The sequence below is a fragment of the Labrus bergylta genome, chromosome 1 (genome assembly GCF_963930695.1).
Source record: "Labrus bergylta chromosome 1, fLabBer1.1, whole genome shotgun sequence".
Classification (NCBI taxonomy): domain Eukaryota; kingdom Metazoa; phylum Chordata; class Actinopteri; order Labriformes; family Labridae; genus Labrus; species Labrus bergylta.
This window is the reverse complement of record NC_089195.1, coordinates 13694184-13760183: the sequence shown is the minus strand read 5'-3', so window position 1 is coordinate 13760183 and position 66000 is coordinate 13694184. Positions and strand designations below refer to the sequence as shown.

The window sequence follows — 66000 nt, the reverse complement described above, 5'->3', positions numbered from 1 at the left end:
CCGTCGACCTCTGACGTGTGGCCCGCATGGCTAGTCTGTTGACTGACATATAGACATCTGGCCCGGCGTATCAGAGGTCTGTTTGACCTGAAACGTGACCATCCTGATTGCATGACATTTGAAGCATCGAATGACGCCAGTGTTTTAGAAGAAGCTTAGACCAGTCGCCTATTGCACATCATAATATTCACCACCACCAGTTATATGAATTTCTTACCAGTAGTTAGGGTTTAAGGGACCAGTCACCTATTAAAATGACCATAATACTCACCACCACCAGTTATATGAGTTTCTTACCAGTAGGAAGGGTTTGAGTAATCCACTTTTACTCGAGTATCAATAAATAAAGAACCTTAATTCAAAGCTCTTTAGAAAGTTACTTCTAATCATTGTACAACAGGCATAATTTGACTGTATCAGGAGTTTAAGACTTTCACGTTCACTCAGGGTAGTTCTATGTATTTCCTTAATTTAACCAGAAAACGTCAGCCAGTCATTCTAACAATAGTTATTTTCCAGCATGTATGGCTCATTATATAATTCCTCTGCTGGCGTCTCGCTCTACAAATATGCCTTGCAATCTGTTTTCAACAGATGGTAGTCATACTAATGTTGAACAACTAATTGAACTGTTCCTGATATGAGGTTTGGCCATAATCACATTATGAAAGTCTGAAATTATTTAAAAATGAATGAATGCAAACAAGATCGTCACTTAAAATAGACTATATTAAGTGATTAAATACCTCGAAACGTCAATATAGATAAAGAATTTAACAGACTGGAAGCTCATTTTAAACCATGTAACAGCCAGAATATCACTGTAATTCAAAAGTTTTAGTTTTAATGACAGAAAGTTGTTACTCTCTGACAGCCATCTTGCAGGCATATAAGACAGGAGAACACTAAAATTCAGCAATGAGTTGGTGCAGGGCAAGTCTTTATTTCTGCTAAAGTATAAGCAAATTTAGCACCCGGTAACCTGGCATGGTATTAGAGCTGGGTATTGTCCACAACCTCACGATTTGATTTTGATTATTTGGGTCAAGATTCGATATTGATCAATATGCTTTGATATCAATTCAACATTACAGAGAAATACCGAGATAACTACTCACAGTACCTTCTTATATTTGTTAAATAATTATGTTTATATTTGTTTAAAACAAACTGACTCAAAAAATTGAATTTATATTTGCATTACTCTAGAATAAAACATGAAAGTACAGTATGATCTAAAGTGCAAAAATGTGCCTGACTTGAATTCACAGTGCCCCCAAGTGGAGAGGGGTGTCATTACAACGGGAAAAAAAAATGCAATGCATTGATGAATCAAGTTTCTTAACCAGCTCTACATGGTATGGTGATGTTAATATTGTAGGTTAAAGTGCCATGTGGAATTCCCACTAGGTTGTCGATGCTAACCAGATATCTAGGATTTCTGCGAACTGCTTAATGCCCCTCAACCTGTACCAGCAACTCTACGTCCAACAGCATCACAGTTTTAATAAGAGTGGCAAGTGAAAACTGTAGGTGACGGTTTTATCAAGTCAAATCACTATGCTGTAGATAGGATCAGAAACCAATGATCAATCAAAGTACAGTTTCATTTAGGAGCTAAGATTTAAATGCCAGCAGTTGTTGCAACAGTTACATAAAGTTTCAATGCTAAGCCGATCATCATATTTTCTCAGGGATGTAGACATCCCTAGGTTTTGGGGGCAACTGCACTTCCAGATAGTCAGGGCAGACTACAATCCAAGCATTTAATACAAAGCAGATATTCGAAGCATGACCAGATAATTCTTCCGTAAAATGTAATTCTGCCATCAGTGAATTCCTTCACGGCTACCGTATGGCCTGCTTATTGTACCCTGGCATTCATTCCAGGTAAATAACACCCAGTGATGAACTCAGCTTCGATGAGTCGGTATAAGACCAATTCATTTATATGCTTTTTAAACATCATCCAGCTTGGTCATACATACGGGCAAGTGTCAAGGATGAGACTTACAGTTTAATGCAGCTTGTACTACATCATTGCTACATCACCAATGTGGTTACATGTTTACATTAATGTTCACGATCATTGTGTATGGCTGTAAGCTTTTGTCCAGATATCAGTACGAGTTTAGGAAACCAAAGATCCCTTAAACCCTAACTCATGAGACAGTAAGAAGAGTGGACTTTTGTTGTTATAAATCTCTCTAGGCCTAGGCTACCTTTAAGAAATAGCGCATGATATTGATCGGTCTGAGTCATGTTATTATTATTATTTAGCAGACCTGGTATGCTGATTTCTACCGCTTTATTGCCACTTGTTGACTATTCCCCCCGTTGATTTAAATAATTCTTGTAAATCGGGTAAAAGAAGAGAGAAAATGCATTGATATTGGACGCCACGATCCCCGATGCGTGCATGTGACGCTGAGAAAATTACTGAAAGATTCAGATTGAATGATCAGCCCATCTAGCTGATTTGTATTGAACATGATATCCTACTAGACCATGTGACTGAACGACGGGACACGCAGTGTGAAAAGTAAGATGAAAATAACGGAGTCTTTCTCAAACTGTTAAGGATAACCTATGACTGAAGAATTATGCGCCGCGGCTGCAGCTCATTAACCGGTTGACTCCCCGGAGTATGCAGGCTAATCACCTGTGTGGTGTGTCATGGCAGGGACAAGTGATTTGCTCCACCGAGCCAGGCAGTGATTGAAACCAATTATGCAAACAGTTAAAATTATTTAACCACGGTGATGAGATTAGCAACACTGATAAAGGGCTATAAATATATGTTTTGATCCTAATTCCCCTAGTTCATTAGAAATAATAGCCTACTTAGTCAGTGACAAACATAGTGATAGCCTTTCTATCGTAACAAGTAAAGGTATCGGGGAATTTCCACCTTTTATTTACCTGAAACCGCAGGTAACAGCAATGATGTTTGCTCACCTGTGCTGCCAAGCAGCGGAGACCAGAAGCTGTGTGGCTTCACTGTAAATTGAACCTGACACAGACTGCAACCTGTCTGCAATCGTGAGGGACGCTGATGATGAGACGGGGATATTAATTGGAGCGCGGACTAGGGTTGCCACCTTCCAAGCAAAAAAATAAAGGACACCCCGCAGCGGGGTGCAACTCAATAGGGACCTGACCACCACTAGCCCAACGGTGGGGTGGGGCACCAGTTGTGGTGAATCATGATTTAAAACGTTGTTTTAATGAAGTAATAAGAGTCATACTTAAAGTTTTAAGTGCTTTATTAACACTTTTTTTCCTGAAATAATTTACAAAATCGCAAAACTTCAGTGTAAAGGCAGATACAGTAATGTATGCACAATGAAATGCACCTAACAGGACTTCAGAAGATGATTACTACTAGCTAGGCCTAACTAATTTACAACTTAACTTAAACTTCAAATAAAAGTTATTAACTTAACATTAATTCATTAACAGAGTATTATTGAAGTGCTTTTGACACTGCTGTAACATAGAGGGGAGGATGACAGATTTTTAATTAAATAAACAGTACGCATTTACTAGTATTTTTATTCATTTATTCTGTCCTCCTGTCTTTCGTTTTTGTTGTTTTCTCATGAAATCATGAATGATACTATTAATATGGTTTTGAACTATTTTCTTATTGTATTAATTAAGTGTCTACTGTCGATATATTGATGTTGTATTGATGATATCATGCCCAGGCCATACTGTGAATACAGATTTGGCTAAAATAAATGTCATCTTTTTGTTTTACGTACCGACAAATATTCACACTATCCAAACTATACTGGAATAACCTATCTATAAACATCGGAGAAAATATATTAAGTAGGCCTACAATAGTTTCCTTTACATTATATTAATTTTTACTGACACTGTCAAGCCAGGTATTACTTTCTACTAACATCTGTATTTCTGCATCCATTTACGTTTCAATGGTGCACGGTGCAGGTATTAGAAGCAGCCGCAGAACCAAACAAACCAACGGACACTCTGAGGGGGCGGGAACTAGCCGGCTGAATCGGGCTGAATGATGCTGAGTTCAAGGCATCTTATCAATTTCGGTTGCCCTAAAATGACAGAATGACTGTGGAAGAGAGAGAACTGTTTTAGCATTTTGCCGCAGCAGGATGATTGGTTGAGAGAGGTTGTGCCCGAATCTGGTTGGTTAATTACTTAAAGAATAAACGCCCATTATCAGCTGATCACCAAAGCAGGTAGACAGAGGAAGTAGTTTAGGTTGAAGTGAAAGGATCAATGAATTTGTGAAAGAATATAACCAGTCTTCTTGTCTGAACTTACGCTGAGCTCCATATAATTTTATACGCAATGTTTAAAAAAAAGATTAAAACAATAAAACAGAGGACATTAGAGCAACAAATACAATGTTTGGAAGAAAAATGTAAAAATACTAACGAACAAAGTTAAAAATTGAGTTAAAAAAGAAATATAAAGAGTTAGATAGGATCCGAACAGAGGAAGTGGAGAAATTAATGACATATGCAAAACAGAAATATTATGACGGTGGTCCAAATTCCTTAAAACTTCTAGCATGCAGTAAGACAGCATATGTAACTAAATTTAAAAGTGGGTTAGAACTTGTAACAGAAAAAGACAAAATAGCTGAAGAATTTGCTAAATATTACGAAAGACTCTATAAAGAGGAACCACAAGATACAGAGCTGGAACAAATGAAAACATTTCTAGATAAACTCAATTTAAAACAGGTTAGAGATGAAAAAAATGATGAGTTAATTAAGGACATTACAGCGGAAGAGATATCACAACAAATGAAAAAACTAAAAACAGGTAAAACACCAGGAGATGATGGATACACTAATGAATTCTATAGAACATTTAAAATGCAGCTGACACCATTACTTCTACGGGCCTATAATATTGCACTACAGTCTGGTACATGGGCAACTACTTGGAATTCATCTTTAATAACAGTTATTCATAAAGATGCTACAGAATGCTCCTCATACAGACCAATATCATTATTGAATACTGACCATAAAATATTAACATAAATTATAGCCAATAGATTAAAGGATATTGTACCGGATATTATAGACAACGATCAATGTGGTTTTATCCCTGGTAGGTTGCTGTCAGATAATATCAGACGGACTTTGAATGTTATAGACTATGCAAAGAAAAGTGACATCAATCTCTTACTCTTGACATTGGATGCTGAGAAAGCATTTGACCAAGTTCTCTGGCCATTTATGTTCGAGACTGTACATAGTTTTGGGTTCCGTGAAAGATTTATTAAGTGGCTTCAAGGAATGTCTAAAAATCCAATGTCAAGCGTAAAAGTTAATGGCAAACTGTCCAGGAGATTTTCAGTCCATAAAGAGACAAGACAGGGAGAGCCTCTCTCACCAATTATATTTGCAATTTGCATGGAAGCACTTGCAAAAAGTATACAGGAAAATGATAACATTAAAGGAGTTCGTATAAAGGAAAAACAGCATAAATTGGCATTATATGCAGACAATGTCATTGTTTATCTAACCCCCCCAAACCAATCTTTACCACACTTAATGGAAACAATATTAGAATACAGTAAGCACTCAGGCTACAAGTTAAATGAAATAAATTAAATTCTACCACAATTTCTGTTCTTATTTCAGGCTTTACCAATGCCTATCCCGCTAAGCAGTTTTAAAAAATGGAATAGAATGCTTTCAAATTATATCTGGAACTACAAAAGGAAAAGGAAAAAACTTAGTATATTAACTCAACCTAAAGAGAAGAGTGGACTTAGTTTTCCAGATCTAATGACCTACTTTCATGCTACTCAAGTAGACATTGTAATGAATGAATGATGAAGTCAAAACTAAATGGAGACTAATAGAAAAACAATCAACACTAATATCAATTGGAACAATACCACACTTAGGGTTTAAATGAAATGCAAAAATATAATAGAAATAATAGTTGTGTGGAAAACACATTGATAAATTGGAGATATATTCGTAAAAAGTATAAATGTGATAAAGACTGCATTTATTTGAGACAGATGGCGAATGATCCTGATTTTCTTCTTTCTCCAAATAAAATCGAAAGAGTGCTGGAAGAATGGGCATGCAATGGATTAAAACTCTACCAACAAATGATAACAAATAGTAGTATTGATACATTTGAAACATTAGTAGCTAAATTTAAAATATCCCACAATCAGTTCTTCAAGTATCTACAAGTTAGGCGTTACCTCAAGAAACAGCAGAGACAAGAACAGAGCCAGATAATGTGTAGGTTAATAGAATTTATAAGCAAAAATAATCGTGGAAATAGAAAAATCTCAAAATTGTATAAAATCTTACAAGAAACAAAGACAATTGAAGACAATACCAAAAACAGATGAGAAACAGAAATGTCAATAACAATTTCAGAAGAAGACTGGGAACAAGCATGTAAAAGAATCTTTAAGACAACACAATCAAAATATTGGAAATCATTTGCCTGGAAAATTAACATGAGGGTTTTCACAACACCAAAAATCACATTAAAATACAATTTATTATAAGTACTGAATGCTGGAGGAAGTGTGGGGATCAGGAAGCAAATCATTTACATATCTTTTATTCCTGTCCTGTGTTGGGAAGGTTTTGGGGAATTGTTCAGGAGAAAATTATAAATATTTTTAACTTACAGAAATGACTTCACCCAGTTAATATCATACTTGGTATTGCTCCACCAGGAATAGAGAAGGAAGTGGACAAATATTTGTACACAATAATACGCATAGCCGCATTAAAGCAAATTACACTAAGCTGGCTGGATGATAAACCCCCGTCTATTAATGCATAGAAGTTAACAGTGGAAGATTTTAAAGAAATGGAAAGAATTACGTATAGGCTAAGAAACAGAGAAGATGAATTCATGTGTTACTGGAGTTGAATAAATTAAATTACATTAAATTAAGAGAGTAGTGAAGGAACAACACCCCCCCCCCCCCCCCCATTCTATTTACGGTTTTATTTTTATTTTATTTTTTTATTTTTTCTTATTATTAGTATTATTTTTTCTTTCTAAATCTTAATTTAATTATCTTTTTTTCTCTTCGTACCTTTGGATTTTAATTTATTTTGATTTGATTTGATTTCATGTTGTATGTATTCTTGTATGTTTAAAAAATTATATATAAAAATGTGCCAGGATGAACAAAATTTGTGATGAAATATGACAACTTGTAATGTAGTAAAATAGCCTGCAATAAAGTAATAAAAAAACAAAAAAAAAAAAAAAAAAAAACGCTTCATAATGTTTCAAACATTTTCATTGGGTGACGAGTCAGGACTGCAGGAAGGCCAGTTTATCACCTGGACTCATGGAGACATGCAGAATGTTGTTTGGCATCATTTTGATGAAATGAGCAAGACCTCTCCTGAAACAGAAGCTGTATATTTGGCTGTATACGGTATGTCGCTCTAAAACCTGTTTATAATATGATTCAGCATTAATGGAGACTTCACAAACATGCAGGTTACCCATGCCATCTGCACTAATGCACCTCCACACCATCACAGACTCTGGCTTTTGAACTGTGCGCTGATCACAAGCCAGATGGTCTCTCTCCTCCTTAGACTAGGGGTCACGGCGTCCGTTATTTTGAAACAGAATTTCAATTTCGAGCCGTCAGACTTCAGGACAGTTTCCCACTTCGCCTCAGTCCCATTTTAAAATGAGCCAGGACCCAGAGAAGGGGATGGAAATTCTGGATCTGGTTCATGTACGGTTTTCTTTGTGCCTGGTAGAGTTTCAGCTAGCATTTGTGAATTCAATCGTCCCAACTTTTTTTTAAATAAATTTAGACGTCAAAAAAATAATGAATCACCATCAAACTAAGTCCCAAAAAGACTGAAGTACAAAGGTATAATGATCATTTCACTTTGCTGAAGCAGGACAGTTTCTTTGACCTTTGGAGGTACATGAGCGGCTGAATAAACCCTGTTAGTAAAGCAATACTTGTCAAATTGACAAATATAGATAAAAACGTCATCACCTCGAGGAAACATTGAAGTGGAATTGCAGCAATGTACAAAAAAAAATTAAGGGTCATGAAAATCATGATAATTAAAATGATTTTAAAGGCCTTTCTCTTCATTGCATTGCTTTTCTTCTTCCCTGTGTCTCTCTCTCCTGGCCCGGGGCGTTTCAAAGCCCAGAGAACTGAGAGGCCGCAAAAGAGCATGACACCCAAGAGCAACAGAGTCTGGATGAAATAAAGAAAAAGATACATTGGAATCGGCCAGGTGCAAAACATGTATATGCAAGAAAGCAAGATTAACAGCCAGACTACACAACAACAGGCCACCCTGTATCTCAGGGGTTTGAATCGCAGGAACACGACCGGGTGGATAACACCAACATAGTACTCGACACAGATGCAGCTCTGGAAGAGAGGGCGGGCAGTGTAGAGGAGGCCGAGAGAGAAGTAGAAGACCGAATTAAAAAATGATGAATTGAACTTTTCAAGAATCCAAATCCATATGCCAGACGAAGCAAAAAAAAGCTCAGACATAGCCATGTTAAGAGAAAAGAAGTCTGAGGCCATCGTCTCCCTGGGAGCTCCCAATATCAGCCAAATGACGTAACCGTTCAGAGGAAGACCCAGGATCATGTTGACGGACATTGATGCTAGTGAGAAAGTTGAATCAGGAAAGCTGGATGTAACGTTCTCTGCACTGCTGGTGTTCATTTTGTCGCTGAAAAGAAGAAGAAAAGGCGGTTTCAGAAGCCCGTACAACAAATGTATTTGATTACTTTACAACCCAACCCTATACATCTGAAGTGATTTGATTCAAACCTGGTGTCGAGCAGCTTTCTGGTGATGCAGCTTTGAAGAGATGAGTTGATCTGACACACACGTAACCTTGCATGATTCTAAAGACTTAGTTCATTGTTACATAGTCAAATAGACTGAAATAATAACTATCTGTCAACTCTCTGACATATGGAAATGAAGGTCTCACTGGCTTTGGAAACGTGTTTTTCCGAGGTGTGCCCTGCTCGCCGCTCACAGTGACACGTCCAGGTTTAGATACTGTACCGAAGATTATTCTGAGAGAAACTTCTTCTCAGATATTTGCTTTTATTGTACTTTTTTAGCATAATACATGTCTTCTATATTATGTGCCCTCAAATGTAGGAATATAGATTATGATGGCAGAGTCAGCAGCTTTTCCCTTCAAATTAAAATAAAGATTTATAAAAAAGTAAAGCTGCTCCATAATCCCTCCTAGGCCTCCATACATGTGTGGTGACCGTCTGCAGAGACCATGTCCTCTGACTGGATTTTACTGTTCAGGATTCTTTCCTCCAGTCAATGAGAGCGCATATGTGAGTTAAGGAGTGGATACAATTCAGCCATCGGACGGGATTCAAACCAGCAAATGTGATGGACGTGGACGTAGCGGCAAAGCAAAGAAAATATAATCACAGTGAGGAGAAACACCAAGCGGATAAAGCTCGCTTTAAAACTAGGGTGAACCTTGTGTTGTCTTTTACCCGTGGACGTGGAGTTGGTCTGCTTTCTGTTGGACAGGCAACTGACAAACACCGGCGATTAGCTTGTGGTAGCTATCGTGCATTAGCTTGCAGTGTAGCTACAAGCAGTAAACATACGTTAGCTTCTGGGGGCGAGGGGCCCAGTTTGAATGTTGTTTACAATGACCAATGCTTAAAGACCCGACCTTTAAAGGGACCTGTTTTGTTTGACTCACACATGCACTAAAGGAAGCAGATGTTTGCAGTTAAAACTCTTTTTTTTCCAAAATCTTTTTATTAGTTTGCACAGATGATAAGAAAACATACAGTTGGCAAAATAGTTGACATTGTACTGTGGTAGTTGAAACTTTTTATTGAGTTTTTAACAAGACTTGCATCTAGTGCAACAAAGCAGTAACCTGTTGATCACTATAGCCCCCTTCTCAGGGGGCAGCTCCGCCTTCATGGAAGAGTTCAAATCAGATGGCATGTAAAAGATGTAAACAGCAACATCCTACTAATAATATAATGAAGATATACTTACAAAATATACATACAAAGCCATTTAAAAGTTTATAGGTCAACCAGTTCAAATAGGAAAGTCCTTGAAACTTAAGGTCTTAAAAATACCATAAACAAATCCTCCCCAGCAGGGGTGAGACAACCTCACTTCCATCAGTCAATTAATATAAAATCTATTTTTATTTAAGTCTTTTAATTTAATAAATATTTATTTTGTTATTATTAATGCATCTGTTATTGTAATCTAATTGCCAGTTGGTACATCTTTTACTATTAAAAAATACTACTAAGTGTGTGGATTTAAGGACTGTAGGTGGATTTTCATACCACAGCACCCCTGAGGAGGGTTTCCAGGGCAGCTATAGGGGCTCTGCCGAACACAGACTGAGCAAACTGTGAGCCTAAATCTTCAGGAAGAGGATCTGGGGTGAATTATTTAAGAGGATCCGCTTGATTAGGCAAGACCAGTCATTAGATTTGTATCTGATCTAGACTTTTTTTTTCATTTTGTTTTTTCACTTTTAATGTCATGAAAAACCTCGAAGGAAACAGAAATAAAGCAGACAGACGACTAGGTTTTTAAAGCTCCAGACAGCAGTGGGGGCCCAGCAAAGGGGGTGCTACTGGGTGGATTCAATGACATTACAAACAGGGCACAGTACCCTGCGTGTGCCTGTGTGTGGCAATAAAAAAGAGAGACTCAGACCACATCAAATTTTTTTTTTTTAAATATTCAACTTAACAACAAACATGCATGTTCCATTTGACCCAAAGTGGGTGCCTTGAGACAACAGTAAGCCCCAACATTCATTCCACTACAGTCCATGTCTATAGATAAGATGACTGTGAAAATTAGATCTTCCTCATGCAGGGGAGTTTGCCTGACCTGTGGAGGTAATGGAGAGGGTGTAAAAACCCAGTTGTCAAAGCTATACTGAAGCAAATGTCTATGAGCCTGTAAAACTCTAGGCACCCAAGGAACAATTGCATTGGAATTGTAATGACGTAAAAAATAAAATTCATAGCCATGGTAACCGTAATAAGTGAGATGATTTTAAAGGCCTTTCTCTTCATTGCGTTGCTCTTCTTCTTCCCTGTGTCTCTCTCTCCTGGCCCGGGGCGTTTCAAAGCCCAGAGAACTGAGAGGCAGCAAAAGAGCATGACACCCAAGAGCAACAGAGTCTGGATGAAATAAAGAAAAAGATACATTGGAATCGGCCAGGTCCAAAACATGTATATGCAAGAAAGCAAGATTATGAGCCAGACTACACAACAACAGGCCACCCTGTATCTCAGGGGTTTGAATCGAAGGAACACGACCGGGTGGATAACACCAACATAGTACTCGACACAGATGCAGCTCTGGAAGAGAGGGCGGGCAGTGTAGAGGAGGCCGAGAGAGAACATGAATATGCGGAATGAAAATGACCATAGATATTTCCCAACCAAATACAATATGCCAGACAAAGCGAAAAAGAGCTCAGACGTAGCCATGTTAAGAAAAAAGAAGTCTGAGGCCATGGTCTCTCTTGAAGCTCCCAATATCAGCCAAATGACGTAACCGTTCAGAGGAAGACCCAGGATCAGGTTGACGGACTCTGTAGCAGTGCTTATAATGAACGGATCAGCTTGGGGTCTTGATGAAACATTCTTTGCAATGCTGGTGTTCATTTTGTCACTGTGAAGAAAAGAAAAAGACAGCTTCAGAAGTCCTTACATCAAATATGAGGGTTGCAATACAGCAGATAGACACCTCAACGACTCCGCTTCCGGCATTCACATCAATTCAAAGCTAGCCTTGTCCTCCTCTTTTCCTCTCGTATTCTGCACCCTCCCACCCAGCAGGGACAACTCTTATAAATGGGCTAGCAGGGCTAAGGCCTTCCTTCAGTAGTGCTAATAATTGACAGATGTGAGGGTACGCCACCTTCATTCATTGATCATTTTGGCCTTAATTCATTCAGCCTGCACAGGCCATCGACTTTTGACCAATGACGCAACACTAGTATTATCAACTGTAGTGATGATAAGAAACTAACTTAGCATCTCTTAAGGCTAGGAATACAGTATAGAACTGTATAAAAGTAACCTCACACTGTACAAGCGTTTCAGACCCAAAACCAAAGCTCACAATTTATGTGCTTGTACTGTTCGGTCCAATTGTCAAGCAAACCTAAGTGCTCACACTATACAAGTTCTCCTCACACACACTCAGCATCACTAACTAACACAAGCTGGCTTGCTGTTTGGGCAAGAACAATAGGACAGAAAAGGACCCCAAAATTGCAGAAACAACTTATCACTCTGCTCTCACAGTCCAGTGTGTGCAGACAGTCAACCAATCAAAATGCAAATATGCAAGAATTTCCGTGATCAGCGCTTGTGCCCCCATGTACACTGCACGATCAACATGCGATCAGGCAGAAAATTGACCCGACTTCAAAATCAGTCTTGTGACACTGAATTGAATCAACCTGAAATTACTGTGATCTCAAAGCTAACTCTGTTGCCTGTTGATGACAATTTTCATTATGGGTTAGCAGGAATCTAACATTTCCCCACACTGCTCCCAGTCTTTCTTTCTTTCTCTCTGTAGGGCCCTAAGGGGTAGTCTTGCACCTGTGAACTGCTGCAGATCCTTTAGGAAGCTTCCCCAAACTGATAACGGCTAACTGAAGACTTTCTATTATTATAAAAAGTAATGACTGCACAGTTCTGATTTGTATACCACAGACCTATTTCATTCATTTGATTGCAAGTTAACAGTGAAACAGTGCACAACACAACACAACATAATCAACAATATATGGCATTTAAAATCTTAAATGTAAAGGTACACAGTCTTTACTCTTACCTGGTTCAGACCTGGTGATGAGCAGCGATCTGGAGCTCTGGTTCAGGCAGCAGAGTGGTGAAGATTTGAAATGATGCGCAATCAGCCTGACAGTGTCCTGTTGCCTGGTGAACTGTTGGAATAATCAAATACACTACAAAAATAATCCGTCAACAGGCTGACATATGGAAATTTAGAAAAAAAAAAATGCTACCATTGTTTGATGATGGTCTGTCTACCAGCAGGTTACAGCCTGAACACGTTTGCAGGCTGTGCCTCACTAAAGAAAAAAAATGAATTCAATTATAAAATCTAAATGTTTGATTCTAAAAGTGTTTAGCCAGCCCTGACGCCCCACCATAGTATGTACCCCCTTTAAAGAAAGAAAACCTTCCTGACAAATCTGACTGTCCCACTGATCTGAATATGAGATGCAGAATATGTCTGAGGATTGCTGCCAGAGCAAAACTTCTGTTAGCTGATTTCTTTCAAGTGTATTTAAAGTTACAATATGTAAATTCCACCACCAGGGGGCTCTCAATCAATACTACGAGGAATGATGGGAGTTTTCTCTGCTACGCGTTGAAGTAGTAAAGACGAACGGGTGAAACCGACCTGAGGAAGAGAATATATTTACCGACGATGTTTCCGAGTATAATTTACATGATGTTTTAATCACAGCAGCACATACAGCAACAGTACGGCAGCTTTCAGTGGCAGCTCACGCTTCCTTATGCAGTGACAACGATAAACATTCTGTCTGTCATGGCGGTTCATCATAGCGGCTGCCTAGACAAGACACGTCCCCACTATAAAATTACAGATTTCTCTGGCTTTGATAACTGTTGGAAATATTTGAGGTAACAAAAAATTATATATAACAGAGGTTTAGTTCATTTTTAATTAATTTATATATATATATTTTTCAAGATTTATTTTTGGTCTTTTGTGCCTTTTATGGAGAGCCAGGACAGTGGATAGAGCTGGAAATCAGGGAGAGAGAGAGTGGGCAATGACATGCGGGAAAGGAGCCACAGGACCATAGCCTCCATACATGGTGTGTGCGCTCTAACCACTGTGCCACCAGCACCCCATTAATTAACATATTTTGAAGGTGCACTATGGAGTTTTGATAGAGAAATGTAAAAGTTGGAGAAGTGTACAGATTATGTGGTATATGTTTATAACTCTAAACACAAACTGTCTTCAGAGAAACATTTGGTCCCTGTAACTGTCTAAGAGAAAATGCTACACAAGAAGTTATGGAGGTGGGCTCGCAAAAGGGAAACCGAAACTCTCCTGGTCACTTATTGCCTTCAAACAGTGTCCAGGAACCCATTTTTTCTTCAAAGTAAAGTTTGTGTATTCATTTCAGAAAATGAAGCAGAGAATTGTTTCAGTTTTCCAACTTTCAAATTTCACAACCAAATCTACGTAGTGCACCTTTAATGTAAACATTGTCATAGACTTCTGCACCTTGTGGTTTATCTATTAGGGTTTTGGGCTCAGTTTGAACAGCACATACGTACCCAAATATCTGTACTGTAGTAATTGCATGACTGCCGCCAAAGGCTGTAAGTTTGCATATGTGACCGTGGTCGTGCGTTTTTGTTACCTGGCAGACATGTAAAGCAGTGTTGCTTTGCATTGTTTCTCTTGCAAATTACATGATTCCATGTCAGTAAAAACAAAGATAAAAACAACAAAAGCAGAAAAATATATGAACGTTAAAAAAATGCTGCTTCTTTTCTTTTTTTTAGAAAATGTCATGTTTTATCCAGTGTTTGCCTTGACACTTTCACACTCATAAATGTAAACATTGGATGAGCGTTGTAACTGTGCGATGTAACTGTGCACATGAGCAATAAGAGAGTCAGTTCCATGTTTATGGTAAGTGTATTTTAAAAAACAGGCTTCTTTCATCGTGCTGAAACTGAAGCTTCACAGGAGACCTGTTTGAAGGCTTACATGATCCAGGTGGGAGTAATATCATTTCTACTTCTTTATAGAGTGAAATTACAGATTGTCTGTATGAGATTTTGTCCTGAATTTATAGAACATTTAATTTAGACTTCTGATTTAAGACAGTTATAGAAAACAGCCAGAGGATGATGTTTGTTGAAACATTTGTTGATGAACATGTGTGTGCCATTGTTTACAATGACTCAACCTTCATGTTAGGATTTTCCCGTCTGAGCATTTCCTTTAAAATCAAAAGTATGTTCACCTGCACCGTGTTGATTGTTGTGTTTTATTTTTAGGATGAAAATGGACATTTGCGGCATGAACCATACAGCCAACCACACGACACTGATTTCCACTGAGAAATTCAACAAAGGAGATCTTTGGGGATTCCCTGCAAGGACTTGATTTGGTGCAAACCTTCTCTTTGGTCTCCCCACCAACGCGTACATCCTGTGGCTTATTCTGCGAGGCGGCAAAGACAAAATAGCGTCTGGTTTTGTCCCCTTAAACCAGATTCTCGTTGAGATTCTTCTTGGTCTCACAGGCATTCTGTATTTCCTGCAGCGCTACCTGTCAGTCTTTCTCTTCACAATATTATATCCCCTGTTGAGCTCGATGTTTCTCATCATACGTCCCCTTGTGCAAAGCTTTATCTGCTAGGAGCGATAATTAGTGGTTATGCATCCTGTTATATACTTGAGATGCAAACCTCTGAAGTACAAGTTGGCATGTTCAGTGTTTCCTGGCTGGCAGTGGACACAGTGGCAATTGCCCAGACAGTTTTCAATTTACGAGATAAATTATTCCAAACGCTTTGAGTTTTGTATTTGTTGTTTTGGCTGTTGATGGCTTTCTGCTGCGTCTCAGTGCTCAGAGCTCTGAGACATCCTGGACCAGGGGCAGCGCAGGGAGGCCAACACAGGGGAAGCAAAATCAAGACAAGGGCTTTTAATCTCATTTTGTTTAACCTGGTGTATACCTCTGGGTCTCAGCTCCCAATTGCAGTGAGTGCATTATTAATCAGATTCCCTGTTTTTCACTCTTGGGGACTCGCCAATGGGAGGAGGGGAGTGACATTAATATACGGTGACTGGAGTCAGTGCATTGACTGTCTGCCGACGACCGCTATGATCACCGTGCACATAGTTTTTCTAGTAAATGTGTTATCCTGTATATGCTTTGTATTTGTACACTTACTTTTTGGTATACTATGTCTGTTATGAATTATGTAATTTTGTTTGATGCGCGCTATAGTGCATGATAGTGCAAGTGCTATGATTCTGAATTATCAATATTGTGATGGTTTGCCATGTGATGATGCTGGTCTACTGATAATCCACAGAACTGTAGAGGAACATCAGGCTCCATGATCAAAGTTTAATATCACATCATCACTTCAGTCCGTCACAGCGCTCTTTCTGCTGCCCGCTAAGACGAACGCAGGTCTCCCTTTCTCTGCTGAGTCTGCATCACTGATTTTTAAACATCGTTCAATGTGTTTTAAAATAATTATTAATCTGAATGAGGCTTCATGTTTATTGGCAGGAAAGTCATATGATACATTTGCAAAGACAAAATAATTCAAGCGTTAAAGGTGACATATCCTCCTCCTCTTCAACCAGTTTAAATAAGTCTCAGAGCTCCCCAAAACATGTTTGTGAAGTTTCTTGTTCTAAATCCACTCTGATCCTGTGATTTGATCATGCCTATAAAGTAGGGCTGGGCAAGTTAACGCGTTATTTTCACTAATTAATTAATTATCGCCGATAATTATTTTATCTCGCATTAACGCAGTTTTTATTATTTATTTTCTTATTGTAAAAGTCTGTTGCTCACTGGCTTTTATTTTGTAAAATTCCATCGTGAGCGAGCCTAGTATGTTGCTTACTGCTGCGCATGGCTGCTGCGGCGCTCACAGGAAAGAGGAAACAGTCAGAAAATAATTGACGGATAATCAAGCATGGAGAAGGGTCGAGAACTTTTACATGGCCATTTTCATTTTAAAGTTCTTCCAGACGGCGCAGTCAACAGAGCCAAAGTTATTTGTAACCACTGCGAAGTTGAATTTTCTTATCACCGGAGTACTTCCAGTCTGAAATACCACCTAAATGCAATACACTCAGTTGATACCAGCAAATCATTCAACGAAACAAACAGTGGAGCGAGGCTTCGGCAGACTACGTTAGATGCAGCCTGTGGGAGAAGTATAGATAAACAAAGACAAGAGAAGCTAACAAATCATCTGAAAATGTAAATAATCTTGTATGTCTTAACAACTGGCTTCGTGCAGAGGAGCAAAAAAGTCAAGTTCTAGGAATTGACAAACTGCACTGACAAACTGCACTGTTTTCTGGTTCTTTTTTTGAGTAAGATTCTCCAAAGGAAATCTAGTATAAATATAGACTAGTCCCCTGCACAGTAAATCCCTGCAGTGAACTTTTATTGTGCTTCACCTCACTCTAACAGGGGCATTTGGTACTGAACATAGATTGGTTATGCTGCTCCCTGATAAAAGAAAAATGTTTTTGCTGTTACCTCAGAAATTGCCTGTTTTAATGTTATGATTGTGGCTCAGGATTTTCTGGGCAGTTTTTTTTATATATAACAAACATTGCAGTGGCAATAAGCTTTAGTTTTATATTTATTTGCTTTGATTACATTGTTTAAGTTGAGAAGTACATTTACAATAAAAGTGCGCTATACACTACTTTTGAATTCATTATTGGATTTTGCCTATAACAATGCGATTAATCATGATTAATCACAGGAACTCATGCGATCAACGCGGTTAAAACTTTTAATCGTTACCCAGCCATACTATAAAGCCCTCTATTTCAGCGCTGCTGAGAACAGGCTGTTTCTGTGTCTGTACCTTTAAATGTAGATGAGCAGTGTCTGACCACGCCCCTCTCTGGAAGGGCTTGGGTGTCTCAGGCTTTCTCGGTCCATATCCTATTGTTTACGGTGAGAAGGCAGACTCAGAGGGCAGAATAAACACCTAGCTGTGGGAGTGTCACCCACCTGGGGGAGGGGTTACTGCCCTTTGTGATGTCATGAAAATCTCCAAATGGCCTGTTTGAGCACACATTTTCTGAAAAGTGGAGCAGGTAAAGGATGGAGAGGATGGACTTTTCTCATTGTTGGGGGGTTTATAGACAGACTAGAGACACATTATAGTGAGAGAAACATGATGAAGTGTATTTAGCATAATATGTGACCTTTAGGGTCTCTACATTAATCACTTGCATTAAGTTGTTAACGTTGTCAGTCCTAGTTATAATCTATATTTTCTATCATAAAGTTCTACCTACACATTTTTTTGTTTTGTATTATGAAAGATGCTTTATGTCATGCAATAAATACCTGAAAAGTTCTGTTGTAAGATGTACAGTACATTTTGACATCACACAAACTAATCACCAGAGCAGTTCATAAAGTGTGTTCAGTTTTCTGTCTGCAAGTTGTTGAAAGCCACTTCATGTTAATGCTTATAAATACATCACAGCTGAACAGAGAACATCTTTCATTATTATTACCAGAGTTTATATTTTTCCTGTCGCTGTTTGTTACATCAATGTATGATATTCAGACATTAACTTACATTAAACAAAATATTGGAGTAATTATCTAAAATAAATGTCTTTCTTATGTACAGTGAAATTTTCCTTTTATGATCATCATAATATTACATCTTGTACACTGCAGTAGTTTGATAGCTTTCTTAGGCCCCATGTCCACCTAGCGTTTCTTCCGGCAGTGTTGGAGTACTTGAAATCCGTCTTTGTCACAAGACAGATCTCAAGACTTTTTGAAGGTCTCGGTCTCGGTCTCATCTGGGAATTAAACGCATTTTTACTCGGTCTTATCTCGGTCTCAGACTGGGCAAACTCCGGATTTTAAGTCAAGACCACCACTGAAAGGCTATTTTCCACCTCAACACTGTGATTAGAAGGAAAACGCCTCTTTTACTTCAATTTATTTATAGCTTAATTTTTATCCCTCGGTTACGGCCGCAAATTTCCCGGTGTTACAGTCTGTGAGTGACACGCCCGCTACATAACATGGTGATGATGTTTCAGTGATATTTATGGTTTTGGTCTTGGTCTAGTCTCGGTCTTGCCTTGCCTTGCCTTGCCTTGCCTGGGTCTTGGTCTTGGTCTTGACTCAGTCTCGATCCCTAAATGTCTTGGTCTTGTGCACTCTGTTTTCGTGTATATCTTGTTCTCACTTAGTGTGGTCTTACTACAACTACAGCACTCTTTTCTGGGCAGGAAAGCGCTGACTGTGCATTCGAGAGCACTTGCATGAAGCGTTGAGGAAAAAAAAGCGCTGCACGTCCTGTCTCTATGACAACAGTCTGTTGACAATGGCTGCAGTATGACCGACACTGCTCTGTTACCTTTAACTGTATGTTTGTTACTCCAGCAGACATGAAGCAAAGAGGATGTGAGTTCAAGACACGATACGAGGGAATATCAAACATTTTGAAAACAGCGCTTGTGTCGTCAACAGTGCCTTTCTGAAAAATTGAACAATTTCAACTTCAGGCACTTGGAGAAAAAATGCTAGGTGGACCCAGGGCCTTACTTGCCTTCCCACAGTTTGCCTGTTTGTTTAATCTTAGTTATTTGTGGAATTCTGCTTCAGCTGGCAGAGCGTGACGGAGGAGCCAACGCCGAAACCTGCATACAAAGGCTCACTGAAACGACCTTTGAATCTGTGGATAAGCTCCATAGTCTCTGAAACTGAATAAAAGGCCACAGTGTTGCCTGCATAATCCAGGTACACACCAAGCCGCGAGGCCCTGGGAGCATTAGGGAGGTCTCGGTCTACTTTGTTGTGCCAGGCAGAGTAGCCCGAGTCTGAGCACAAGAGGCTCCAGGACTTGTCGTTGTAGCCCAGCAGGCTGTGCGAGTTCTTCCCCTTCCGACTGATGCTCTTGTAGGCAACCCCGATGGAAAACTCCCCGTTCCACTCAGCCTCCCAGTAAAACCGGAAACCAGCCAGAGGCTCCTTGCACAGCGCCTGAGAGAAGCCGTCAAAGCGTTCTGGGTGATCTGGGTAAAACTGGACCGCCTTTTTCCGTGTGACCCTCTGGTTCCCGTCGGACAGGACCAGCTCTTTGTAAACTGTGTTCGGATCGAAGGACAGCTTGCAGGAGTCTGAGAAAACACAGCCATACACAAAACATATGGTTTAATTATGCATGTTAGTTCAACAACAGCAGAAACAATTAACATAAGGATGAACGTGCGATAAATTCAGAAACTGTGAACAGTGTTTCCCACTCATAGATGATACCTGGGCGGGCCACCCAAGTACATTTCTGGCCGCCCAAGTATGTTTCCGACCTGTTTTTATTTATTTTTCATTTATTGATAGAATTGCTGCGTGCACGAGAGAGCGAGAGAGAGAGCAGGGGAGATTCAGATTGCAGACATGCGCGAAGACCTCACGGCTCCGTGCAACATAACAAAACTCCCGTTTAAAAAAAAACTTCCCTCTCGACTCCTGCGGGGAGATAAGACACAGCAAGACGAAGAATGCAGAATAGCATCAGCTTCAGAGAGAGAGAGAAAGAGAGAGAGAGGCCCAGGTATCGCGTTATGTTAAAATGAACACAGCTGTGTTACTTTTTATATAGAGTATATTATATTTATAAGTATAGAGTGAAATTGGAGTGCCTGTAACATTTGCATTGTTTATGTGTTGGCAGCAGGTTTTGTTTTTTGGACTTGTGCAAGTGTTTACATTTCTGAATTTGCCGATGTTCCTGATGTAAATCGCTTCAGCCGTCGTGGATAGTTTGCCCCTGTCTGCAACCATAATCTAATGTGATGCATTTTATAGATCAAGAATGAAACCCCCACAATAACTAAATTATATGTCTGAGAATGCAATATGCGGTATATCGTCCATATTTCTGTTGTGAAAAAGCAAATACATGAACCACAGAGAAACACTCTTCACTCACATCTTAAGAAGTCCGTCCTGGTTTTTGGCTCCTGAAAATCGAGTCTGGAAGGAACTGAAATCACATAGAAGTAAAAGTCTAAAGTGAATTACATAATTTCTAACATAAAATTAGTAGACACAGATGTCACCTCCATCTTTCTTGTCTCTTTAATTTAATGTATAAAGTGTTACATGTTTAAGGTCACAGAAACTTACCTTTGAGTCGTTTGTCACCATTTCTTGGCAGAAGGATGTACACGGGGGTTTCACTCACTGTTGAAATGATACAGCGTCAGGATGACCATGCCGAATTTAAAGATATATTGTCACTTTAGGGTGCACTCACACTAGGCAATCTGTGCCTAAGAATGCTTCACCCTGAAAGTCCACTTTGTTAGACTAGTGTGAGATTGTTGATGCGGACGGCCTGCTGCTATTTTTTTGTCTGTCTGTCTTGTAAACTAAGCACGCTTCATGATTACTTAAACCATGCATGTGTTGTATTATGATGTTATGTACAAGAGGTAACCGTGCTCAGACCCGGTTAGTCCTGGAGCAGTCTGAGTGCAGGCCAGCAGTGGAATGGGGAGGGGGGGACAATCGTGCTTCAGCATGGTACGGGATAACTGTGCCTAGTGTGAGTGCGCCCTAAATCTACCGCACCATACACAAACCTGTCTTGGAGATTTTGCCCAGCTCCTTCTTACAGATGTTGTCCACATGTTCTTTCATCTCCATGGCTGTCTTGCTCATCTCTCCAAAAGAGAACTGAGGGTTGATGAGCACTTTGGGCACCATGGCTTCAGGAGGGACACACAGGGTGGGGAAATTCTGTTCAGAAGGAAAAGGAGAGTCTTGATCAAGGAGGTTTAACTGATGAGGCTCCCTGTCATGGAAGGGTGGCCGTAAGCAGGGTGACGTCAAAGCATTTAACTGTATATATGGAGAAGAACTTGAATTTACATGCAGAAACGCCTGGCTCATACACAGGACAGAACAGATAAGGTGACAGCAGCTGAAATATCTTAAAATATCTCACCTGCAGAAAGTGAATGTTGTCCTCTGTCTCGAGGATCTGCCGTAGCTCTGCGTCTCTGCGCTGCAGCTCCTGGATCTCCTGTTCCAGACGGCCCAAGTAGCCCTCCGCCTGCGACATCGCTGCCTGCATGTTCGCCGTGATCATCTGATTGATTTCTGCCTTCCAGCGCTCCACCGCCTGCAGCATTTCGTGGAACGTCTTGTCGCTTTCAGCCTGTGCTCGCTGGGCACCACTCTGCAAGGTCCAATCAGAGGTCAGTTTTAAAAGAGGTGATCGCAAACTGTAAACATAGTGCCATTTATTTTTAAATGTTTTCGTCATTTCACATTCAAAAAAACCCTCTTAAAATGTAAAATGTTAGATTGGACAATGTGTGATCTTACTTTGAGAACATCCACATTATGTTTGAGCTCCTGCAGCTCCTTCATCCTCTCCTGAATGATGTACTGGACCTCCGACTGGGTGACCACCAAGACTTTCTTTTAGATGAACAAGACAATAATGGCACTTTAAAGGGGACATATGATGAAAAATCCACTTCTGCAGTGTTTCTGAACATATATTTGGGTAACCTGAGTGTCTACCAACCAACAAAATGTGAAATAAACCCATCCAGTCCTTTGTTTGTGGTCTGCATAAGTCTTACAACACAGAGAAAAATGCTCCGTTTCAAATTTGCTCTCCTTGTGATGTCACAGTGGGATTCTGGTAAAAAAAAATCCCCTCCCCTCCCCTGGTATCTCCACCCATGGATTCCACCCCCAGCCTAGAGCAAAACTTTTGCGCAGGTCCGGCATTTTTATTCTCGCTACAGAGAAGTGATGTCTACAGGGAAAACTCAGGGGGGGCTCATTGCATTTAAAGAGACACACACACCAAAACGGAGCGTTCTGAGAGAGCTGGTTTATACAGGGTCACAAACCTCCTCTGGCGCTTGATTCATGCTATATTTTGACCAAAGCACAGATGTTTCATTTAGACCACAGGGGACTGTTTGAAAATGTGAAAAAGGGGCATGATATGTCCTCTTTAAAACATTTCAGATGAAACTTTGGTTGAGAATTTAAAACTATTAGATTCTCATAAACACCATTTTTAAACTTTGATACGAGTCAGGTAAAAATCCAATAATTCAATACCTCTTTTCATATCACCACATACAAGTCCTATGGATCATTTCTTGTTTTTATTACAAAAGCTCCTGCACACTGTCTTACAGAGTCCCTGAAGTCCTAAAATGAAAAAATATATCTTTTGGGAACAAGGTACCATCTTATATACAACTTAGATGATAACTTGCATGCACAAAATCATTACAGTACTTTTACTTTGTGGGACTTCAAATGGCTCCATACCGCATGCAAATATAGGCCTATCTGCAAACCTTTTGATATTTGTGCAATCTAGAAAGTGCTCTCTCTCTCTCTCTCTCTCTCTCTGGCTCAGCTTTTTGGTAAAAACATGACTTAAGGTCTGATGTTGTTTTAAAGTTTCTGTACTTTTCGATATCATCAATCCTTGAAATAACGGAGGTTGTACCGTTTGAGAACACATGGTATCAAAAAGCGTCGAACCTTAGTCAGAAATAAAACTTTCATGCAGTCATTTAATGCACATCAGACTAATTAGTCCTCCAGGTATCAGACTCATTGACACTTTAGACTCACTTGTTTTTCGACTCGCTCCTCCTCTGCTGAGGTGATGTTGTGGCCGCGGTGCTCTCTGACCGTACACAGCACGCAGACACACATCTGGTCCGAGCGACAGAACAGCTCCAGGCCTTTCTCATGCTGGGGGCAGATCTTCCTGTCCAGGTGGCCCGTCTCGTCCACCAGCTTGTGCCTCTTGAAGGTGGACGACTCGTAGTGTGGCTTGACGTGTGTCTCGCAGTAGTAGGCCAGGCACATGAGACACGACTTTACGGCCCTGTTGCGACGGCCGACACAGAAATCGCAGAAGGACTCCCGCTGCATGTGGGGGAAAGGAGTGAGCTCAGGAAGCTGTCGCAGGGGCTCGTGGTTCACGTCGGGCACATTGCGTCTCAGCACGGGCCGGGGCGTGAAAGTGGCACGGCACTGTGGGCAGCTGTACACGCCCATGTGGTCAAACTGGTCCCAGTAGATCTTGATGCACTCCAGGCAGTAGGTGTCACCGCAGGGGATGGTGACTGGGTCTCTCAGCGTGTCTGCACACAGTGGACAGAACGAATCTGGAGGGAAAGGGAAGCTAGATTCAGCCATGATGCTGCTCGACGAGAAAAAAATTAAACCAACTTAGAATCAGGAGAGTCGATATGTGTCGGATTAAAATCCCCAGACTGCCAAGTTAGCGCTGAGGTCCAACCAAAGGATCTAACTCCTTCTCAAACCAGAGACAATGCTGACCGGTGTTTATATTTATAGGGGAGGTTTTGTTTTGACCCTAAACAGATGGGTGATGTCTTCCTACAGAGCCCTCTTTCTCATCATGTCTTTCAACCATGCAGGAATCTGCTTAACAAGCAGGAATATCAGGTTGCTCACACAGTAAGGTCAAGTTGTCAGCAAAATAAAAACATTAAAAGAGGCTCACCTAAAATTAGGGTGTTGATACTTTTTGATACACCAGCTTTTTAAAACGGCTTTTTTTAATGAGCGATAGCATTAAAAAGTACCCAACCTTAAAATAAAAACTGCAGATCTTCAGTCATATTTTAAACTAAAATGCAGAGTGAGTGAAAGAGAGAGAGACAGCAGGGGTCTTTTTGCCGTCACATAAAGAGGCAAATGCTACCTTTATCACTCTAACAGACCAATAGAGAGCAGAGGAGATGAGTTTTTTGTATATTTAGACAGCGTTTGTTAGTTTAAAGGGTCACTCAGTCCTTCACACCATTTAGCTTTCCTTTGGGTTGTGTCAGTCTGGGGGTTTCATGATGGTGCATGATGATGCCAAAACAAAGAGTTGTGTTTATCCTGTGAACAAAACACAGAGTCAGTATGTGGGCACCCACAGGACCACGTTGAAAACCTGCAGGACGGGAAAAAGTATAAACACTGCTGCACCAGAAAACAATCACATGGATGTGATTCTCATTGGACAATCAAAGTTGCATAACATCTTGTTTTCTCATACACTGTATAGACACAAAATATCTGACATGTGAGATCAACATTTTTATATAAAAATCAAAACACTTCCATCCTGAAGTGTTGAATGAGTGTGAGTTGGCTAAAGCAGGAGGGTGGCACCCTGCACCGTACAGAGCCGCACGGTAGCACATCTGGACGTGTGACACCGGCTCTGTTTTCCTGCTCTCCAGTTTGATAAGCTGTGACACGGAATAATGTTTCTCGTAATGTGTCCGTTTGTTCAGCGTGCTCTCGTCAATGGTCTTTGTCCTCTTGAAGGGCCATTCTCGTCTTTGTCCAGACAAGAGGGCTCTTGTGACAATGACGGTAAGTGAGAGAGAAAGAGAGCACAGTAGTGACTGAAAGCTTTCAGCTGAGTTCAGCGGCGTAGACGGGACAAAGGAGTGAGAATGATAAACCTGGGTTACATGAGGAGATATGTTAGCTAATTAAGAAGAGGAACGTGATGAAGTGGGGGAAAAAAACAGAAGTGGGATAACGGGATATGAAACAGGGACTCACCCATGATGTGTTTTTTCACACGTGAACAAAACTCTTAAAAATGTCCAGAAATGACCACAAGATTTTTTTTTCATTTATGGTTCATTTGGATCCCCATTAGCCACCACCTAAATAGCAATAATAATAATAATAAAAATTGTATTTATATAGCACTTTTCAATCCAGAGGCACAAAGTGCTTCCCATAGACAACAACAATAACAAGAGATTAAAAGAAAGATACTAAAAACAATTAAAAAAACATGACAAAAGCTTAATTATATGATTGCACAACAGAGCTGTAATAAGTAAAACAGATCAAATTAGTTATCAGCTAAAAAGGCAAGTGTGTAAAAATGTGTCTTCAGTCTGGATTTAAAAACAGAGACAGTGTCAGCAGATCGCACATCAACAGGAAGACTGTTCCAAAGCTGAGGAGCCAGTACAGAAGATGCTTGATCACCCTTTGACCTAAGTCTGGACTGTGGAACTGCTAGGAGGCCTAACCCTGCAGATCTCAGAAGCCGTTTTGGTTGGTATGGAGCAATTAAGCAAGTACTCTTCCTGGTGTCCACTCATAAAACATGAATTTAAAATCCACACAAATTAAATTATTAAAAGTCCAAGACGGAAGAGAAAAAGACAACAAAAAAAAAATAGAATAACAATAGAAGGCAAAGTACAAATCAAGAGATGAAGATGAACCTTCTGCAAGTCAAAAAGTTAATCTCTCAAATGTTCACCTTATATCTGCAATCAATAAAACACGGTGTTGGACAAATTATTGTTCCTACTAAAACATGCATAGTACCTAATAACGACTAAAGGCTTTGGCCCCCCCGAGGAGGTCGTCGGCTTTCAGTCCTAGTTGGACCGTCGTTGAGTGGTCGTCGCCCTAGTTTTTGCAGTGTGTTGGCCCCCGTCTGCCTTTTTTTGGCCGATTCGACATGTCAAATTCGACGATTCGACCAATTCAACATGTCTGAGGTGAGAGGAATCTCTCTGATTGGCTGTTGGGAGGTTTCATTTCTCTCCAGCTCTCGACACAGGTTCAGTAAAGCCCCTTGAGCATGCCGTTGTAGTATCCATGCTTTCACCCATTAGTGCGGTTTCTCCTTATTCGTCTCCTCTGCCTCTTCTTTTAATTTTCCACTAAAAGACCAACAACGGCAGCGCCATTTTCAACTTTTTATCAGACATTATTCTCAATTAGTAGGCTACCTATAATACGAGTGGTGACCGACAGCGGTGTGAAAATGGTCTTCTCGTATCATAACAATGGACCACCACCGCCTGCTGGCATGGAGAGTTATTTCCTCTGTAACAGCAGAGTCTTCCTCTGTAGTCTTTGCGGTGTGTTCAAGTTATGACGAGGGGTTAGATAAAAGCATCTGCTAACCGCTAAATGCGGGTGTTTTGCGCAGCACTGAGTGAGTTTGTTTTAACTAAACACACACGGTGGTGTGTAATGAGAGTAACGTAGGCTAACAGAGGGATTTGTGACAGAAAACAACGTAAATTGAGTCCCGCTTGCTGACTTTATGAGCAGAGTCAGCTGGTCCTGCACGCTCAGACCACAGTGCTCTGCTGCAGGCTGAAACAGCTTGACTCAGTGTCTCTTTAGCAGCACGGATTAGCATCTTCATCACAACTAAAGGTGTGTTTAAACTGAAGCCTCGCTGTCTTAAGTCCAGGATAACTAAAAGAAGGGGGCTGTTACGGTGACTCGTGATAAAGTGAGCGGCTGTAAACACAGTTGACTACCGACAGTATCACCGCTAAGTGCAACTCCGCTAAAGCTGCGTTCATTCGATGATAAACACTTTCTATTTCCGACAAGTTCTTCACAATAAAAGTCCCCTGCCTATCTGCAGTTGAAGTGCTTTTAATGTGAAACACTCGTATCAGGAAAAGGGGTGTTTACAGCAGTAACAACTTAACACAACTCGTCTGAAATAAAAAGGAAAGAAACAAAACAAACCCTGAACAAAGCTCACAGCTAAAGACTACAACGTCCTGAGGAGAGAACACACAGTGACTTAAAAACATCTTTCTCTCGTATAATAAACTAAACACACAAAAAAGTAAACTTATTACCTATACTGTAGGCTACCTATATAATGTAATTTTAACTTACAATGTAAAGATATTGATAAAGACATTGTTGTCTAAATCACTTTTTTAAATTACACAAAAGGAGTTCATATTTATAGGACTGATTGTCTCTGTTTATGAAAAAGTAGCGATGTGCAGTAATATAGAAAATTGAGGATTAATCGTGATGTATCGTGATATTGAATCGAATCGTTGACTGGATAATCGTAATCGAATCGAATCGTGAGACCAGTGAGGATGCACAGCTCTATTACATATAGACTGTACATAGAAAATTATATGTTAATAATCAAACATTGGTATTACAATTGATAAGTTCATGAGAGTCTCTGTGACATTAGTTATTTCTTTAATCTGTTTTTAAAAACAGTTTTACTGGTTCGACTGGTAATATCTGATAGAAGATCACATGCCGCGATACATAACAGAACGTTGTCTTACGTTAGTGTTTGAGGGGATGCCTACTATTGTAATCATGACCATTACAGCTAAAAAACAAAGAAATATTCAGCATTTTAGACATTGAAATATTTCTAAAAAAGCAAAGCAGAGAAATTATCTTCCTTTCTTTCACCAATGGCCATCTTAAAGGAAATTTTAATGATATACGCTCTTCTCTCACAGTTCAGCACCCGTCTTTCAGCTCTGTTCTGGACTAACTGTAATTTATCCAAGTCTTTATTTGATGCAGTTGACCACACTGCTGGACAAGAGTCTGAGTGAGTTAGAACTAATGTTTGTATAACATTAGAGATGCAACATGGGAGGTGTTGCACAGTCTATTCTTCATACAGTCTGTGGTGTTTCTGTGCTTGCCAAAATATCAGAAAGGAAATATCAGATCCTTGCTAGTGTTGTTCTTACTCTCTGATGTTCATCTCTTTGGATTAAAGTGTCTACTAAATGATTTGTAGAATAGTAGAGTAATATTAAATTATTGATATCAGGCAGTTTTAAAGGAAAAACAACTTGGGCTCAACCAGCGGCCTTGGAGGGACTGCTCGGCTCGGGTTGGTGAATATGGACCAATGAGCAAAAGGTATTTTTAACATTTTTGTTTAATTTTTCATCAGAACTCCTATTTCTTTTATAAAGGAAGCAAGATCTGCACACAGGCTGGTCAGTCGCTGATGAAACTGAATGCACACAAGAGAGGCAGAGAGGACATGATGTCATTGACTGTGCTGGTTGGTACGCTCTCCCTCCCTCCTGTCTCCCTCCCTCCTCCCTCTCCTCTCTCTCCTCTCTCTCCTCCCTCCTGCTGTATCTCATCATCTCTGTCCTCACTGTGAGCGAGCCTGGGAGTGGCAGGAAGGAGAGGCAGACAAGAAGGAAGCAGAAGAAGAAAGAGGAGGAAAACGACAAAGAGGTTGAGTGAGTGACGGGCGAATCAGGATTGTCTTCTGAATATTAACGCAGCATCGTTTCAGCAGGTATACTTGATTATTTCAGCATCACTGTTTAAAGCCACAGTATCAACAATGAATAGTCAATGAATGTTTTTATGTTAGATCCAGCAATGACATGTAATTTATGTTTATACTATTTCAGATGTCACAGTATATTTTTAATATCAGATTTCCTACCCAGAAAAGTCATCTGGCTCTATAGTGTGAATGTACACGCTGTTATATTGTATTTGTTAAATCCATTAATGATTAGCTGCTGCTTTGAGTACGCCTGGAAAGCTTTGTTTTATTTTTTATAGATTTTCTCCCTAAAATGAAAAATGTTTTAGTCTGATTTGAGTTTTTTTGTTCATTCTTTTGCAATAAATGCTGTTATTTAATTGTTTATAACCCAATGTGACTGAATGTACATCCTTCTGAGCAAGCCGCAATTTGACTAGTGTTCAAGTGTGTGTGTTTGTGTGTATACGTACGTATGTGTGTGTGTGTGTGTGTGTGTGTGTGTGTGTGTGTGTGTGTTTTGGAGGGGGGGGGGGGGGGGGGGAGCAAAGGAACCTGTTGTCCATTCGCTGCAGCCATTTGGAAATTGAGTTGATTGAATTAGATTGGCCTGAGAGCAGCTTGGATAAGGTCTACATGATGATGAATCTGAGAGTATAAGTGTCTGAGTGAGTGTGTGTGAGAGAGAGAGAGAGAGAGAGAGAGAGAGAGAGAGAGAGAGAGAGAGAGAGAGAGAGAAATGTTCACTTAGGCTGATGATGATGGCAGCCGTTTCTTGGCAGGCGGACCATCAATCAGCTTATAGCGTCGTTATAACTCTGAATGAGTTTCTTTTTAATTTCTTAAAATGTCTTCATGAGGATGGAGAGAAGAGGAAGAAGTTTGTGTGATCACTCTTTATTTGAACGTTTAGAAAATGTTACCAAACTCTCCTGTTAGTCTGACAGTAGATCGCACTGTGTTAAGTCGTGCAGTTTGTGTCTCCGTCAGCATGGCTGAGGGCGCAGCGTCTGTAGCAGAGGTGGAGACCGCCTTCCAGAAGTTCGCGGTCCATGGAGACACAAAAGCCACAGGGAAGGAGATGAACTGCAAGAACTTCGCTAAGCTTTGTAAGGACTGCCGCGTCATCGACGGCAAGAACGTCACCACCACGGATGTGGACATTGTTTTCAGCAAAGTCAAGTAAGATGTCATTCAGGATAAGCCTCCCATAATGTAACTATCAGCGGCGTAGTGCAGAGAATATGACGGTCTACAGCGTATACCGACTTCTAAAATCCCATCATTCAGTACTGTGCTGTGAAAAATGTTTCCCTAGGATGGCAGAGTAGTGCGGGTCAAACTTTGCCATTGCGGGCTGCTGGTGGCGCAGTGGTTAGTGCGTGCCCCATGTATGGAGGCTATAGTCCTCCAGGTGGGCGGCCCAGGTTTGAATCCAACTTATGGCTCCTTTCCTGCATGTCATTCCCCTCTCTCTGTCTCTCCCTGATTTCTGACTCTTTCCACTGTCCTATCTCTCCATTAGAGGCACAAAAAGCCCAAAAATAAATCTTTAAAAAAAAACCTTTGCCATTGCTGTCCTAGGAAAAAAAAAGTTGTAGGAGACTTCCCTGCCTGCTCTATCTGCTCCACCAACTGAGCTGAACCTGTTGGGTAACAGGAAGTTAAAACGTAATTTCTGCAGAGATATTTTGCTCAGTTTGGACGTTTAATCACCTCGTGAAGATGAAGCGTACATCCCTATGGTGCAACCAAGCAACGACACAAGTTAAAGGTACTAACTTGTGTACACACATATATGGTTATTTTGGACTCTACACCCGGACTTAAGACAGAACCTGTACACAGCAGGTGCAAGGAGGGGATGGGGTATGAAAGCCAGGTAATGCCTCAAAGACAGCAAAACAAAACCAGCTCTGTCTTAACAGATGCATTCATTAAAATAATTCATAAGGACTTTTTTAAGTGGCTAAATTATTTTTTTCTTCAAACCCCCTTCTAAGTAGTTCATAGCCTCACGTCCAGTTGTGATTCTAGAGTCTGTTGGGACCCTAGGAAAAAATAAATTGGGGTTCCTCCAACCAATGTTCAGCAGGGCTTGCTGGATTCTCTAAACAGAAGCATGCTGACGTCTCATCACCGTGTTGAACAGTCCCTTAAACAACCCCCCCCATGCTCATACATTAGGCTACTAGATACTGCGTGATGATGATGTATCCACTTGACGGTGTGAAAGCTTTTACAACACTGCTGTTAAAGTCGCTTCAGTGGTTTCTTCCTGCGCGTTTCCTCAGGGCCAAGTCGGCTCGTGTGATCACGTTTGAACAGTTCAACCAGGCTCTGACGGAGTTGGCTCCCAAACGCTTCAAAGGCAAAAGCAAAGAGGAGGCTCTGCAGCAGCTCTACGGCCTCATCGCTGGCAAGGAGCCTGCCAACGTTGGAGTCACAGTAAGTATATGTATATCATATTTATATATTAGTACCAGAGCTGGGCACATGTCCATTAATCCCACAGTTATTGGGCTTAATTTTTTTTAAATAAAAATTATAAAGTTAATTTGGTTTTACTGTCATTTTCGTTACTTGAGTCCACTTTGGCCAATTCAAGTCAGCTGACCTCATGTTCCTGACTCTTCGAGGAGATGAGACTTCAGACAATGTTGTTGTTCCTTTTATCAACTGACACATCTTTGCAGTATCATGTGTAATGTCGAACATGGAGGGCAGAGACAGAAAGTCCAGTTTCTACTCTGGCTCTTATTGGCTATAGAAGCCTGAATGGAAGGTCCTGATTGGTCAAATGAGTGTCAATCGAAAGGTCATGAATGCATGAATTAGTACAGAGAATACAGTTGAACAATCCAAGCTATCTGTGGATCTTAACAGATGTAATGTGTTCAATGTGTTAAATCACTCACTGGATTTGCATCATGAGGACCCTCACCTATGTAGCAGGACAGTTTTTGTTCGAATATTACGACAGGAAGAATCCTGTAGACCTTCAGTCGTTTGTGTAGGTTCTCAGGTGATGGTGATTCAGAGATTGATCCAAAGGGAGCTGGACCTGGTTGAAGATCTTAAAGATGTTCCCACTCTCCTCCAAAAGGCTTCTTGAGTGAATTTAATTTTAAGTTAAATATTAAAGGAATTGACTGGTTCACTGATACTGAGGTTAACGTCTTTGTTAACGGATTAACGGTTAACAAAGATAAATTTTCGATCAACTCTGAGTCATACAGCTTAAAGTCATCCTCTGTACTGTTTAATTAACTGTGTTTACATCAGAGGAATCTGGAGTTTCAAAATATTTTTTACATCTTTAATGTTACTGTTTTAATCTGATTTCTTTGCCGTTGCTCCGATCCATTTGCTCCACATTTAGAATCAAAGAAAAAGTCAGGGTTGTCACTTATTGTCATTTGTACCATTAAATGGCACCATGTGGCTTTAAAGAGATATTATTTTGCACTGGTCATCAGTGTTTTGCACTTTGATATTTTACATTAATGCCAAAAAAAGAGAGTTAAGAAGTAAGCAGAAAGGCTGAAAAATGTGTGACTTTAATGTGACGAAAAATGACACCAATGCCGATGTGCAGAAAACTGCAGTTCCTTTGGTGTCCTCAAGGGATTGGCTGCAAAAGTTCAATTTACAAACCTGTTTAAATACCAACTGACAGTTGTTGTAGCTGTTTGCCAGGAGGCTAAAGTCCCACCTCAGCTCCAGCTCTCTGCCGGCTGCCAGGATCAAAAGTTTGTGACAACATTTTTAATATGGGGACCACCATTGTTGGGCTTCAAAAATCCACTTCAGAATCTGATGGGTGACGTCACTGTGACTACGTCCATTTTTGATACAATGTATGGTTAAAAACCTGCAGGATCAAAGAGGTTAAATATCTGCCTGTTTTCTGTCTAAAAACGTGATCTTTTGTTGTTTTCAGAAAGTGGCAAAGGCAGCAGCAGTGGACAGACTGACGGATACGACTAAATACACGGGAGCCCACAAGGAGCGTTTCGATGACTCCGGCAAAGGAAAAGGAAAAGCAGGACGTGAGGACATCCCAGACTCCAGCGGCTATGTGGCGTCTTACAAGGGCAGCGGCACTTATGACTCCAAAGTAAACGAAGCATAACTCAGAAAGAGCGGGAAACTGGTCAAATGAATCAATCCACTCAGGGTCCGAAATTAACCTTTTTGGTGGCAGGTAGATGAAAAAAAATCACATTTAATTGAGTTAATAAGGTGTTATTTTCCGTTGGATTGCAACACAGATTTAAGACGCGGAAATTGATGAATATTTTATTTGCTCGCCTTTATTTTTTTTAAAGTAGAAGTGCCCACGCCGCCCGTGTGGACTACGTTCATCAATATTACAAACGCAAAACAAAAATCCACATGTGAAAAAATAAATTTGCTTTTATCTATAAAAACAAGTAGCCTACATTTCTCGATTTAGGCAGCACACCCTTTTAGCGGATGTGTGTGTGTGTGTCGCTGGCTGCTCCAGAGGACTGTTGCAGTCCTAAGTGAAACGGGAAGCGTGAATTTAGCGTGCACTGTATCTTCAGTGTTCAGATACAACGCAGCGCTGTGAGGAGAAGTTCACAGACTACAGCAGGCTGTGGTGGCATAATGTTACTATAATTAAGTCACTGATTGTTGATGAATGCAGGCACGGCTGGAGTGACTGGCGAATATTTGAACAGACCGTTTGACCAAATTAACTTTGTTGTGATGCACTAAAAGAGAACAAAGTAACATGGTGGCTGGCGTTCCTGTGTGGGTCCTATCAGCATCCCCTAATGACGCTCCGACAGCAGAGGAGCAGGAGAAAAGAGCGGCAGCTAAACACACTAAAAACTGGTTATATAATACATGACTATTTGGCTACAAACATTCCGCCGCCATGTGGCCAAATGAGTACGTAGATCAACCTGCATTTGGCACCTGGAGGGTGTTAATTTCGGACCCTGCTTCCACTGCACCATGATTGAAGTTTAAAGACTTCATAAGTGGCCAGCTGGATAGCTGATAAAAGAGAGAGAGAGGGAGAGAGAGAGAGAGAGAGAGAGAGAGAGAGAGAGAGAGAGAGAGAGAGAGAGACACCATTTCCTGAAGATAATCCAAAGATAGTAAGAAACATGTATTTGCAATAAGTAAAGATATATTAAAGGGTTGTAGCATGACCTGTAATGGTTTTCTGAACATGAGCAGAGATTTGAGTTGGAGGTAAAGATAAAAATTTATTTCTAAACAAGCATGCATTTAGGACACTAACTCTGCTTCTAGTAGAACTTAACACTGTGCCTTACTAATGTAGCCTAGAGGAGGGAGGCTTTGTGGTGCTTTTCCTCTGCTGTTATATTTCTGCTGCTTTGTGAGCTTGCTAATATATATATACATGTCAATGCCTTTTGCATCAAAATGAATTGGCGGCCATTATTCGTCTTGCCTTGGAATTTTCCACACCTTAAAATGTAACTTATACTTACAAGTAGAGCATGAAGAACAATGTGATAAGAATTGAAGAGGATGATACGGTACTGATGAGACAGAGGACATATTTCCACCTTTTCAAACAGTCCCCTGTGGTCTAAATGAAACATCTGTGCGGTCCTTTGGTCAAAATATAACATGAATCAAGCACCACAGGAGGTTTGTGAGCATTTTTCTCTGTGTTGTAAGACTTATGCAGACCACAAACAAAGGACTGGATGGGTTTATTTCATATTTTGTGGGTCGGTAGACTCTCAGGTTCCCCAAATATACGTTCAAAAACACTGAAAAAGTGGATTTTTCATAATATGTCCCCTTTAAATTACCTGTAAGCATGGGATGTGTGGAGATGTCTCCACACATCCCCTGTCTCCCTGTCTCTTTAAAGGCCCTCCTCCCCACTTGCCCACTTTCTTCCAATTGGCCAGCTCTGTTTTCATTCACAGGGAAAGTTGAGTGAGCTTCCAGGTTCAGGTTAAGTCTCGTAATGTTCTCGTAAAGTCTCGTTCAGAGCAGCAGGAACCCATGTCCAGGGATTAAGTTTTGACAAACAAAAGCAGGTCTCAAGATCAAATGAGTGATTTTTAGCCTAAGATAAAACTTCTAAATTGATATGACACATGATATTATTTACTTGACATGTCTATAAACAGAAGTGAGCTCTAACAGGTTCAGTCTGTGTTCTGTATATTTGAGCGATATACCGTATTTTAAACGTTGTTTTGATGCATATTGATTGTACGGACTTGTCTGATGCAGCCATAACTCTTTGTTTACTGTGTGAGGAAATAAAAAGGACATCAAATACTCAGTGTTTACTCGTAGTCAACAGTCAGGTTGGAGAAAATAGTCCCCTCTGATTTCCAGCATTGATACAGTTTCAGCACACAAAGAGTCACAATAGAACAATAACCACCGAGCCCACACTCATCCCAACACCTGGACCCTCCTTGTAATGCAACACTGACGGCATGTATGCAGGATCCATTTGAACAAAGCTGTTCATGTGGTGTGTATATTTAAAGCTAGATTTCCTCTTTGGTGTCTCGCACTAAAGGCCTGAGCTGATAACCATCACCTGTGCGTTGTTTGTGAACTGCCTTTGAATTCCCTAAAAAACAAACAAAGAAATGACCACAGGGTTCACAATGAAATCTCAGCCCATGAAGACGTTTTCCTGTAAATCAGTGGTTCCCAAAGTGGGGGCCAGGACCCCTCGGTGTGGGTTGATAGAAACTGATAAAAATGTGAAACCACTTAAAACTGTTGATGCTTCCCATCATTGTTCAAATATATGAGAAGAAGGTATTACATTTAAAGTAAAACCAAAGTGAAATTAGAATGTAGGAAGGAGTATCAGGGCCACACTAAGGGGGAAAAAATCTGAGATTAAGAGAATAAAATCCTACATTTAGGAAATTAATAACACGTCATAATCCTCAACCACCTCCAAGGACAGTGGGGGTCAGACCCTTATTTTGGTGGTTTGGAGCTGAAAGTTTGAGAACCCTTTCTATAAATGAATATCATGTAGTGTTTTTATTTTAGCCCTCCAGTGTGTTCCTTTTATTTCAGAAGTAACTCCTGTTGGTTACTTGAGGGGTAAATGTGATTCTTTACTCCTTAAAACAAGCGTTAACTTAATTTCATTGACAACAAAGAGTTAATGTAGTGTTATTTGATACAGTTGATATTGTGAATTTGCTGGTTGCACATCCTCAATATCTGGAGCATTGTTATCTCTTATGATGCTTTCACACTTCTTGCATGTGTAACCACTAAATTAATCATATTTCACTCAGACTTTACACAGAGTATTTCCTGCCAGCCACCTTGTACGTTTTCTACACGAAGTTAAGGTGAGCTGATTTGAAAACAGGAGAATTCACCGTGCGCAAGCGGGACGGGGTGATGATGTTTCTATCCTGCAAGCGGCACACGACCATAGACAGAGTGTGCATGGGACTGGGATCTTTGTGCACGTGATTAAACTGCTGATTTCTGTATTCTTTCCTGTTATTTTGTTGATATTGAGATTGTGCCAAACTACGAAGCATTGATATAAAGGCAAATTCTCAAAGCGTTGTATAGTGGAGTCGGTATCATCACGTCTTGCCTCCTGAGTCCCCCCCCCCCCTCCACCTCCGACCGGGATAGTCTGTGAGGTGCATGTGTGAACAACCAACTCAAGATGATTTCAGGGCCAGTGTGCCTGAAGTTCTTTTATTCTTTTGAAATAGCTTTGTCTGTATTTTGACCCTAAACCATGAATATCCATCTATCCATTTTTTCTATGGAGTCAGCTCGTGCAGTTGAAGCAGGATAAGCAAGTTGACCAAGACATCCAGCTCCTTCTGGAGGATTCTGTGGCGTTCCCAGGTCAGCATGTGCACGATAAGCCAATACAACAAATACATTAGGCATCCTCCTCAGTCTGTACGGGAACTTATCAACTGTGTACCTCCTCCATCACTACTGGAAACAGCTGCTATAACTAAACTAGGGCCTTCCCAGTGTCATCAGTTTCCAATGGCGCGACAGGTGTAGAGGGATAATGCAGCAGGCTTATCATAGACAACAAACTGAGCGATGCTATCAGCCAACCTAACACCCCTGACCTAATAACCATAGACACGGCCACCGGATACAATCTTTAGGACACTTTGATATACACGGGGGACTTCATCAGGATCCTGAAAACCTGCCCTCACAGGTCACACCTAGCCTGTGGAGCGGAGGGTTGAACGTCTCTTAAGGGAGGGGAATAAAGGTATGGACACAGAGATTCCTCCGCCCACCTGGAAATAAAAGTGAGCTGAATATATACACTGCACGCTAACATTAGGTCCTCAGTAAAGATGTGTTGGTTTTCAGGATAACCTGTGATTTGAACTTTGAACGTGGATACAGAGTGAAGAGGAGGATTCCTGCTTGATTGCAGTGAGTAAAGATTTTCTATTAATGATCAGAATCAGCTTTATTGTCCAGGTATGCTTACGCACACACACAGGGAAATAAGTTTAATTAATTACACACTACTGCTGCTGCAGATTTAAGAGTGCTGTTCCACTAGTTTTAAAATAATCATATTTCCGTGTTGTTGTTTATGTAGCTTAAGAAGAAATGTGCAGCGTCTTGTAACTCACCTTGACTGATAGCTACTCCTCCTCCACCCGACTGCGGTAGTTTCAGGTATTCATACGTTCATGTTGGTCTGCTTTGCTTTAGTAAATTGAATAGAGGCATCAGTATGAATCTATGTATATATCTCTGAGTCTGTTTAATAAGCTTTATATCTCAGAATAGACGATGTGTTTATCCACGCGTCTTCGGTGTTATTAAATTACCTGTAATGGGGACAACATTTTTCAGGACCGACTCTGCTGTGTGAAGACATTTTCTTGAGATTGAGATGAGAGCTACAGCGTGCACATTGTTTCTCCTGAGCCTGCTGTGGGACAGTGTGAGAGCCGAAAACTCGATCAGCAGCTTACAGATGGCAGCAGGTAAACCCAACTATCACTCCTCTACTGTTCAAAGCAAACATTAATGACTTTCTATATCAAATTCCTGCAGATATATATACTGATGATACAATGCATAAACAGGACACATGACACATTGTAACATTTTGATATTTACTCTTTCTCTCAATTGTATCCATGGAGTGTGACCGTGCCAGTATTTTTCTCACTATACAGAAAGCAGCAGCCGATTTCAATATCAAGCCAATTTCCCCCCCTCATACATTTCTAGTTTCGTGGGAAGGCGAGCTGCCGTGCAGAAAGTGGGACTGCGAGTGTACGTTCAAGAACCAGCGAGGCTGCTGCTGCGCGGCCACAGAGCTCCAAGAGGCGGAGGACCAAATCTTCCAGAGAGTGATGGAACTGTCCGCGCGCATTTTCCAGCTGGGAGACAGCATCCATGAAGTCATAGGTACTCTGCAACAAGGACCCTGTTTCAAACAGCTCATGGTCTTCTTACATGTGTCAGACGTTCATCAAACTCCTTTTTGAGGATTTGATACAGCAACAACCTACACTGCTGCAAAACTCACAATGGGACAATTTACAGACGTTCCTCTTGCTTGTAGAGATGGTCAAATGTTGTGAACTTGGTCTTTAGTCCATGTTGGCATAGAAATAATGCTTTTACCAAGGCATAGAGTGAATGAGCCTATGAATATCTAGTTAGCTCCCTTTAAGATGTTATATTTTGTATATACAGAGATCTAATTTAAATTCTAAACTAGGGATGTTCCTAGAACTTAATTTCCTGGCTAATAATTGCAAATTTAAATTCTTCTGTTTCTAGATCACACTCATTTCGGGTAAATTTACATGCAGTGTGAGCATAACGAGCATAATAAAGCTCGCTAGCATTAGCATGCTATCATGCTGGTGCTCAAGGGCGACATCTGCTGGATCAAAAAATCGCATATAAGGCCATTAAGGGCCATATTTCCTAAAATGTAACTTTATGTCACTGGTTTGCAAGTGGCACTAACTAACGTTAGCAGTGCCAGAAAATCCTGCCTTCAGTCTTCCTTGTAGGTTAACATCCACATGCCTGTGCTGATGATGCATTCCCAGTTTGAGAGGTCATATGTTGGTGTAACCTCACATGGACTACATACAACCTTTTCCCCATTTTCTAGATCAAAATACTGTCAAATCGCTCTACGGCACAAGAAGCTACAAATCAACTGTGCTGGTTTACATCTAGGTAGTAGAGCACTATGGCAGTAGCCTTTAAGCAGAGCTACAGCATGGGCAAGGGAGGGATGTGGTAATTCTGGTGCTGACTAGCGAAGGTGACCATCTTTAATCGTTTAGTCGGCTAATCTCACAACTAAACTTTGATCACTCATTGGTTTTGAAAAATAGTTGTCTGTGGGCACAACGCTGCATTTATTGTTATTTTCAGATCTGCAGGGATCTTTTCAGGGGAGGGCAAGAGAGTTTTCAGAGGACTCCACTCTATGCCTAAGATCCTGCCAAAGACATTTAACAATGACATGAGAGTGCTGTTTTTAACTTCTCTGTTGACTTCCCTTTGTTTGTTTCAGGAGGGGTACGAGTTGCATTCACAGCTTCCATGAGCCAGAGAAAGACCTGCTTTGGACCTTTCACCAGGAACAGCCCAATTCCTTATGATGTCATCACGCTCAACCATGGAAGTGGATACAACCCAACGCTGGGTAAGCGCTAATTTTAACATCTCATACAAGTGTTGTCCGACAGGGTTTACAGTGGCCGACAAGGGCAACTGACTTACAACAGCCTGAACGACTTATATTGTTCTCGTCATAGATTTAATCTTTTATTGCAAAATGGAAATGAAGGTAAACTTGCAGCAGATGACTCTGCTATAAAGATGCTCAACAGGTCTGCCAAGCAGCATGCCTCAGCTTTCAAGGTAGCAGAAGGCTAAACCACCTTGTATGAGGGTGCACCAAAAGCTTTAGGCATGAAAGGAGGAGGAAGATGGGGTGGTGGAGGCAAAGCTTTGCCAGCAGCAGCGTAGTGTGAGCAGCATTAGCGTAGCAGGGATCAGTGAGACGGGAAGTCGTATTTAAGTGGAACACCTAGTTATGAGTATTGGCTGTGATTGGTTTGTGCGTGATTAGATGATTTAATCAGCAGGCTGTCAGCTGATCACAGCTCGGGCATATACCTACCGCATCCTACATGAACTACAACGAAGCTTCACTGAGGAAAGGCGTTCATCAAATTCAGAAACAATATGCATTTCAAAGCAAATGCAAAAGTCTCAAACAAATACAGAGACTGACAAATGAACCAATCGTGCTGCAAAAATCCGAAACAACTGCATGAACACCAAACGTGCTGCATAAAACCTGCCAAATCAAAGAAGACACACATTCAGAAAACAGTCTTCAGAAGAAGTTCTCCAGGCCTTTAGGGGCGCTCAGAGGAGGATTTAAATCATTAAAGGGGGAGAGGAAGAGGAGGAAGAGGATATATTCTTTCGGAGTAGCATTGTTTGACGGCTAACTTAGCCGAGCTATCAGTCCACCATTTCTCATATAGCTTTGTGGGTCTTTGTACATGAAATGAAGTTCTGTTTTTGCACAGTAGAGAGAGGGGAATGGTCCCCGGAGACTTTATGCGGTCTGATAATGAATTCAGGATTTATTTCCGAATGATAGACTTTATTTTCAAAAGCAATGAAATTAGCTGCTTGAATATCTGATTGTCGGACATTTAAGATTAACACAACATGCTTAGTTAGATTTACTGATGTCCCTTAATGGCTTTTCAAAAATGCTAATCACTTTATCTGTGTGATCTGCTCACCTGAAACACATTTTTTTCCAGGTACATTCACAGCCCCTCGTTCTGGACTGTATTCCTTCGCCCTCTCGGTCTACTCCAAGGTCGGTGTTGAAGGCGAGAAGATGTACTACAAGGTGCAGCTCATGAGAAATTTGGAGGTGGTGGCGTCTACCTGGGAAGACAACAGAGAGGACTCAGAGGACAGCAGCACCCAGACGGTCCTCCTGTCTGTGGAGCAGGGAGGGCAGGTCTATGTAGAGCTGCTGAGTGGGAGGCAGCTTTGTGGGAACGTTGAGGGCCTAAACACCTTCTCTGGATCCTTGGTTTACCCATCTCTGCCCTGATAGTGGTTTGCTTAAAGGTGGTTGTATTGGAAACTGCACTATGTTGGCTTTTAGGGAAATTTAATAAAGATATAGTCTGTTTCTTTTCTTGGATATTGATGTGATTTTTGTTTAAGTTTCTTCACAGAATGAGTGGCACCAGAGCAACATATCACAAACCTTTTGTTGGTACTCTGATGACTCCCTACTTTACCTCTCAGGATCTTCTTAATGATTGTTTAAGAAATACCCAATAAAGAAATAGGTGCTAATGTACAAAACTGAAAAAATAGCAGTGGGACAAACCAAAGACTCTCCAGTCTACTAGCTCTGGTGCATATCAGGGTTCTGCATGTCACATTACGTCTGAGTGTGTTTTTTTTTTTCTGCTGATTTTATTCCGATTAGTTGTATCCAAATCAACAAAGCTTTTGGAGGTGGCTGAGTGAATCAATGGATATTTTATAGTCTTCTCTGCAGCTGCACCCACACAATTTAAAAATGCCTGATAGCTTCAGCTCTTTTCTTTTGGTTTGGAACTTTAGTGTTTCAAAGCTGATGAATCTGGACCGTAGACTTTTGGAGTCTTTTGGGTGAACTTGAGGCGAGGGGTTGTGCTGTCTTTTCTTTATAAAGTCTATGATCTTGAAACTGAGAAATGAGAGCACACAACCAACGTTGTTTTGCGACAAGCAGTTTAATGACCAGTAGCAAGAAACAGTAGTTATTTCAAAAAGGTTAAACAACACATCAACCCTTGAAGCAGGGACATTAGGGGTGGGGGTGAGACAAAAAGGGTGACACATGATACCATTTTATTTGCATTTTGAATGTGCACAAGCAATATTATTCCTCTGCTAGTCTGAAGTGTGTGAAAAAATACATCTAAATCACCTCATTTATCATAACTGTTTTTATTTGTTTTTGATTAATCACTTCCTTAAAGGCCGAATGTGCGACATGTTCAACATAAATATATCAGAAATCAAGTCTATCCTGTGTAAATGTCTCTCTGAGTCATGACTGTCTACAACAACATAGTGATCAAAGTCAGAAAGAGTGGGATGCTGGTAGTCTAGTGGTTAGAGCGCGCCCCATGCTTGGAGGCTTGACCCTCGAGGGCGGGTGGTCCGGGTTCGAAGCATCCGCCTGAAGCTCCTGTCCCATATGTCGTTCCCCACTTGCTCTCTCCCTGGTATCTGGCTCTGCCCACTGTCCTATCTCTAAAATAGAGGCAAGTAAAGCCCCAAAATAAATCTTGGAAAAAAAAAGTCAGAAAGAGTAAAGATGGCTACAGAGGACTCATGGAAATGCAGCTTTACAGTTCAGTCTGCTTCTCAAGCCTGCACTCTCCAGCCAATAGACGACTTCACAGTCGAGCAGTTCCCCATAATTAAGCGGGCCGAGAACTTTCTTAGTTACAGTGAACATTTCATACGGTGGGATGAGCACTTCAGCTTCTTGGTCACCAAAAACTGAATAGTCCCCCAGATAAGCTCCTGCACAGGTCTTGATTTTAAAGCAGGTCTCACTACCAAACTTTAATAAGTTGTTGTAGTAAGAGCTGGAGGCAAAGGAACCAAAGCGAATGATTTGTCCGACATTGCCAGAAAACAAACTCCTTGTGCGTCTGTAAGTTGTGTGACATTTGTAATTGCTATTCAAGATCTGTATGGCAGATGTCAGAAGAAAATGTAAGGAATGGAACTGAAATGAGAAGCTGTATTTGCTCGCTTCTGTTCTGACTGCTGTGTTGAAAATATCATAAATATTATTATCAGTATAAACACAGATTGCATGCATGTGGTCTTTGGTCAGAGCCTTGTCAGCCTCCCTTGGTTTCTTCTCAGCACACTTTGTTGTCTCACTCCAGGCATATTCAAATTTACTATTTCTAATTTCTTTGTTAAAGTAGTAGGTCTTGACTTTTTCCATCATTTTTTCCTGGCAGCCAAAGTACATGTCATCAACCGAATCTTCAACCATACCCAACGGGATGTCCTGGTTTTTCTCTCGGAGAGTGAAGTTGAAACGGATCTGAGGAGAGACAAAGAAAATAATGAAGGGCAAGGTCGTTCAACTACAGCGGCTCCGAGTGATGAAATACAGAAATGCAGGGGATGCTGCAGCACGTCCTAAAGTCGTGCAGCTTTAAGGCCATGAGATTATGAAGATTATTATTATTATTATTATTATTATTATTATTATTATTATTATTATTATTATTCTTTCTTCCTCGGACAGATGTTAAAGTTCCTTTATTCATGAGATAACAAAACAAGTGAAACAGTGACACAAAGGACAACACGGGGTATTAATTTTACAGGCATACAAATAGTCAATTGCCAAAGCAATGGAGGACCCAAGAATGTGAGAATGAAAGCAAAAGAAAAATAACATTGCAAGTCTATAAACACAAATGCATAGCCTATAGACACATAACAAGCAAAACATGCTAACATCAGTCTCCCCACACAACCACACACACACACACACACACACACACACACATACACACACACACACACACACACGTACACACACACACGTACACACACACACACACACACACGTACACACACACACACACACACACACACACACACACACACACACACACACACACACACACACACACACACACACGTACACACACACGTACACACACACACACACACACACACGTACACACACACGTACACACACACACACGTACACACACACACACACACACACACACACACGTACACACACACACGTACACACACACACACACACACACACACACACACGTACACACACACGTACACACACACACACACACACACACACACGTACACACACACGTACACACACACACACACACACACACACGTACACACACACACACACACACACACACACACACGTACACACACACGTACACACACACACACGTACACACACACACACACACACACACACACACACACACACACGTACACACACACACACGTACACACACACACACACACACACACACACACACGTACACACACACACACACACACACACACACGTACACACACACACACACACACACACGTACACACACACACACACACACACACACACACACACACACACACACACACACACACACGTACACACACACACACACACACACACACACACACACACACACGTACACACACACACACACACACACGTACACACACACACACACACACACACACACACACACACGTACGCCGCCCCGGCAAGTGCTGCAGAGTGAGAACTGAGTAAAAGAAATTTCGAGTCAGGAGCCAGTAAGAGGAAATAAACTAAAACATGAAGAGACTCGTGCTTTACTTGAAGGTGGGTATGTTGAATACTTTTGCAAAGCTTTGTCAGCATTAAAACATCGCCTGCACAAGTGGCTATATAGATAGATAGATAGATAGATAGATAGATAGATAGATAGATAGATAGATAGATAGATAGATAGATAGCAGCAACCAACACTTTACCAGGGCCCTCAACCAGTAGGTCTACAATTATAGACACATCACACAGCAGTTGTTCAGGCACTGATGCTCCACTCACCGTCATGAAGTCTGCAGGCAGCATCCAGCCGCAGAGTAAGAAGAATGAAATGAAGGTCAGCATGTTTCTCTGAAGTGTTAAGACTCTACAAACACACAAAACAACAAGTCAATAAAATGACCTTCACTTTAGTTTGTAGTGTTGATAAAATCATTGTTGAACTATTGGTTGAATTACAAAAAAGTATGGTACTCAAAAGCTTGACTTACCAGACTTTCGAAAGAGATGATGCTGCAAACTTTGTGAGCTCTTTGAAACAGACGGTTCAATGAGACAACTGGTCCTCAGCACATGACCAGAACCCCAATGGGTCTTTCTTTATATACCTTTGTGACCAGGCGGGTCACAAGTCCTCCGACGCACATGAACAAGTTTGTAGAAATGATGAGGGTGGACTACATGTGAATGTCTAAAGGTGTGAGTGTGATAGGAAATGAGTATGGTTTTGTGGTCAATGTTTTTGCTGTGAGCTGCAGAACCACAGACAGACAACTCTCCGACATGTTTTAACTGAATGAAATGCACACTGCAGCACGTTTTCATTACATGTCAAATGATGAAACTGAGAAATGTCATTGTTGTTTTGAGAAAAGGAAAAAAAAGATGCCATCATGTGTCAAAGAAGTTGGAACAGAGGCAACAAAAAGGCTGAAAAAGTAGTGAGATGCAAAAAGAAGTCACCTGATGGAACAGCTGACAATTAATTTGATTATCTGATAACAGGAGAGTAACATGATGAGGCAACATGTTGGGCGGTAGTAACCCAGACTGTTGGGAACCGGAGGGTTGCCGGCAGAGGCGCTGCTTGTCAACAAGCAAGGCAGTTGAGTGTACTTCCTGAGCACTGCTGATGTGCCCCCCCCCCCCCCCCCTCTTTGTTATAGAGAGACATGCTTCTCACACACAGGCCCAAATCACACACACACAAAAAACACACACACAAACATGATCTGTAGACATGCATTAGTGGAGACATATCAGAGTAGGTCTGCTACACAGGGAGCCCACCAGAGCTGTTGGGAGTTTAGTTCCTTGCTCGAGGGCGCTGAGGCCAGACCAACTTCCATATGGTGGTATGCTCCAATTCTAAATCTCCTCTGATTCACACATTGATTAACTGACTATATTCAATAGTTTGCTGCAATTTTTTCCTATGATGATGAAGGGATGACCCTCCCTACTCTGTCTCTAATTGACTAGTACGTACTAGCTGAATGTATGAATGAGTCGTCTCACATGTCACTGTTTATTACAAAGGCCATTTTTCCTCTGCTGCACTGGTCACCTAAAAAAAAAACATTTGCAGGGAAAATTAAGAGTATACCCACTTCTTCAGCCACTACTACACTACTGCATAGCAGCCCAACACAGTGTAGCCTGCTAATAATTAAGTTCAACGAAGAAGAAGAACGGGACAGAGTAAACAAAAGGGACTATTTAGGGTCGGATCGGTACCCTTGGCACCCCAACAGAAGAGTACCAAAAAAGTATGGCGGTATCCATTCCCAACTTTTGACGGTGGAAACGCCAGTAAATGGGTTCCGTACCGAACCGAACTAAACTGGACTGCTTGGTGGAAACGGGGAGTCTTTTGGATGAACTTGAGGCACGGGGCTGTGCTGTTCTTTCTTTATAAAGTCTGTGGTCTTGAAACTGAGAAATGAGAGCACACAACCAATGTTGTTTTGCAACAAGAAGTTTAATGAATAGACTCAAGAAACAGTAGTTATTACAAAAAAAATAAACAACACATCAACCATTAAAGCAGGGGCGTCATGCAAGCCAAAAAAGGGGGGGGGGGGGGAGCGGGGGGGGGGGAGCGGGGGTAGATAATGATGCCTTTTTTTGCATTTTGAATGGGCACAAGAGGTATAATTTCTCTGTCATTCTTACAGTCTGTGAAAAAAAAACTAAATCATGTGAGATTCTTCTGTTTTGTAGCTTTCATTCACCTTAACCTTTCCCCACCAATCTGAAGTCAAATACTTTAACTGCTGCTGTGGAGTGACCTAACGCAGCAACCTTTGGGTCAAACTAACTACAGAACACAAATGCAATCTGCAAAAAGGGCCTGCAGAGACTCTTTCTCCTCAGATCTGTTAGTGAGTCCATTTTAACCTTTTTGTTTTATCTCATAGTATGGTAACCTTTGTTAGGTGTTGTATACGGCAATAGAAGAAGAATATACTTAACTTAAAACATTTCTGATCAATACTACATTTTGTTAAAATAATCATACGAAGAAATCAAATAAAATCCTGACAGATGTAAAAAACTAAATCTGTGGATGGACATGACACCCCTTGAAGCGATACATGGTGATTAAAGTAAGAAAGAGTAAAAATGACTGGTTGATTTTCTTTGAGGAGCCACAGAGGACTCATGGAAGCGCAGCTTTACAATTCAGTCTGCTTCTCAAGCCTGCACTCTCCAGCACATAGACGACTTTACAGTCGTTCAGTTCTCCAAAATTACCCTTACCGAGAACTTTCTCAGTTACTTTGAACGTTTCATACGGTGGGATGAGCACTTCTTCTTCTCCGTCAATTGCAGAATAGTCCCCCAGATAAGCTCCAGAACAGGTCTTGATTTTAAAGCAGGTCTCACTACCAAAGTCTGTTAAGTTGTTGAGGTAAGAGCTGGAGGCAAAGGAACCAAAGCGAATGATTTGTCCTACATTGCCAGAAAACAAACTCCTTGTGCGTCTGTAAGTTGTGTGACATTTGTAATTGCTATTCAAGATCTGTATGGCAGATGTCAGAAGAAAATGTAAGGAATGGAACTGAAATGAGAAGCTGTATTTGCTCGCTTCTGTTCTGACTGCTGTGTTGAAAATATCATAAATATTATTATCAGTATAAACACAGATTGCATGCATGTGGTCTTTGGTCAGAGCCTTGTCAGCCTCCCTTGGTTTCTTCTCAGCACACTTTGCTATCTCATTCCAGGCATATTCAAATTTACTATTTCTAATTTCTTTGTTAAAGTAGTAGGTCTTGACTTTTTCCATCATTTTTTCCTGGCAGCCAAAGTACATGTCATCAACCGAATCTTCAACCATACCCAACGGGATGTCCTGGTTTTTCTCTCGGAGAGGGAAGTTGAAACGGATCTGAGGAGAGACAAAGAAAATAATGAAGGGCAAGGTCGTTCAACTACAGCGGCTCCTAGTGACGAAATACAGAAGTGCAGGGGATGCTGCAGCAGAATAACTGATGCATTTGACTGCATACACTTAGTTTAATCGAAGCAATTCACCAATAATGTGGATGATTATCTCCATACGTTTTGAGAATCCTACGATCTAAAGCACACATTTGTTCCCAACATTTGTTGTCATACTTATGGGTGGTAGACATGTTCTTGAAAACAGTTACAGTTAAAAAAAATTTGAGGATCGCTCACAGGTTTTTAAATGCTTCACTCACCGTCATGAAGTCTGCAGGCAGCATCCAGCCGCAGAGTAAGAAGAATGAAATGAAGGTCAGCATGTTTCTCTGAAGTGTTAAGACTCTACAAACACACAAAACAACAAGTCAATAAAATGACCTTCACTTTAGTTTGTAGTGTTGGTAAAATCATTGTTGAACTATTGGTTGAATTACAAAAAAGTATGGTACTCAAAAGCTTGACTTACCAGACTTTCGAAAGAGATGATGCTGCAAACTTTGTGAGCTCTTTGAAACAGACGGTTCAATGAGACAACTGGTCCTCAGCACATGACCAGGACCCCAATGGGTCTCTCTTTATATACCTTTGTGACCAGGCGGGTCACAAGTCCTCCGACGCACATGAACAGTTATATATTTCCAAATAATGAGGGTGGAGTAGAAGGTCTTAAGGTGTGAGTGTGATAGGAAATTATTGTGGTTTTGTGGTCAATGTTTTTGCTGTAAGCTGCATGACCAAAAACATGTAGACAGACAACTTTGTGATACTGTATGTTTTAACAGAATGAAATGCACACTACTGCATGTTTTCATTTTTTGAAGTATTCACCTTGTGAACTATATGTGCAAGCTGCAAAACGTATCCTATTTCCTAAAAAGATTGGAATTTTGTAAATCAAAACAGAATGAGATGTACTGCAAAACATTAGAACCCAAATAGCAGCGAGAAAACATGTCAAATGTTGAAACTGAGAAATGTCATTGTTGTTTTGAGAGAGGAATAAAAAAAGATGCCAGCAACATGTGTCAAAGAAGTAGAAGTAGAATATCAAAGAATATCAGGTAAATGTTTTATCTGGTGTTCTTTTATCTTCTATTGGCTCTCCCCAGGGATGTGTCCTTTCACCACTATTATTTGTATTATATACAAATGACTGTCAATGTCATTACGATGGCAGACACGTAGTCAAGTTTGCAGGTGACTCGGTAGTTGTCAGCAGGAGTCTGACCATGGTCCAGTAGTGGCAGACTTCCCTGAGTGGTGTAAAATGTTCCTTTTAGAAATAAACATCTCTAAAACCAAGGAGGTGATTATTGACTTTAGGAGGAAGCATCCACCTCAATTATTGGGACAGGCTGTTGATGTGGTGAATGAACTTAAATACTTGGGTACAATCATTGACGAAAACCTCACATTTGAAGCCAACACAGATGATGTTTGTGCAAAGGCATATCAGCATATTCACTTTTTATCAAAACTGAGGAATTTTAATGTCGATCGTGTTTTTATAAGAATGTTTTATTCTTGTTTTATTGAGTCTCTTTTTACCTTCTCTTTCATCTGCAGGTCTGTCAACTTGAAAATAGGAAGAGGTTGGAGCAAATCGTCAGAATGTGCAGTAAAATAGCTGGCTCTAGTTTTGATGATCTCGCCCTCTTATACAGAGTCAGAGCAACAAGCTGCTGCATCTTGCCCAGATGCAGGACCAACAGATTTAAATACTAATTTGTCCCTGGTACCATTTTTCTCCTCAACAATACAATGTAAATCCCCTCCCCATTCTTTGGTGTATGTAATTTATTGTTGTGTGTATTTCAGATTCACTGCCGGATGTAAAGCAAATTGCCCCTCGGGGGTAACTAAGGTATACATTGACCTTGAAAGAAGTCACCTGATGGAACAGCTGACAATTAATTTGATTATCAGGAGAGTAACATGATGAGGTAACATGTTGGGCGGCAGTAGCTCAGACTGTTGGAACCGGAGGGTTGCCGTTCAAGTCCCAGTGCAGACCAAACCTGGAAATTGGTTTGGTAGCTGGAGTGGTGCCAGTTCACTTCCTGAGCACAGCCCAGTGAGCAAGGCACTGTAACCCACACACACACACACACACACACACACACACACACACCAGGCCCCAACCGCTGACATCTCTCCATTAGTGCATGTCCATACGATCCTGTTTGTGCATGTGTGTGTATTTCAGCCTCTGTGTGTGTAAGCATGTTCAACCTCAGAGTGTTCATTTCCCCTCGCAGGATTAATAGGCTATATCTTCTTTAAAACAGCTTGGCTCCATTGTAAAATAGTCCGGGTGATAAACTGGCCTTCCTGCAGACCTGAATCATCACACATTGAAATTGGTCTCCACATTTCCCAAAATGCATTAGTGTTTTTTAAAAGAACAAATATTGCAACAAAGTGTGCCGACTTTTTTAAAATGTGTTACTGGCATTGGGTTCAAAATGGGCATTTGGGATTTTTCTCATCAACCAAAAAATATCTGATTCAACATTTGATATGTTTCCTTATTTTTAATTCATGGAGTTTCAGTGTTTTGCAAATCAAAACTTTTTGATTTTACATTTACATCAAGAGTTTTGGTAAACACAGCTGTCACTTTATTTTATTATCATCACATGTGCACCATGATACCCCAGACTAAATTAATTATGCTGAATTTGTTTCATTTATCAAACTGGACATGAACACATTTCAAGGTGTGTGTGTTTGTGTGTGTGTGTGTGGGGGGGGGTTATTGATAGGAAACGTGCAGCAGAGGAAAATATCTGAAACCAGTGGCACCCACAGAGTGCTTCACACATTCACAGCCTCTCCCTCTCTTTCACACTCTTAACAACACGTGTGACATCATTAATCGTCAAACTCCTTTGTTGTCACACAAGGTGAGAGTTTTGTGGAACATGTTGATCTTCTTCTTTGTCCCATCAGCCAAATTTAGTGACTTTAAATTCTTGATATCTTTTTCATGTTTTAGGACTGTTAGTTTCACATCTCCAGTAACATTATTTGTCAGACCCCGAAACAACATTAAAACATCGGGTTTACGTTCAGATTAAAACACTCCGTTTTGAAGGTTAAGAACAATGACCTTATGTGTTTTTGTGTAAAATTACCGCGGGAGTTTCTTTGTCTCTACACTCCAGCTGTCCGGCTGTGCTGCGCTCTGAGAACGCAGCTTGTGGGTGTTGACGGACGAGGGTACGCGGAGCTGTAACGGAGCGAACATGCATTGCACATGTATCTGGTGGAAGTTCTTGGTAATGTTAGTTCAACAGAATCAAAATATCAACAAAAAGAGTGGTGAAGTGGCACACCGGTTGCATAGTGGTTAATTTGCATACTACATGAACAGAAGCTGTTGCTTGGGTTTGATTTCCACCTGTGACTCCTTTCCCGCATGTCATTCCTCACTCTCTCTCCCTGATTTCCGACTCTATCCCCTGTCCTGTCTCTCTAATTAAGAGTAGTACAAAAGTACATCTTCATTAAAAAAGGTGTGGAGAAGAACATACTGTAACAGAAAACATTGTCAGTCTTACCGTTATAGGGCTCAACAGTGTGCTTCCGGAAGTAAACATCTCGTTCATTTTTGCAATAGAAGATTTGTTTATTAGCCATTATGTCATAACCATCCAAGGTAGGTATATGGCGATGGTATATGTTCCTGTAGGAGACACAAGGTCGCATGATATCCACTTTGTTTTAAGAAAAACAAGATTTATAAGAGATATCGGGAAAATAACTAAGCTCATGGCACCACAGCGAGACGTCTCTGATTAGTTGAGCCTTCTGTTACCATGGCAATTTATCCCGCAAATCGGAGCCATATGCGAACAGATAAGTTTTGCTAGCAGGCTAGCTAAGACGATATGTACTGATAACCCTATCATGAATGTAGTTTATATTTTCCAAAAGACAAACTACAAGACAGTACAACACTTGTATTAACAGTATAAACACTATAACAACGACAAAAGTTACTTTTAAGAAGAAACAATATCATTCACAATGGATTGTGGGATGGGTAGTTCCTTGGCTCCGATGGCTCTGTGATGAACACAGTCTTGTACCTTTGCCTTTTTTTCTGTTTTTTGATGCCGTTTTGGTGCCGAATTAAATGCAATATAGGCTTCAATCATAGGGCTTTTGTCTGATTTGATGTTTGCCTGGAACCAAGACAGCCAGCTACCCCAATACCCGTGACTATAATACATTTCGGCGCAAAAATCACAAGTCCAAATATCGCTTGGCCATCTGCGCCTGAAGCCACAAACCTTGAAACAAATTACAGCTGTGATGCTGTGTGATAGTTGTAAGTCCTTCAGGTAACCAACTGTGTAGGAATATTTACTCACCAACAGACTATTTAGATTAAAGTAAAACACAAACTGTAAACATTTCTCTCAATGATTGTTTCTTTATGAATAAGTGTTTGGTGAATCTTTCCACCTTTTGGGTGGAAGTGCGTTATTTCTCTGAAGCTGCTGGAGGTGTTAAGTCTGTGTTCGAGTCAGTCAACACAACTTTGTTTCCTATGAGCAGCCCCGACTTCAAAGAAACAAGTGTCTCACTTATTTTTTCACTTGGATATTCATTTTCACCAGACAGACCATACATTTTTACATAAAGGTATGGTAGAGAGTGGATTTTTGTTGCACAGGCCTTAATCATCTTTGCAATGAGTGTTTTCAAAGATAGAGTCAGCAGCTTTTTCCCACAAAATAAGGCCGTGTTCACACTTGACTTCTTTTTTCAACTGTCAGCGCCTTTTTTACATACAAGCCTGTGGTAAAATGAAAAAGGATGACGCCTTTTCAAAAAGTGCTGCACCCGACGCCTTTTTCAGTTGAATTATTTCAACTTTTCAGAAAAGCACTGGGTGACATCAAGCGCCTTTCTGACAGCTGACCAATCAGGATGAGTAGTAACCTATGTCCCTAGTTACCGGTGCCCAAAAATGGCAAACTTCCACCAGATATGTGTGCACTGCGTGTCCGCTCCGGTCTGTTATGGGACCGTGCATCCTCGTCCGTCAACACCCACCGGCTGCGTTCTCAGTCCGCAGCACGGAGAGCACAGCCGGACATAGTGATGTGAAAAGCAGTTCTTTTCAGTGTACTGAATCAGTAGAATCAGTTCAGTAAAGTGATTTGTTCAAAAGATTCGTTCACCGAATCGTTCAGTACTTCTCTGCAGCTCTGCCTGTGAATCAGAATGAAATAAGCTGAAACACGGCCAAACGTTTAGTTCTGCTCGCGATCGTACTGAGAACAGCCGGTGGTGAATAATAAGCCAATGAGCTGAGAATTTAGCTGGATAAAGCTACAGTTTGCAAACTGAAAGCTGCTAAAACAATCACATTTATTTTCCCCGACCGTTTTGTTCAGTACGTTCAGTACACAAATCACTCACTGACTGTCTGACTGAGAGGAAGAGAGTGACTCGGAGGCGGAGCTCTCGTTCAGTTCGTTCACTGAACGAGAGCTCCGCTCCTTCTCTCAGTTCGTTCAGTGATTCACGTCGGAGCTCTCGTTCAGTTCGTTCAGTGAACGAACTGAACGAGCAAGACTGCGAGTCACCAGCCTCAGTCACACACACACACACACACACACAGTACTGACTGAAACACGATGGTTAGTAGATGTTAAAACAGTCAGCTGAGTGAAATTAAGTTGGCTATAAAAGCTGTTTGTAAACTGACAGCAGATATAAAAAGCACATACATTTTCGCAACACCTAAATGTTAAATAATATATTTTCTACTTCCTCAATTTTGGAGACATGAGAGGGAGAAGTAGGGGCGGGCTTTAGTGACACAGAGCTCCCTACCGACTCCGTCCTGTTGGTTCAGTCAGTACATATCACTGACATGAAAGGAGAGGGAGGCTTTGAGAGACTCTTGCGGTCTAGAGAGAGACACGAGACGGGAGAGAGGAGAGCGCAACTGAAGTTGAGAAATGAACGACTCTTTTCAGTTAGTGATTCAGTTCAGTTCGTTCACCCAGATGATTCGTTCGTTTTGAACGAATCGCTCAATAATGAAGGGCAAGGTCGTTCAACTACAGCGGCCGTATCCATAAAACTATAGTACAAAGAGTTTCTCCGAGTGATGAAATACAGAAATGCAGGTGATGCTGCAGCACGTCCTAAAGTCGGGCAGCTTTAAGGCCATGAGATTATAAAGATTATTATTATTATTATTATTATTATTATTATTATTATTATTATTCTTTCTTCCTCGGACAGATGTTAAAGTTCCTTTATTCATGAGATAACAAAACAAGTGAAACAGTGACACAAAGGACAACACGGGGTATTAATTTTACAGGCATACAAATAGTCAATTGCCAAAGCAATGGAGGACCCAAGAATGTGAGAATGAAAGCAAAAGAAAAATAACATTGCAAGTCTATAAACACAAATGCATAGCCTATAGACACATAACAAGCAAAACATGCTAACATCAGTCTCCCCACACAACCACACACACACACACACACACACACACACACACACACACACACACACTCCATAGGTTCTGTTTGTGTAGCAGTGAGCTGACCAAACACAGACGCCGCCCCGGCAAGTGCTGCAGAGTGAGAACTGAGTAAAAGAAATTTCGAGTCAGGAGCCAGTAAGAGGAAATAAACTAAAACATGAAGAGACTCGTGCCTTACTAGAAGGTGGGTATGTTGAATACTTTTGCAAAGCTTTGTCAGCATTAAAACATCGCCTGCACAAGTGGCTATATAGATAGATAGATAGATAGATAGATAGATAGATAGATAGATAGATAGATAGATGGATAGATATCTATCTCTCTTTGTTATAGAGAGACATGCTTCTCACACACAGGCCCAAATCACACACACACACACAAACATGATCTGTAGACATGCGTTAGTGGAGACATATCAGAGTAGGTCTGCTACACAGGGAGCCCACCAGAGCTGTTGGGAGTTTAGTTCCTTGCTCGAGGGCGCTGAGGCCAGACCAACTTCCATATGGTGGTATGCTCCAATTCTAAATCTCCTCTGATTCACACATTGATTAACTGACTATATTCAATAGTTTGCTGCAATTTTTTCCTATGATGATGAAGGGATGACCCTCCCTACTCTGTCTCTAATTGACTAGTACGTACTAGCTGAATGTATGAATGAGTAGTCTCACATGTCACTGTTTATTACAAAGGCCATTTTTCCTCTGCTGGACTGGTCACCTAAAAAAAAACATTTGCAGGGAAAATTAAGAGTATACCCACTTCTTCAGCCACTACTACACTACTGCATAGCAGCCCAACACAGTGTAGCCTGCTAATAATTAAGTTCAACGAAGAAGAAGAACGGGACAGAGTAAACAAAAGGGACCATTTAGGGTCGGATCGGTACCCTTGGCACCCCAACAGAAGGGTACCAAAAAAGTATGGCGGTATCCATTCCCAACTTTTGACGGTGGAAACGCCAGTAAATGGGTTCCGTACCGAACCGAACTAAACTGGACTGCTTGGTGGAAACGGGGAGTCTTTTGGATGAACTTGAGGCACGGGGCTGTGCTGTTCTTTCTTTATAAAGTCTGTGGTCTTGAAACTGAGAAATGAGAGCACACAACCAATGTTGTTTTGCAACAAGAAGTTTAATGAATAGAATCAAGAAACAGTAGTTATTACAAAAAAAATAAACAACACATCAACCATTAAAGCAGGGGCGTCATGCAAGCCAAAAAAGGGGGGGGGGGGGAGCGGGGGGGGGAGCGGGGGTAGATAATGATGCCTTTTTTGCATTTTGAATGGGCACAAGAGGTATAATTTCTCTGTCATTCTTACAGTCTGTGAAAAAAAAACTAAATCATGTGAGATTCTTCTGTTTTGTAGCTTTCATTCACCTTAACCTTTCCCCACCAATCTGAAGTCAAATACTTTAACTGCTGCTGTGGAGTGACCTAACGCAGCAACCTTTGGGTCAAACTAACTACAGAACACAAATGCAATCTGCAAAAAGGGCCTGCAGAGACTCTTTCTGCTCAGATCTGTTAGTGAGTCCATTTTAACCTTTTTGTTTTATCTCATAGTATGGTAACCTTTGTTAGGTGTTGTATACGGCAATAGAAGAAGAATATACTTAACTTAAAACATTTCTGATCAATACTACATTTTGTTAAAATAATCATACGAAGAAATCAAATAAAATCCTGACAGATGTAAAAAACTAAATCTGTGGATGGACATGACACCCCTTGAAGCGATACATGGTGATTAAAGTAAGAAAGAGTAAAAATGACTGGTTGATTTTCTTTGAGGAGCCACAGAGGACTCATGGAAGCGCAGCTTTACAATTCAGTCTGCTTCTCAAGCCTGCACTCTCCAGCACATAGACGACTTTACAGTCGTTCAGTTCTCCAAAATTACCCTTACCGAGAACTTTCTCAGTTACTTTGAACGTTTCATACGGTGGGATGAGCACTTCTTCTTCTCCGTCAATTGCAGAATAGTCCCCCAGATAAGCTCCAGAACAGGTCTTGATTTTAAAGCAGGTCTCATTACCAAAGTCTGTTAAGTTGTTGAGGTAAGAGCTGGAGGCAAAGGAACCAAAGCGAATGATTTGTCCGACATTGCCAGAAAACAAACTTCTGTCAGCGTCTGTAAGTTGTGTGACATTTGTAATTGCTATTCAAGATCTGTATGGCAGATGTCAGAAGAAAATGTAAGGAATGGAACTGAAATGAGAAGCTGTATTTGCTCGCTTCTGTTCTGACTGCTGTGTTGAAAATATCATAAATATTATTATCAGTATAAACACAGATTGCATGCATGTGGTCTTTGGTCAGAGCCTTGTCAGCCTCCCTTGGTTTCTTCTCAGCACACTTTGTTGTCTCATTCCAGGCATATTCAAATTTACTATTTCTAATTTCTTTGTTAAAGTAGTAGGTCTTGACTTTTTCCATCATTTTTTCCTGGCAGCCAAAGTACATGTCATCAACCGAATCTTCAACCATACCCAACGGGATGTCCTGGTTTTTCTCTCGGAGAGGGAAGTTGAAACGGATCTGAGGAGAGACAAAGAAAATAATGAAGGGCAAGGTCGTTCAACTACAGCGGCTCCTAGTGACGAAATACAGAAGTGCAGGGGATGCTGCAGCAGAATAACTGATGCATTTGACTGCATACACTTAGTTTAATCGAAGCAATTCACCAATAATGTGGATGATTATCTCCATACGTTTTGAGAATCCTACGATCTAAAGCACACATTTGTTCCCAACATTTGTTGTCATACTTATGGGTGGTAGACATGTTCTTGAAAACAGTTACAGTTAAAAAAAATTTGAGGATCGCTCACAGGTTTTTAAATGCTTCACTCACCGTCATGAAGTCTGCAGGCAGCATCCAGCCGCAGAGTAAGAAGAATGAAATGAAGGTCAGCATGTTTCTCTGAAGTGTTAAGACTCTACAAACACACAAAACAACAAGTCAATAAAATGACCTTCACTTTAGTTTGTAGTGTTGGTAAAATCATTGTTGAACTATTGGTTGAATTACAAAAAAGTATGGTACTCAAAAGCTTGACTTACCAGACTTTCGAAAGAGATGATGCTGCAAACTTTGTGAGCTCTTTGAAACAGACGGTTCAATGAGACAACTGGTCCTCAGCACATGACCAGGACCCCAATGGGTCTCTCTTTATATACCTTTGTGACCAGGCGGGTCACAAGTCCTCCGACGCACATGAACAGTTATATATTTCCAAATAATGAGGGTGGAGTAGAAGGTCTTAAGGTGTGAGTGTGATAGGAAATTATTGTGGTTTTGTGGTCAATGTTTTTGCTGTAAGCTGCATGACCAAAAACATGTAGACAGACAACTTTGTGATACTGTATGTTTTAACAGAATGAAATGCACACTACTGCATGTTTTCATTTTTTGAAGTATTCACCTTGTGAACTATATGTGCAAGCTGCAAAACGTATCCTATTTCCTAAAAAGATTGGAATTTTGTAAATCAAAACAGAATGAGATGTACTGCAAAACATTAGAACCCAAATAGCAGCGAGAAAACATGTCAAATGTTGAAACTGAGAAATGTCATTGTTGTTTTGAGAGAGGAATAAAAAAAGATGCCAGCAACATGTGTCAAAGAAGTAGAAGTAGAATATCAAAGAATATCAGGTAAATGTTTTATCTGGTGTTCTTTTATCTTCTATTGGCTCTCCCCAGGGATGTGTCCTTTCACCACTATTATTTGTATTATATACAAATGACTGTCAATGTCATTACGATGGCAGACACGTAGTCAAGTTTGCAGGTGACTCGGTAGTTGTCAGCAGGAGTCTGACCATGGTCCAGTAGTGGCAGACTTCCCTGAGTGGTGTAAAATGTTCCTTTTAGAAATAAACATCTCTAAAACCAAGGAGGTGATTATTGACTTTAGGAGGAAGCATCCACCTCAATTATTGGGACAGGCTGTTGATGTGGTGAATGAACTTAAATACTTGGGTACAATCATTGACGAAAACCTCACATTTGAAGCCAACACAGATGATGTTTGTGCAAAGGCATATCAGCATATTCACTTTTTATCAAAAACTGAGGAATTTTAATGTCGATCGTGTTTTTATAAGAATGTTTTATTCTTGTTTTATTGAGTCTCTTTTTACCTTCTCTTTCATCTGCAGGTCTGTCAACTTGAAAAATAGGAAGAGGTTGGAGCAAATCGTCAGAATGTGCAGTAAAATAGCTGGCTCTAGTTTTGATGATCTCGCCCTCTTATACAGAGTCAGAGCAACAAGCTGCTGCCATCTTGCCCAGATGCAGGACCAACAGATTTAAATACTAATTTGTCCCTGGTACCATTTTTCTCCTCAACAATACAATGTAAATCCCCTCCCCATTCTTTGGTGTATGTAATTTATTGTTGTGTGTATTTCAGATTCACTGCCGGATGTAAAGCAAATTGCCCCTCGGGGGTAACTAAGGTATACATTGACCTTGAAAGAAGTCACCTGATGGAACAGCTGACAATTAATTTGATTATCAGGAGAGTAACATGATGAGGTAACATGTTGGGCGGCAGTAGCTCAGACTGTTGGGAACCGGAGGGTTGCCGGTTCAAGTCCCAGTGCAGACCAAACCTGGAAATTGGTTTGGTAGCTGGAGTGGTGCCAGTTCACTTCCTGAGCACAGCCCAGTGAGCAAGGCACTGTAACCCACACACACACACACACACACACACACACACACACACACCAGGCCCCAACCGCTGACATCTCTCCATTAGTGCATGTCCATACGATCCTGTTTGTGCATGTGTGTGTATTTCAGCCTCTGTGTGTGTAAGCATGTTCAACCTCAGAGTGTTCATTTCCCCTCGCAGGATTAATAGGCTATATCTTCTTTAAAACAGCTTGGCTCCATTGTAAAATAGTCCGGGTGATAAACTGGCCTTCCTGCAGACCTGAATCATCACACATGGAAATTGGTCTCCACATTTCCCAAAATGCATTAGTGTTTTTTAAAAGAACAAATATTGCAACAAAGTGTGCCGACTTTTTTAAAATGTGTTACTGGCATTGGGTTCAAAATGGGCATTTGGGATTTTTCTCATCAACCAAAAAATATCTGATTCAACATTTGATATGTTTCCTTATTTTTAATTCATGGAGTTTCAGTGTTTTGCAAATCAAAACTTTTTGATTTTACATTTACATCAAGAGTTTTGGTAAACACAGCTGTCACTTTATTTTATTATCATCACATGTGCACCATGATACCCCAGACTAAATTAATTATGCTGAATTTGTTTCATTTATCAAACTGGACATGAACACATTTCAAGGTGTGTGTGTTTGTGTGTGTGTGTGTGGGGGGGGGGTTATTGATAGGAAACGTGCAGCAGAGGAAAATATCTGAAACCAGTGGCACCCACAGAGTGCTTCACACATTCACAGCCTCTCCCTCTCTTTCACACTCTTAACAACACGTGTGACATCATTAATCGTCAAACTCCTTTGTTGTCACACAAGGTGAGAGTTTTGTGGAACATGTTGATCTTCTTCTTTGTCCCATCAGCCAAATTTAGTGACTTTAAATTCTTGATATCTTTTTCATGTTTTAGGACTGTTAGTTTCACATCTCCAGTAACATTATTTGTCAGACCCCGAAACAACATTAAAACATCGGGTTTACGTTCAGATTAAAACACTCCGTTTTGAAGGTTAAGAACAATGACCTTATGTGTTTTTGTGTAAAATTACCGCGGGAGTTTCTTTGTCTCTACACTCCAGCTGTCCGGCTGTGCTGCGCTCTGAGAACGCAGCTTGTGGGTGTTGACGGACGAGGGTACGCGGAGCTGTAACGGAGCGAACATGCATTGCACATGTATCTGGTGGAAGTTCTTGGTAATGTTAGTTCAACAGAATCAAAATATCAACAAAAAGAGTGGTGAAGTGGCACACCGGTTGCATAGTGGTTAATTTGCATACTACATGAACAGAAGCTGTTGCTTGGGTTTGATTTCCACCTGTGACTCCTTTCCCGCATGTCATTCCTCACTCTCTCTCCCTGATTTCCGACTCTATCCCCTGTCCTGTCTCTCTAATTAAGAGTAGTACAAAAGTACATCTTCATTAAAAAAGGTGTGGAGAAGAACATACTGTAACAGAAAACATTGTCAGTCTTACCGTTATAGGGCTCAACAGTGTGCTTCCGGAAGTAAACATCTCGTTCATTTTTGCAATAGAAGATTTGTTTATTAGCCATTATGTCATAACCATCCAAGGTAGGTATATGGCGATGGTATATGTTCCTGTAGGAGACACAAGGTCGCATGATATCCACTTTGTTTTAAGAAAAACAAGATTTATAAGAGATATCGGGAAAATAACTAAGCTCATGGCACCACAGCGAGACGTCTCTGATTAGTTGAGCCTTCTGTTACCATGGCAATTTATCCCGCAAATCGGAGCCATATGCGAACAGATAAGTTTTGCTAGCAGGCTAGCTAAGACGATATGTACTGATAACCCTATCATGAATGTAGTTTATATTTTCCAAAAGACAAACTACAAGACAGTACAACACTTGTATTAACAGTATAAACACTATAACAACGACAAAAGTTACTTTTAAGAAGAAACAATATCATTCACAATGGATTGTGGGATGGGTAGTTCCTTGGCTCCGATGGCTCTGTGATGAACACAGTCTTGTACCTTTGCCTTTTTTTCTGTTTTTTGATGCCGTTTTGGTGCCGAATTAAATGCAATATAGGCTTCAATCATAGGGCTTTTGTCTGATTTGATGTTTGCCTGGAACCAAGACAGCCAGCTACCCCAATACCCGTGACTATAATACATTTCGGCGCAAAAATCACAAGTCCAAATATCGCTTGGCCATCTGCGCCTGAAGCCACAAACCTTGAAACAAATTACAGCTGTGATGCTGTGTGATAGTTGTAAGTCCTTCAGGTAACCAACTGTGTAGGAATATTTACTCACCAACAGACTATTTAGATTAAAGTAAAACACAAACTGTAAACATTTCTCTCAATGATTGTTTCTTTATGAATAAGTGTTTGGTGAATCTTTCCACCTTTTGGGTGGAAGTGCGTTATTTCTCTGAAGCTGCTGGAGGTGTTAAGTCTGTGTTCGAGTCAGTCAACACAACTTTGTTTCCTATGAGCAGCCCCGACTTCAAAGAAACAAGTGTCTCACTTATTTTTTCACTTGGATATTCATTTTCACCAGACAGACCATACATTTTTACATAAAGGTATGGTAGAGAGTGGATTTTTGTTGCACAGGCCTTAATCATCTTTGCAATGAGTGTTTTCAAAGATAGAGTCAGCAGCTTTTTCCCACAAAATAAGGCCGTGTTCACACTTGACTTCTTTTTTCAACTGTCAGCGCCTTTTTTACATACAAGCCTGTGGTAAAATGAAAAAGGATGACGCCTTTTCAAAAAGTGCTGCACCCGACGCCTTTTTCAGTTGAATTATTTCAACTTTTCAGAAAAGCACTGGGTGACATCAAGCGCCTTTCTGACAGCTGACCAATCAGGATGAGTAGTAACCTATGTCCCTAGTTACCGGTGCCCAAAAATGGCAAACTTCCACCAGATATGTGTGCACTGCGTGTCCGCTCCGGTCTGTTATGGGACCGTGCATCCTCGTCCGTCAACACCCACCGGCTGCGTTCTCAGTCCGCAGCACGGAGAGCACAGCCGGACATAGTGATGTGAAAAGCAGTTCTTTTCAGTGTACTGAATCAGTAGAATCAGTTCAGTAAAGTGATTTGTTCAAAAGATTCGTTCACCGAATCGTTCAGTACTTCTCTGCAGCTCTGCCTGTGAATCAGAATGAAATAAGCTGAAACACGGCCAAACGTTTAGTTCTGCTCGCGATCGTACTGAGAACAGCCGGTGGTGAATAATAAGCCAATGAGCTGAGAATTTAGCTGGATAAAGCTACAGTTTGCAAACTGAAAGCTGCTAAAACAATCACATTTATTTTCCCCGACCGTTTTGTTCAGTACGTTCAGTACACAAATCACTCACTGACTGTCTGACTGAGAGGAAGAGAGTGACTCGGAGGCGGAGCTCTCGTTCAGTTCGTTCACTGAACGAGAGCTCCGCTCCTTCTCTCAGTTCGTTCAGTGATTCACGTCGGAGCTCTCGTTCAGTTCGTTCAGTGAACGAACTGAACGAGCAAGACTGCGAGTCACCAGCCTCAGTCACACACACACACACACACACACAGTACTGACTGAAACACGATGGTTAGTAGATGTTAAAACAGTCAGCTGAGTGAAATTAAGTTGGCTATAAAAGCTGTTTGTAAACTGACAGCAGATATAAAAAGCACATACATTTTCGCAACACCTAAATGTTAAATAATATATTTTCTACTTCCTCAATTTTGGAGACATGAGAGGGAGAAGTAGGGGCGGGCTTTAGTGACACAGAGCTCCCTACCGACTCCGTCCTGTTGGTTCAGTCAGTACATATCACTGACATGAAAGGAGAGGGAGGCTTTGAGAGACTCTTGCGGTCTAGAGAGAGACACGAGACGGGAGAGAGGAGAGCGCAACTGAAGTTGAGAAATGAACGACTCTTTTCAGTTAGTGATTCAGTTCAGTTCGTTCACCCAGATGATTCGTTCGTTTTGAACGAATCGCTCAATAATGAAGGGCAAGGTCGTTCAACTACAGCGGCCGTATCCATAAAACTATAGTACAAAGAGTTTCTCCGAGTGATGAAATACAGAAATGCAGGTGATGCTGCAGCACGTCCTAAAGTCGGGCAGCTTTAAGGCCATGAGATTATAAAGATTATTATTATTATTATTATTATTATTATTATTATTATTATTATTCTTTCTTCCTCGGACAGATGTTAAAGTTCCTTTATTCATGAGATAACAAAACAAGTGAAACAGTGACACAAAGGACAACACGGGGTATTAATTTTACAGGCATACAAATAGTCAATTGCCAAAGCAATGGAGGACCCAAGAATGTGAGAATGAAAGCAAAAGAAAAATAACATTGCAAGTCTATAAACACAAATGCATAGCCTATAGACACATAACAAGCAAAACATGCTAACATCAGTCTCCCCACACAACCACACACACACACACACACACACACACACACACACACACACACACACACACTCCATAGGTTCTGTTTGTGTAGCAGTGAGCTGACCAAACACAGACGCCGCCCCGGCAAGTGCTGCAGAGTGAGAACTGAGTAAAAGAAATTTCGAGTCAGGAGCCAGTAAGAGGAAATAAACTAAAACATGAAGAGACTCGTGCCTTACTAGAAGGTGGGTATGTTGAATACTTTTGCAAAGCTTTGTCAGCATTAAAACATCGCCTGCACAAGTGGCTATATAGATAGATAGATAGATAGATAGATAGATAGATAGATAGATAGATAGATAGATGGATAGATATCTATCTCTCTTTGTTATAGAGAGACATGCTTCTCACACACAGGCCCAAATCACACACACACACACAAACATGATCTGTAGACATGCGTTAGTGGAGACATATCAGAGTAGGTCTGCTACACAGGGAGCCCACCAGAGCTGTTGGGAGTTTAGTTCCTTGCTCGAGGGCGCTGAGGCCAGACCAACTTCCATATGGTGGTATGCTCCAATTCTAAATCTCCTCTGATTCACACATTGATTAACTGACTATATTCAATAGTTTGCTGCAATTTTTTCCTATGATGATGAAGGGATGACCCTCCCTACTCTGTCTCTAATTGACTAGTACGTACTAGCTGAATGTATGAATGAGTAGTCTCACATGTCACTGTTTATTACAAAGGCCATTTTTCCTCTGCTGGACTGGTCACCTAAAAAAAAACATTTGCAGGGAAAATTAAGAGTATACCCACTTCTTCAGCCACTACTACACTACTGCATAGCAGCCCAACACAGTGTAGCCTGCTAATAATTAAGTTCAACGAAGAAGAAGAACGGGACAGAGTAAACAAAAGGGACCATTTAGGGTCGGATCGGTACCCTTGGCACCCCAACAGAAGGGTACCAAAAAAGTATGGCGGTATCCATTCCCAACTTTTGACGGTGGAAACGCCAGTAAATGGGTTCCGTACCGAACCGAACTAAACTGGACTGCTTGGTGGAAACGGGGAGTCTTTTGGATGAACTTGAGGCACGGGGCTGTGCTGTTCTTTCTTTATAAAGTCTGTGGTCTTGAAACTGAGAAATGAGAGCACACAACCAATGTTGTTTTGCAACAAGAAGTTTAATGAATAGAATCAAGAAACAGTAGTTATTACAAAAAAAATAAACAACACATCAACCATTAAAGCAGGGGCGTCATGCAAGCCAAAAAAGGGGGGGGGGGGGGAGCGGGGGGGGGAGCGGGGGTAGATAATGATGCCTTTTTTGCATTTTGAATGGGCACAAGAGGTATAATTTCTCTGTCATTCTTACAGTCTGTGAAAAAAAAACTAAATCATGTGAGATTCTTCTGTTTTGTAGCTTTCATTCACCTTAACCTTTCCCCACCAATCTGAAGTCAAATACTTTAACTGCTGCTGTGGAGTGACCTAACGCAGCAACCTTTGGGTCAAACTAACTACAGAACACAAATGCAATCTGCAAAAAGGGCCTGCAGAGACTCTTTCTGCTCAGATCTGTTAGTGAGTCCATTTTAACCTTTTTGTTTTATCTCATAGTATGGTAACCTTTGTTAGGTGTTGTATACGGCAATAGAAGAAGAATATACTTAACTTAAAACATTTCTGATCAATACTACATTTTGTTAAAATAATCATACGAAGAAATCAAATAAAATCCTGACAGATGTAAAAAACTAAATCTGTGGATGGACATGACACCCCTTGAAGCGATACATGGTGATTAAAGTAAGAAAGAGTAAAAATGACTGGTTGATTTTCTTTGAGGAGCCACAGAGGACTCATGGAAGCGCAGCTTTACAATTCAGTCTGCTTCTCAAGCCTGCACTCTCCAGCACATAGACGACTTTACAGTCGTTCAGTTCTCCAAAATTACCCTTACCGAGAACTTTCTCAGTTACTTTGAACGTTTCATACGGTGGGATGAGCACTTCTTCTTCTCCGTCAATTGCAGAATAGTCCCCCAGATAAGCTCCAGAACAGGTCTTGATTTTAAAGCAGGTCTCATTACCAAAGTCTGTTAAGTTGTTGAGGTAAGAGCTGGAGGCAAAGGAACCAAAGCGAATGATTTGTCCGACATTGCCAGAAAACAAACTTCTGTCAGCGTCTGTAAGTTGTGTGACATTTGTAATTGCTATTCAAGATCTGTATGGCAGATGTCAGAAGAAAATGTAAGGAATGGAACTGAAATGAGAAGCTGTATTTGCTCGCTTCTGTTCTGACTGCTGTGTTGAAAATATCATAAATATTATTATCAGTATAAACACAGATTGCATGCATGTGGTCTTTGGTCAGAGCCTTGTCAGCCTCCCTTGGTTTCTTCTCAGCACACTTTGTTGTCTCATTCCAGGCATATTCAAATTTACTATTTCTAATTTCTTTGTTAAAGTAGTAGGTCTTGACTTTTTCCATCATTTTTTCCTGGCAGCCAAAGTACATGTCATCAACCGAATCTTCAACCATACCCAA

The 66000-nt window shown here is 40.8% G+C and overlaps 5 protein-coding genes and 2 pseudogenes across 8 annotated transcripts; 2 read left to right on the top strand and 5 right to left on the bottom strand.

The window, feature by feature from the left end:
* Positions 1–18004: 18004 nt before the first annotated feature.
* On the bottom strand, positions 18005–24171 carry ftr84 (finTRIM family, member 84). Its single transcript, XM_065954505.1, has 7 exons — positions 23489–24171; positions 22205–22300; positions 21822–22055; positions 21457–21613; positions 20999–21055; positions 20802–20855; positions 18005–19989 (listed from the first exon to the last, which is right to left on the bottom strand). Exons 1-7 carry the CDS (start codon positions 24059–24061, stop codon positions 19448–19450), a joined length of 1713 nt encoding a protein of 570 aa, XP_065810577.1. The 5' UTR covers positions 24062–24171; the 3' UTR covers positions 18005–19447.
* A 4649-nt stretch (positions 24172–28820) lies between these two features.
* tppp2 (tubulin polymerization-promoting protein family member 2) lies at positions 28821–35261 on the top strand. 2 transcript variants are annotated; one of them, XM_020640665.2, is made up of 4 exons: positions 28821–28979; positions 29946–30137; positions 31250–31403; positions 32899–35261. In XM_020640665.2, exons 2-4 carry the CDS (start codon positions 29947–29949, stop codon positions 33088–33090), a joined length of 537 nt encoding a protein of 178 aa, XP_020496321.1. In that variant the 5' UTR covers positions 28821–28979; position 29946; the 3' UTR covers positions 33091–35261. The 2 variants fall into 2 exon arrangements, with proteins under 2 accessions (XP_020496321.1, XP_020496320.1); XM_020640664.2 differs by having other exon boundaries at positions 29930–30137.
* A 150-nt stretch (positions 35262–35411) lies between these two features.
* LOC109989056 (cerebellin-1-like) lies at positions 35412–41620 on the top strand. Of its 3 annotated transcripts, XM_065954500.1 has the most exons (7): positions 35412–37224; positions 37329–37394; positions 37567–37646; positions 37827–37960; positions 38211–38390; positions 39523–39654; positions 40796–41620. In XM_065954500.1, the coding sequence occupies exons 4-7, from the start codon at positions 37867–37869 to the stop codon at positions 41095–41097; spliced, it is 708 nt and encodes a 235-aa protein (XP_065810572.1). In that variant the 5' UTR covers positions 35412–37224; positions 37329–37394; positions 37567–37646; positions 37827–37866; the 3' UTR covers positions 41098–41620. The 3 variants fall into 3 exon arrangements, with proteins under 3 accessions (XP_065810572.1, XP_065810573.1, XP_029134464.2); XM_065954501.1 differs by lacking the exon at positions 37567–37646; XM_029278631.2 differs by having other exon boundaries at positions 35412–37394.
* Positions 41621–41754: 134 nt separating this feature from the next.
* Positions 41755–45021, bottom strand: LOC109976303 (ecto-ADP-ribosyltransferase 4). Its single transcript, XM_020626450.3, has 3 exons — positions 44874–45021; positions 44665–44749; positions 41755–43113 (listed from the first exon to the last, which is right to left on the bottom strand). The coding sequence occupies exons 2-3, from the start codon at positions 44725–44727 to the stop codon at positions 42379–42381; spliced, it is 798 nt and encodes a 265-aa protein (XP_020482106.2). The 5' UTR covers positions 44728–44749; positions 44874–45021; the 3' UTR covers positions 41755–42378.
* A 2023-nt stretch (positions 45022–47044) lies between these two features.
* LOC109989044 (ecto-ADP-ribosyltransferase 4-like) lies at positions 47045–48443 on the bottom strand. The gene is made up of 3 exons (XM_020640649.3): positions 48302–48443; positions 48093–48177; positions 47045–47776 (listed from the first exon to the last, which is right to left on the bottom strand). Exons 2-3 carry the CDS (start codon positions 48153–48155, stop codon positions 47045–47047), a joined length of 795 nt encoding a protein of 264 aa, XP_020496305.2. The 5' UTR covers positions 48156–48177; positions 48302–48443.
* A 7728-nt stretch (positions 48444–56171) lies between these two features.
* On the bottom strand, positions 56172–57571 carry LOC109989046 (ecto-ADP-ribosyltransferase 4-like; annotated as a pseudogene).
* Positions 57572–65312: 7741 nt separating this feature from the next.
* Positions 65313–66000, bottom strand: part of LOC136179508 (ecto-ADP-ribosyltransferase 4-like) — a 1400-nt pseudogene continuing 712 nt past the window's right edge.

What these genes read in the sequence shown, in the direction of transcription:
- ftr84 (XM_065954505.1), bottom strand. Translation starts at nt 24,061, where the DNA reads ATGGCTGAATCTAGCTTCCCTTTCCCTCCAGATTCGTTCTGTCCACTG. An exon ending in ATAATGTGGATGTTCTCAAA is followed by an intron (nt 22,056 to 22,204) that starts GTAAGATCACAC and finishes TGGACCTTGCAG; the next exon opens with AGTGGTGCCCAGCGAGCACA. An exon ending in CAGGACGGACTTCTTAAGAT is followed by an intron (nt 19,990 to 20,801) that starts GTGAGTGAAGAG and finishes GTGTTTTCTCAG; the next exon opens with ACTCCTGCAAGCTGTCCTTC.
- tppp2 (XM_020640665.2), top strand. Translation starts at nt 29,947, where the DNA reads ATGGCTGAGGGCGCAGCGTCTGTAGCAGAGGTGGAGACCGCCTTCCAG. An exon ending in ATTGTTTTCAGCAAAGTCAA is followed by an intron (nt 30,138 to 31,249) that starts GTAAGATGTCAT and finishes GCGTTTCCTCAG; the next exon opens with GGCCAAGTCGGCTCGTGTGA. An exon ending in CTGCCAACGTTGGAGTCACA is followed by an intron (nt 31,404 to 32,898) that starts GTAAGTATATGT and finishes TGTTGTTTTCAG; the next exon opens with AAAGTGGCAAAGGCAGCAGC.
- LOC109989056 (XM_065954501.1), top strand. Translation starts at nt 37,867, where the DNA reads ATGAGAGCTACAGCGTGCACATTGTTTCTCCTGAGCCTGCTGTGGGAC. An exon ending in CAGCATCCATGAAGTCATAG is followed by an intron (nt 38,391 to 39,522) that starts GTACTCTGCAAC and finishes TGTTTGTTTCAG; the next exon opens with GAGGGGTACGAGTTGCATTC. An exon ending in TGGATACAACCCAACGCTGG is followed by an intron (nt 39,655 to 40,795) that starts GTAAGCGCTAAT and finishes ATTTTTTTCCAG; the next exon opens with GTACATTCACAGCCCCTCGT.
- LOC109976303 (XM_020626450.3), bottom strand. Translation starts at nt 44,727, where the DNA reads ATGCTGACCTTCATTTCATTCTTCTTACTCTGCGGCTGGATGCTGCCT. An exon ending in TGCCTGCAGACTTCATGACG is followed by an intron (nt 43,114 to 44,664) that starts GTGAGTGGAGCA and finishes GTCTCTCCTCAG; the next exon opens with ATCCGTTTCAACTTCACTCT.
- LOC109989044 (XM_020640649.3), bottom strand. Translation starts at nt 48,155, where the DNA reads ATGCTGACCTTCATTTCATTCTTCTTACTCTGCGGCTGGATGCTGCCT. An exon ending in TGCCTGCAGACTTCATGACG is followed by an intron (nt 47,777 to 48,092) that starts GTGAGTGAAGCA and finishes GTCTCTCCTCAG; the next exon opens with ATCCGTTTCAACTTCCCTCT.